A 72,089-nucleotide genomic window follows, 5' to 3' on the forward strand; every position below is an offset into this window, starting at 1 on the left:
CCATGCCTCTTTGATCCTAGAAGGATTGTAGCTGCTGTGGGACTGGCTGGAATATGTGGATCAGGTTTAGCTGGCTTACCCTAATGGAAATTGTTGCTTCCCAGCTCTCACCAGGGAACTACATCTTTTTTGCAAGAGCACGTCTGCACTGGAAAAAGTCTTTCTTGGTTAGCCAGAAGTAACAAGTTTCCAGCCTCTGCCTGCCCACACATAGATGTTGGCCATCTCTCTTTCCACACAATACTCTGGAGGTTCATCAACTGTAAATAAAGGTAAACTCTCTGTCTGTAATCAAATAGGATATTTTAAGTAGCTGAGAAATTTGAAGCTGCAGGCCAATAAAACAAACAAACAAAAATCTAAAATAATCAAAATCACAAAAAGCAAAATAATTTGAGAAGGCTTATTGGACCATATGGAATGGTCCAATATGGAATAATATGGTATGGTCCAATAATGGTCCAACACACCAGAGGATGCTATCCCATAATACCACATGTACAGTAGATGGAGGATTACTTTAGGCCATCTCTACTAGCTTAATATTTTATCTTCATTTTGTATGACTGAGATGAGATAAAGAATGTAGGATATACTGTATGACACAAAAGAGATGTCTGCTTTCTTACGTGACATACTTGGAATTCTTCACTGGAAACTTATATCCAATAAATTTATATTTAAAACAATATTTTTCCACTTTGTGTTGTTCCCAGAGGGAATACTTTTACAGCCTTGTGCCTTTAGCAGTAGATAGTGCTCTGTATTTTCACCTTATTGGTTGATGTCTTTCAAGTGAGAGATTCCTGAACAGGTAAAATGGCTTCTGAGGAAAAGACTCTTACAAAATCGAAGTTTTGTTGGTATTTTTTCTAAAAATAATTTATTTTGTAGGATCATTGTTTGTGAAATATTATCTGTTCATCATTTAAAAAAATATAAATAGAAGTAACATTGTTTTAGGGGGAAATATCAAGGAACAGAGGATAGGTTTGTCTTCAGTGTTACCATTGAGTAATCATATAACTTTTGACCTTCACTTTACCCAATTCTCAAGAAAGTTTCAGATCTAGTGTTTTAGCATGTGTTTACTGATAGACCTTTTTTTTTCCATTCATAGTACAATCTATCTGTAACTGCTAAGAAGAACTGAAACATATACAGTTATTATTCATTTATTTCCATTCATTTATTTTCTGTGACCTATGCAATTTTCTCTGTTTCAGTGACTTGAGACAGTACTTTTTGTTTAATCATAAGCAAATCTATAGGCTCTAACTTGAATAGTGTCAGACAAAGTCCCATGATGGCACTTTGTTTTTTTTTTATTTGAAGATCCAGGTGTTCTCTTGAAGACCTTTTAAAAGGTTTTTTCTAAAAAACTGTCTAACTTTTGTAGCTATCTTAAAACCTGGAGAGGATTTTTTTTTATCTTGTTTATGCATTTGGTTTTGTGCTTTTCCTTTAAGAAAAAAACATAGGAGTTTTGGATGACAATATGTTTTACAGTTGGATAACATTGTTATTCTCTGCAAGATCTGTTTACAAATCCAAATACTGTGTTGTAAAATGCCGTGTTGTATTGAACCAATATTTGTCTTGGGAGAAAGTCAGAACTTTAATAGTTATTTCTTACTTCAGTCTTACATAACTTCCATAGCTTAATGATGTTAAAATCTTCATAACTTCACCTTAAACGAAAGCCATGAAGATTAGAGATATCATTTAGTTCCAACAAGCAACATAAGCAATTAAGGTTTTCCAAAAATATAATTAGGTATATCAGGTGGCATAGCTTGAGATACAAACCTGCATAAAGTAAAACAAAAACACATTTAAAGGCAACAAACTGGAAGTAGTCCAGTCAGTGGAAAGTTTTCCTTTTAAATGATATTTTTTTATTTTCTTATTCATAACTTTTCCTTTATTTCATTTATGCAAAAGTGAAAATTGACTGAGAATGATTCTAATTATGGCTGTGCCTCAATCACCAGGGAAACAAAAATTTAAAATAAATGCATGACCTCAAGGAGTACAAAGTGAGAACCAAGGGTAGTTTTACTAGTAGCTTTCTTGCAAAGCTGTCATTGATTGATTGTCTTTGTGTATATCTCTTGGCAAAAATCAATGCTTTCCTTTAAGTAAAACAGTGTTTGGAGAAAGAAAATATATATTTTGAGTATTTTAAGAGTCCACCTAGCTGATGAGCACCACCACAAATGACAATTTATTGCTAAGTTCCTGATCTCTAAGACATAGTTTTGTGGTTGAGAAACTAAATGTAATGTTAAATTACTGTTGCTATTATATGGGTATAAAGTAATATATCTGCATGTACTTATGTGAAGATATTTTTCATTTTTTTGAAAAAAATTGGTCTGTAATTTACAAGACTTTACAGTCTTGTGAAACACTGGAATATTTCCTGCTCTGAAGAAGAATAATGACCTCCCTACCTAGCACTTATCAACTTGTTTATTCAGTTAGCAGGTCTATAGCTTTTTTGTTTGCTTGTTTTGTTTTTTGCATGGTATATATTTCAATAGAATGTGAAATGTTAAAAAAAATCAAAGGAATATTGATACATATGCCAAAATATGGTACAATCATTCATATGTCAGGTTTTCAGATAGAAAGCAGTAGTTAGAATCCACACATTGATAGAGTAGCCTGTCCAATCACTGCGCCTCATTAAAACTGAAACCGATGGACATTAGGCAAATAAATAATTTTTAACCTGGTCTTTGGTTATTAAATACCCATTAACTGGTTGTTGTATGAATGGAAAAAATATTTAACCTATGACGAATACATATTTGAGAGCCAACTGAAACTAGAAATAAAGTAGAATATTACAAATATGTTTGGGTATTAAGGGCGTAAGATTTGAATGAATTGTCAGTTATGGCAAAGTACTGTAAAGAAACAGAAAAAAGAGTAAAGCTATAAGTAGCCCTGCAATACCATAATGTGCACTTCGTTGACATCAGATCTTATTTTATTGGGGTTATTTTCCATCCCATTGTTTTGTTTCTGGCAATACGATATATTAAATTACTCTATTATTCCCCCCACAACTTTAAATGTAACTGAAGAGGGGCAGTTTTAGTTTGAGCTAAAACTAAAACTTTGTGTTCCCTTCTAGAGAAGGACTCTTTGAATAATGCACTTTCCTTATGTGTGGATGCAAAAATTAGTATTAATCTTGTTAGACTAATTAATGTTTTAAGAATTCAATCAAAATATAACAGGGACTCATTACTAGTCAAAATACAAGCAACCAGTTCTACCATGGATCATTATTAATAGAATAAAGTCCACCAACACAATTCTTTGCTGTTTTTATTTGATGTTAAATTTTCGTTCTTCCTACACATTTTTCCTTCAACCACCCCAACGCCTGCTGGAAAAATAGCACAGTGAGCTGTAGGCAATGCAGGAGACTCCTGGAGCGCATCGAAGATAACTTCTTAAGTCAGGTAATAGATATCCCGAAAAGAGGGGATGCAATACTGGACCTGTTGGTCACCAACAGAAGTGAGATAATTGGTGACATTAAGGTTGGAGGCACCCGGGCTGCAGTCATCATACACTGGTGGAGTTTGCAGTTCTGAGGGATACGGGTCATGCAAAAAAGTAAAGTTGGGGCCCTGAATTTTAGGAAAGCAAACTTCCAGCTGTTCAAGGAGTTAGTCAATAGGATCCCCTAGAAAGCTACCCCTAGGGACAAGGGCTGGCAGATCTTTAATGATGCTTTCCATAGAGACCAAGAGCTCTCTATCCCCAGCAGTAAGAAATCAGGCAAGGAAGGCAAGAAACCAGCATGGCTGAGCTGAGGTAAGGAGGGTAAGAAGGAAATGCACAGGCAATGCAAGCAGGGACACGTATCCTGGGAAGAGCGTAGGAATGCTGCCTGGTTGTGTAGGGATGGGGTCAGAAAGGCCAAGGCACAGCTAGAGATGAACTTGCCAAGGAACGCAAAGAATAACAAGAAGGGCTTCTACAGGTTTGTCAGCCAAAAAAAACAAGGTCAAAGAAAGCATATGAGCAAGACTGGTAAACTGGTAACAATGGATGAGGCACTCAACAACTTTTTTGCCTTAGTCTTCACTGGCAACTTCTCTCCCCACACTCCCGAGTGAATAGACTGCAAGGCAGGGATTGCGGGATCAAAGTCCTTCCCACTGTAAAAGATGAGGTTTGTGACCACCTGAGGAACCTGAACATACAGAATTCTATGAGACCTGACGAGATGCATCCCAGAGTCCTCAGGGATCTGCCTGATGTACTTGCCAAGCTATCGTTCTCCATGATATTTGAAAAATCACGGCAGTCAGTCCCTGGTGGTTGGAAAGAGGGAAACATTGCACCTATTTTTAAAAAGGGTAGAAAGGAGGACCCTGGGAACTACCGACTGGTCAGCCTCAGTCAGCTTCACCTCTGACCATACTTCTTCTGGTGCCTGGGGCCATCATGGAACAGGTCTTCCTAGAAACTACGCTAAGGCACATGGAGGACCGGGAGGTAATTTGAGACAGCCAGCATGGTTTCACCATGGGCAAGTCCTGCCTGACTAACCTCGTGGCCTTCTATGATGAAGTGACTACATCAGTGGACAAGGGAAGAGCCATGGATGTGGTATATCTGGACTTCTGCAGTCCCCCTTCTTTCTAAATTGGGCAGAGATGGATTTGATGGGTGGACTGTTTGGTGGATGAGGAATTGGCTGGGAGGTCGCATCCAAAGGGTCAATGGCTCAATGTCCAGATGGAGACCAGTGACAAGCAGCGTCCCTCAGATTTCTGTACTGGGACCAATATTATTTAGTATCTCCATCGATGACATAGTCAGTGGAATCAAGTGCACCCTCAGCAAGTTTGCGGGTGACACCAAGCTGAGTGGTGCAGTTGACACGTCTGAGGGAAGGGATGCCATCCAGAGGGACCTGGACAGGCTTGAGAAGTGGGAAGGACAAGATTAAAAAAGCTTAATATTTCATGTACATGCACATTGGTGTGCAGGCAGAAATAAGTGAGGCAGCCCTTGGTAGTCACATGAACATGCTTCACATATATGCAAAATGGCTTCACATGTTCAAGGCTGAGTCAGGACGCATTTCAACCACTATCAGTTAATTTTTTATTTGAGATGGAAAACATTAAACAAACCTTTTACTCTTAAGAGTTCAATTAAAAAAAACTGTTACAGGCACTTGGGAAAATGTAGTGGGTTTTATCAATTCCATGGAAAAAGTGAAACATTGCATTTCGTTGGAATACATAAAACAGAGAATTACATTTAGACTATATTTATATACACAACATTATAAGAGCATGGAGACACTTTATCAGTAGTCCTATTTCTATGGTTATTAACAAAATATGTTCAAAATTTTCCAGTTTCTTTCTTTGGACAATTAAAAATATATTCCATGGTTCTTTTTCTGCCCTTTTCCATTATTTTTGGTCATTATGTCATATTTTAAATTCAGCAGTACAGATGAATTTTCTTCAGAAAAAAATATTTTAATAACTATTAAATATTATTTTATATATAAATAAATTTCTCATTGAAATGGATGTCCTCTTATCTGGTCTTCTCTAAGGCCTTTGACATGGTCCTGCCCAACATCCTTCTTTCTAAATTGGGCAGAGATGGATTTGATGGGTGGACTGTTTGGTGGATGAGGAATTGGTTGGATGGTCACATCCAGAGGGTAGCGGTCAATGGCACAGTGTCCAGCTGGAGATTGGTGATCAGTGGTGTCCCTCAGGAGTCTGTACTGAGACCAGTACTCTTTAATAGCTCCATCGATGACATAGTCAGTGGGATCGAGTGCACTCTCAGTAAGTTTGCAGACATCACACCTGAGGGAAGAGATGCCATCCAGCGGGACCTGGACAGACTTGAGGAGTGGGGCCATGTGAACCTCATGAGGTTCAACACGACCAAGTGCAGAGTTCTGCAACTGGGTCGGAGCAACTACCAATATCAATACAGCCTGAGGGATGAAGGGATTGAGAGCAGCCCTGAGGAGGAGGACTTGGGGGTACTGGTGGATAAAAAGCTGGACATGAGCTGGCAATATGCATTCACAGACCAGAAATCCAACAATATCCTGGCCTGCATGAAAAGAAGCATAGCCAGGAGGTCGAGCGAGGTGATTCTTCCCGTCTGCCCAACCTGAAGTTGGGTGAGACCCAACCTGGAGTACTGTGTCCAGCTCTGGAGCCCTTAGCACAAAAAATACATGGACCTGTTGGAGTTAGACCAGAGGATGGCCACGAAGATGATCAGAGGGATGGAACACCTCTCCTATGAAGACAGGCTGAGAGAGTTGGGGTTGTTCAGCCTGGAGAAGAGAAGGCTCCGCAGAGACCTTTCTGTACTTAAACGGGGCTTATAAGAAAGATGGGGAAAAACTTTTCATTAGGGCCTGTTGCAATAGGATAAGGGGTAATGGTTTTAAACTAAAAGAGGGTAGGTTCAGAGTAGATATAAGGAAGATATTTTCTACAATGAAGGTTGTGTAACACTGGCCCAGGTTGCTCAGAGAGGTGGTAGATGCCCCACCCCTGGAAACATTCAAGGTCAGGTTGGATGAGGCTCTGGGCAACCTGATCTAGTTGAAGATGTCCCTGCTCATTGCAGGGTGGGTTGGACTAGCTAACCTTTAAAGGTCCCTTCTAACCCAAATTATTCAATGATTCTGTGATTCTGTGATATTTTTACACTGAGCCATCAGATTTCCATCTTGGCTGGAGGATTAAGGGCTTTTATTCCTCAGTTTTGCATTTTCTCAGGCCTATTTTTATTTTTCAAGTCTGTACTTGTTAATATATAACATTATTTTATCTCTGATTGGTTCACTGTAATTGTAATGACAACAATTGCCCCCTTATTTTTATGACACTGAGTCTATTTTAGGAGTAAATACCTAAACATTTTTTTTTTTTAATTTTACTTAAATATTTACTCAACAGCTTAGTTGGTTTTAGTTCACTTTATATTTTTCTTGGGTTTAGATTCTTAAAGTTTTTCAGAAGTGTTCACCAGTACCAATCAACAGTATGACTCAAGTTTCCCATAACAAAAGGATATCTAAATTATCTTGCCAGATTCATGTACTTAAGCATTTAAGTTCAGTGCTTTGTTGTATAATCACAACATTTGTAATCGATTTTTCAGTTCCTAAAATTCAGTAAGCATATGCCTTTCTATATAATGTTTAATTTTTAGAAATATTACAACAGACACAATTTGGAATATTTCAGTAGAATCTCAGCACATTTCCAGGTGTACATCAACAATAATTTCTAGATGAAGAATAAAATTTTTAAAGTAGTGGCAGTTGCTTTTTGGTAATACTGTCTGTACCAAAACCAATTTAACAGAAAACTACTTAAAATAATTTTTAAAAAATAATATTTTTTTTCAAATATTGCAGACTAAGCAAATCAGTCATTGCTGTTGTAACTATTTTTTTAAAAAATATTGTTTAATAGAGGGAAATTTATTACTAGTACTGGTTTAGTAATTACGATTATGATGACAACATATTCAAAACTTTGATGCTAGCAGAGCTGTTCTTTTATCTTTCAATCACTAGATGGTTCCACAAAACAATTATGTTGTATTATGACACATATAATTTTGTGGATTTAGCCAAACGTCATAATTTAGTATGCCTTTGATAACAGTCAGAAAGTCTTTTGACTTGCATGTCAGTGACAAATTTGTAATATAATTAGTTTAATATTCAATAAAAAAATCCCTGAGAAGAGAGTATATTAAGTAGTATTTACATGCATAATGTGCACATGCAATTATATTGAAAAATTAATGCTTTTCAAGTTTATATTTTTGTGTTTAAAGTGTTCAGAAGCATTTTAAAGAGAGTAGCTAACAATTATCACTGACTTTATGACTATGTATGAACTATAGCCAAACAAACTATAGGACTTAAAAAAATATTGCATTCAAGATAGCCACTTTATGTAGAAGTGGGCTTAATATAATGTATCAGGAAGATGCATAAATAGCTGTGAGGTTTATGCAGTCAGCCAGCTGTTAACTCTTTCTATTAATTAATAAGAAGAAAAATACTGGAAATTAGAAGTGTCTGGAATAAAGCTTAGTCTGACTTGAAATCAAAAAAAGGAAGTTGCATGTTTTCATTTTTAGTAGTAAGAAAGAGGCAGATACTCTAGAGTACAAGACTGAGCATCACTTTTCCAGCATGGAATGCTGCTGAACCACTAAAAATATATTGACAGTGTATGAGGTGTACAACAGAGAAACCTCATCAACAGGATTGGTTTCAGTGTGGGTTTACTACCTTATTAATAAATATTGATACTCAGAAGAACGGATTAAAAATGTGTCACGGAATCACAGAATGATAGGGGTTGGAAGGGACCTCTGGAGATCATCTAGGACAACCCCTCTGCCCAGAGCAGGGTCACCTACAGCAGGTTGGACAGGAACGCGTCCAGGTGGGTTTTGAATGTCTCCAGAGAAGGAGACTCCACCACCTCTCTGGGCAGCCTGTTCCAGTGCTCTGCCACCCTCAAAGTAAAGAAGTTCCTCCTCATGTTTAGGTGGAACTTCCTATGTTCCAGTTTGTGCCTGTTACCTCTTGTTCTGGTCTTGTCCTGGGTCTATTCAGCTGTATAGACAATTGAGAAAATATTCCACTTCTTCCCCATTTAATGCTATCTGGTTAATCTCTTCTTGCTTTATGCACTGGAATTCTCCTGGTTTCTAGGGTTGAATTGAGATCTGTCCAATTGCCCACATAGAGACCCCTAAAACCATTTGAAATGCTGTAGTGAAGCACCTACGCAGGGACAGAGATTGTGACCCAGGACAGGCACCAAACACAGGCCCTTTTGGAGACGCAGCTGAACATTAGGTTCATATCACAAACGGCCTTGAGTCTTCATGAGCGCAGCGAGACTGAGCGCATTCTGTCCAGAACAGCCGTGTGTTTTACCTGCAAGGGGGAGAAAAACAATTGGAAACTGCGTGGTAGTTAACAAAAGAAGTCTGCCAGAATTTGATCTCAAACATTCAGTTGGATTTTCATTTTGCCCATCAACTGAAAGTTAGTGTCAGTCTCACAGGTAAAAATATCTACAGTTTGGGTGTTTGCATGTAAGCTAGACATCCATTTGAATAAATCTCTAACAGCTACTTGAGTACGATTAACTGAATTGTTCTCTTAGTATCCATTGGTCAGGATTCATTTGCCCATAATTAGGTGTCTAGTACTGTTTTCCAGATCCTGCACTCTAAACTGGCCTAAAGTTTCTATTCCAGAAGGAAATCTCCCATAGGTCTTCTTTTTTAGCTGATAGTCCCTTAAAAGTTCTCACAAAATTTAGGGCATCTTAAATGGCCTTTTAGGGACTTGAATTGCTACACAAGTATCTAATTTGTGCTACATAGTTATTGAAATAATAACAAATATTTTGATATCTGGTACAAAAAATATATTGTAAAAATATTTTTTATTTGCACAAGCATAAACCTCTTCACAGGGTTGACCATTCTTCTAGAGTCTGTAGGAACATGGAGGGATGCCTCAAGAGGATTTTCTTTTTTCCTATTTCAAGACTTGTTTGAGATAGATAGGTGGAAAGATTCAGTTTCTGGAGATGCTTTGATCTGTCTAATGGAGGCTGTGGGGCAGTAAAAGAAAATCCAATATTTAAAATTATTTGAGATTAATCCTCTTGTAAAGATACTCAGAGTTTCTCCCACAGAACACTTATTTCTGAGAAATTATAAATTCATGAAACATGGGTAATTAAAAAATCATTGCATTTCTATAAAAGTTTGAAAATATTTTATTGGACTGTATTTATTACTTTAACATGTATGATGTAATATTTAAAATATTTCAGACTGAGCAAAAGAAAGCACTTTGGGGTTGTGGGAATATGACAAGAAAGGGCATGTAGAATTGTCATAAGCTATTATAGGCAATCACAGCCTTTTCACAAATGGATCAGATTTCATCTCAAAACTATTTAGCTGCCCCTCATCCTCATTCCACAATGTTACTGCTCTGACAGCTGGAAAATATCAGTTTCTTTCTCAACTATGGTCATGATCAGTTTATAGCAGTTTATACTTCTACTGACAGTGTCATTTAGTTTAATTCTTCTTCCCCTCTTACTTTCTCATGTCAATTTGACATTGGAAATGTTTTGATGTTGCATCCTACCATTCTTATTTTCATATTGATGTCTTACAGTTACATAACAGTAATCAACATACCTAGGGTTTTCTGCTTCCTTTTTGACTACTACTGAAGTTTTCCTGTTTTATAGCAAAATTTCTTCTTATTAACCTTTATATACTTGACCTTGTACCTTTTTTTATTTAGTAACTATTCCATTATGATGACTCTTAGTCTCGCAATTTTTTTATGTGACATTTAGATCTTCTCAAGTAACAATACCTGCTACTTCGGCCTCATATCCACTGGTATCATCCATGGTTAATTAAGAAATGCATCTTTGAGGGTTTTCTCATCTTCCCCCCCCCCCCCCCCCCCCGAACAATTTGCAGTTGTCTTCCCATGTAATATCTCTGAGATAACGGTATATCATATAGGATGATAATTCTGATCTAGGCAAATTCTAATCATTTTGCTTATGCAGAAATCAGTGTATCCTATTGTTATTGAAAACTAATGTTTCTGACTTGCATCATAAATTTGAGGGCAATTGTTTTCAGTTTGTTTGGAAGGGACAGTTAAAAAATCCTGGTTGTAGAACAATCTTATTTAATAAGAAAAACATCTTATTCTTTTTCTTTTTTTCTAGTTAGAGTACATTTCTGCCCAACACCTGTGATGTTTATATGCCAGGAATTTCAAAGGTTTTTCAGAGATATATCATGAATCTGAGGACCTAAACTACTCCTTTGTAATAGGAAAACAGGTTCATGAAAGGCGAATATTATAAGTAAGCTGGAAATATTTTAATAATTTAACTATAGCTAATTAATAAGAACTTGCAAAGTGTCTGGAATCCAGCAAAATAATTGGTTAGAGGGAGTTTTAAGTACACACTTCTTAAATTTCTACCCCTTTTTCATTCCATTTAATGGCCACCAGTCAAATGTATGAGTATAATATTAATGAAAAGTAAATTTTGTAATTTGTCAGCACAATCAGAAAAGAAACATCTGTCTACATTTCTATATGATTTAGGTTTTAATTGTCATGGTTCTTAATCACGATCTTATAAGTCTTCCCAAGAGAACAGATGTGAGATTATTTAAAATCATTGTAATGAAGAAATGAAGAAATCTCATTAAAGCTTGTTTGTATGAAAAGATATCTGGGCATTGAGATCTGAAACAAGTGTTGCGCTTTAAATCAACTTTTGAATGCCTATTCTCCAAAACCTTGTCCACGTACTTTATTTTTCAAGCATATTTTTTTAAAATTTTGAGTTGAGACCTTCAAACACCTACACAGAAAAATAACAGTTGAGGAGCCAAAGGGACCCCCCCCCACTGACACCAGAGAAATAATTTCTCTAGTAATCAGATGTCATTTTGCTATTTATGGAATTTTTCCCAAGTAAATGCTTCACTGTTTTGCTAAATTTTACAACTCATGGCATGGTCTAAGGAAAATAGAAAAAAAATATTCCAGAGAGAATCTGGAAAAATATTTGTGGTCACATCTAAAATACTCTTTCTTTGGGAAAGTCCTTGAAATTTTTGGTGCTGAAAAATCAGCGGTGTTGTTCTGGATAGGCACATCAGAAGCACTCCAAAAAGTACATTCCTCATGAAGTTGTCAGATGCAACATAGGCACTGCAAAATATCTGGAAAGCATATCTGTAGTACTATGGGAGGTAAGCGGTATTTATCAATTCATTTTTCAGTGCCAACTTTTATATATCTCAGAAATTATGTCACTATCATTTATTGTTCTTTCACAGATGATAATGGAATAATAAATTCAGGTACTGATGCTAAATACTTATACAGTGGAATCTGCCAAAATCCTGAATTAGCCGAGCCAACATCTGTTAAACTTAAGGCGTAGGATGGATTTCTCAAAACGTAAATAAATTTAGCTCTGAATATGCTTGGAATAAGTATGTTTTACATATGCTTCCATATTCAGACAAAAGTTTCCCCTTAAAATTGAGCCATAGTCACACAATGCTCCTTGCAGTCTTCTTTAAGCTTTTTAATGATAAGCTTCACTCACTGCTATTTTTCTCCTGTTTGAGCTGTGTTCATTGTTCCTTTTTAAAAGCAACTGAAAGCAAGTGACAGTAATGCACTCTATATCAAACTATAAAGTTGCATACCTCTGAACACAAGCCAATTTTAAAGAACACTGTTACAAAATCCCTGCAATGCATGTATTGTGTCCTTTACTGAAATATAACAATCTTTATAGATTAAATAAATGTTTGACAAGCAGGCTTACTTCTCTATGGTTACGTCACAACGAACTAGTAATTTCATTTGTATTACATCTTCATCTCTGGATGGTGTTTCCTTTATACCAGTAATAAAGTGTAGTATTTAATTAGTTAAGTTAGTTAACAGAATTTTTATTCAATACCTTTAGTTGTTTATTATATACAGTATTTTACACAGCCAAATACATTTTCAAAATCTTATAACATTGACTGGATCCTGGTTTACTTAAGCATCAGCTACAGAACTTGCAGGTAAAATGACTGTGTGAAGGAGATGGTACGTGTAGTGGCAACCATGTGTGGTGCCATCTTAACTGCTGAGAACAAAAGTAGCTCTCATTTCTGTATAGATGAGGCATCTGTAGATAAGACACCTTACTCCTCCCCGGTACCAATAGTCACAATCTGAACAGCACCCTGCTTTTCCTCAAGCATTCAGGACACAGATTTTGGGTTTTGTCAATGCCTGATGGACAAACAGAAATGGAAACTTCTTCCAACTCCTAACTTCTAATAGAGTGTTGCACTGAGAGAAGCTGTAAAATGTCTTCTGACTACTATCATATTTGTCTTGAATATCCCTGATATAATAAGAGTAATTAAAAGGATGCCACTAAGAACATGACAAGAGAGGTTAGAGTGAATAACATAGATGGAGATTTCTCTTTATAGGCATATAAATGAAAAAGAAACATTACAAATGTGATTATGAACGCATTCAGAATTCATAGAAGATAGTAATCCCAAGATGGAAATATATCTAATATACAGTAAGGTAGCAAAGCCCATGGTAAGCACAAAAGCCTGCCGATTAGTAGCTAAACAGTTATAAATTCAGCCTAGCACACTCCCATCAAATCTGTTGTTATCCTGAACCCCTCAAGACCCAGACTGGTCACCAAAAAGGGCTGTCGTGGTTCCACCCTGGCCAGCAGCTCAGCCCCAAGCAGCCTCTTGCTTATTCCCCTGCAGTAGGATGGGGAACCGGAAGGGTAAAAGTGAGACAACTCATGGGTTGAGATAAAGACAGTTTAATAGGTAAAGGAAAAGCTGTGTGCATAAGCAAAGCAAAACAAGAAATTCATTCACTACTTCCCATCAACAGGCAGGTGTTCAGCCACGTCCAGGAAAGCAGGGCTCCATCATGTGTAACTGTTACTTGGGAAGACAAAAGCCACCACTCTGCACAAACACCCCCTTCCTCCTTCTTCCCACAGCTTTTATTGCTAAGCATGATGTCACATGGTATGGGATACCCTTTTGGTCATTTGAGGTCAGCTCTCCTGGGTGTGTCCCCTCCAAATTTCTTGTACACTCACAGCCTCCTCACTGACAGGGCAGCATGAGAAACAGGAAAGGCCTTGACGTTGTTCAAGCACTGCTCAGCAATAACTGAACCTTACTTGTGTTATCAACACTGTTTTGGTCACAAATCACTATGAAGAAAATTAACATTATCCCAGCCACAACTAGTATGGGAAAAAAATTTTTATAAAATCATAATTCTTGTACACTATGACAGAAAATGTATTCCTTTCAATCATCCATAAAAGAACAATATATTTAAAATTATGTTCTTAACGTAGTACAGTTAAAGGAGAAGTCATTTTTTCTCTATAACTACTGAATGCACTGAAAACTGATGGATCATACTGATTTGATTCAGAAGACAGAGGAGAGCTACGTGGTTTACAAAACACTTTTTGTCTCTCCAGAGGTGACTGCACTTTGGAATTAAATGATGTGACTCTCATACAGATGCAATATACTTCGCAAAGTTTGTGAAATCATCCTATTTACTCTGATGAATAAGAAGTTCTTATATGCAAGATTATTTTTATTATTCAGACATATACATATCTAACACGGTTATTCCAGATTTATTGTGCTTCTAGCCATCACTATGTGTCATAACACCCTTCAACTATCACCACAAGGTAAGCTTTGATTAGTTCACACTTTAGAAGAGATAATAAAGGAACCCAGTAAAAGAATTCATCCTTCTGAGTGGCTAGATACTCCACTACAGCCTGATCTCTACTTTTGATTTTCTGGGCTTGTTAAAACCTATTTTTCTTTAAAATTCTACCTTTTGCATGCCTATACTTGAAAATTATGACTTTCCATGGGAATAACATTATAGTTCAACTGAAAAAATTAAAATAAAAACAATGGGAGAAAAAACCCCATGACAACCCAAAAAACAAAAAAACCCAACCAACTCCAACACCCCTTATGCAGATAAAACATTTAAATTGTTGCATTTTACATTTCAATGTCACTTGCTTCTTTTCTGCAGTTGTTTCCTTTGTTCCATGAAGTATTTTAGGTAGTATATGAGGCAAGGTAGCCTTATAATCTATACAAATTTATAATTATTTTTAATTATAATTATAAAGTATCACATTTATAATTATTTATTTTATTATAATTATTAAAATTAATTAGTTTTATATTAATTATTTACTAGTAATTATTCAAATATCAGTAACAGTAAAATAGTACAGTTTAGTAAAAAACAAAACTGTCAAGCAAAATCAGTAACTGAGAGAAATGTATTACAAGTGTAAGTTTACTTGACATATTCTGGTTCTATGACTTTGAAGGCTTTTGTAAAACTATTTTTATGAGACTACTTTTTTTAGAGTCGGATGGAAATACTAAAATCCAGCGGAAAGTGGAACATGAATTAATTTTCCTTACTCATCTATAATCCTGAATTTAGAAATCACAGAATTCAAGAGTGACAACAGGACAACTCGCTGCTTCTTTCCTCTCAGTAGAAAGGAACAAAATTATAATACGTATCCTATGTCCTATAATGAAGTAATCAGATCTGCAAATATTCAGCAGGGGCACTTTAGTGTCTTAAAGGCATAAGTTAGATTGCAGAAAAATTCAAAGAAAATCAGCAGAAAGCATAAAGGGATCAACATAAACCAGATCAGTTTGTCTTGATCATTTTACCAAAGAAGGAAAAACAATATTGTAGGATTGCAACTCTCATTGATGTAAGGTTCACAATAATGTGAATATAACTAGGAGTAGTGGAACACAATTAACTATCGAAAACTAAGGGTTTCCTAGTTCTCTTTCAAGTATATAGGGGTTTATTTTGTCAAAAGTTGAAAAGAATATTTTGTTATTTACAGTACAACTGTGACTTATATCATCGCAGGATTTTGGAAAGACATAAAAGTTCTACGTACCAGTAGATTTGCATTGTCTGTTGCCCTGTTTGGCCAGGATATGCTAAAGAACGGTGAGAAGTAACAATGTGTGTAGCAGGACAGAGGTTATAAGTTTTGGATAAAATTTGGTGGTCTGAACAATTTTCCAAATCCTGTGTACCATATGTGTAAATTTACATTAGGAAGTGAAGTTTCAAAATGAAGTACCCAAATTTTCAGAAACAGTAGTAAATCAGCTGTAGAGGTCACGTCAGTTCAAAGTTTTCACATTAGAAAGACTAGCTGTCTTCCCAGAACCGTGTTAGAATTAATCAAAATGGTCTGACTGAAACTTTTCTGAAAAGAACATTTGCATATACACACAAAGCATGCAAAATGTCAGCCCAAACAAATATTTTTTAAATACTTTACATGCACATTTGTGATTATAATATGCTATTGTTAAAGAAGCCTGTTTGTATATTTTGTGAAGGCCTCCCGATAGCTTTCTCTCTCTTTTTTCTCTCTTTCTGTCTCTTTCTTTCTCCCTCTCTTTCTCTCTCTCTTTCTCTCTTTCTCTCTCTTTCTCTCTTTCTTTCTCTCTTTCTCTTCCATTTTCTCTTTCTCTTTCATTTTCTCTTTCTTTTTCATTTTCTCTTTCTCTCTTTCTCTCTTTCTTTCTTTCTTTCTCTCTTTCTCTTTCTTTCTCTCTTTCTTTCTTTCTCTCTTTCTTTCTCTCTTTCTTTCTTTCTCTCTTTCTTTCTTTCTTTCTTTCTTTCTTTCTTTCTTTCTTTCTTTCTTTCTTTCTTTCTTTCTTTCTTTCTTTCTTTCTTTCTTTCTTTCTTTCTTTCTTTCTTTCTTTCTTTCTTTCTTTCTTTCTTTCTTTCTTTCTCTCTCCTTCCTTCCTTCCTTCCTTCCTTCCTTCCTTCCTTCCTTCCTTCCTTCCTTCCTTCCTTCCTTCCTTCCTTCCTTCCTTCCTTCCTTTTTTTCTTTCTCTCTCTCTTTCTTTCTCTCTTTTTTCTTTTTTTTTTCTTTTTTTTTTATTTATTACAAGAGTCACAGCAATTTTAATGGCTACACTTTCTTTCTATTTAGATAAGACACATGAGATCTTAATTGTGTTGTCAGGGAAAATGAAAAACAAAAAGATTTCCCCTTAAAGATGATGCCTCCTAGCACAACATGTGTAACCAAGACTGGCTTGTTCAATGCTTGCTGCACAGTAAAACAGAATGACATCTGTTTGCCACATCAATGTTATCTAAGATTTCTTAAAGTACGGCCAGGTGGAATTTGAGAAATGCCATATAGGATACCGGATAGATGTGTATATGCTGCTAAACATGCTGCTTAGTTATAAATTACCTATTTTTGTTACAGTTTGCAGGGCTAATTATTTTATTTTCAGTTGCAGGTAAGTAGGTAAACTTATTTTTAGGCTTCTTACATTGGTTAGCCTGTCCACAGAGCAACTGCAAAAGATAGGTCACTGTTCTTTTGTCCAGTGAGCTACCTAAAACCTTGTTAGCTATCTCTGTTTCTTGTCTGGAAGTAGATTTATTTTCAAGTGCTAAGAGTACTGTGTTGCTATATCAAATTGGCTGGACTGAGCACAATTTTATTTCTATATCTTAATGAGAGCCGATTGGCATATAGTAAGAAAAATAAATGCACCAATATATTTTTATTTTCTGAAATAAGACTACACATTTGGATACAAAGTGTTTTTTATTTTGCCTGGCCTTTATAAGGACATTATTTCTCCTCTTCTGCTCCTTCTTTACCCTTGCTGAGAAACTAATTCTATAGCAAATCTGCCAACTGTTCTACTGCCTTTGACGACATTTGTTGGTATTCACATTATGCAGTTTGTTTGCTTGTTGGCTAACGGGTTGTATGATTTTTTTGAGGTCCAGTCATAAAACACTCCTATAAAACTTGTTCCACAAAACCCCTAAATAACTTTTTATTTGACCAGACAGCCTGTATACTTGGCTGCTAGTAATACTCTTCCCAGTGCAACTACACATTATATGGTTAGAATTTGAGTCTCAGATTTAGATTATAAATTTAATAATTGCTGAAAAATCTATGAGAAGTATTATTTTTCTTATGGGATAATGCAATAGAATGGATAATTTATTTTGCTGATGAGAAAAGATATTATTAAGGACTGGCTTGTAAAACTTTAACTCTGAGCATGCTGCTAGCAGGCCATTATAGTGCAGCAATCAAGCTCTCTTAAGATTGGTAGCAAGACAAGTTCCAAGCCCAAGCTGTAGGATCTGAGATTTTCCCTGAAGTTTCTGTCCCACTAAATTGCTGTTACTGCACCAAGACTGCAGAGCATTGCTTCTGTGCCCTGAGTGCATTTGGTTTCCAGTACACAGTGAATAATTCCTCAATATTCTTATCCAAAATATAAGAGCCAAATCAAGATGAGGATGATAATGTTTTAGGTAACCACAAGGAGCCTCATTTGAAGATGACAGTGTAGAAAAATGCACTACTGGAAAATAATACAAGAGTCAGAGGGGAAAACAACATGGATATGTGGGATGAACAGTATGGACAGTGTTAAGTAAAGAGATTAGAGATTGGCGCTTTAAAAGAAAAGCAGGAGGAAGTAAAATAGGGGGAAATTATTGCTATCCTGAAAGTTAAATGAGAATGTAACCTTGTGAAGAGAGTAAGAAAGAAAACATTGAGGAATGGAAAGAAGACGCAGAAACAACTTGGAAACAAAACCCAATTTTAGACAGCTTAAGGGGCATTAGAAATGGAATACCTTGGTCACAGAAATGTAGGAATCAGCGAACAAGGAGTAGATTCAGCTACTAAAACAGATGCTGTAAGGACATTTGCTTGAACACAGACATCCAGGTAGGAAGTGGGAGGTAGATGCTGATGGTGTTCGGCCTGAAATGAGCACTAACACAGTGATGCAGTGTTCAGTCCATCCATACTATACCATCCATCCATACCAACCATGAAGTATGGTTAGAAAAAAAAAGATTGGTTTATTGTCCTAATTTAGGCTATGGTGATCAATCACATGGCTGCCAACACTGAATAGCACTGATCACATGATTTGGATAACTTATTATTTCTTTTCCTACTGCTTACCCTATTTTTCCATGCCTTTGTCCTTCTCTTTTTCCATTCCAATATCATTCAAAATAAACAAAAACCTCTAATAACATTTTCCCGTGTTGCATGAAAAGGGGCCAAGCGGTTTTGGCAGAAGATAAACCCCCTTGAGTTCTAACACTCCTCACCAAGGTGGGAGGCTAGGTGCGGCTGGGTTTAAATTCTGAGCAATGCCCAATTCAGCACTATCAGTCCAATCGCGTTTAATATGAATTAAACTATCACTATTTGGATACACTAATAGTAGACTGCACCTTCAGTCTAGTCGTGCTTCTGAACTAGCACGGCCTCTCTCGAATTTTTGGTCGCGTTCAGTGAGAAAGTGAAACGACTAGCTACTTAAACAGTGCAGTTTATTTAAACAACAGATATACAGGTTCTTAGGATTGCCGGTGATAAATACACTGTCTGCAAAGCACGTGCAAATAAAGATATTGTTAAGTATACAAACGCGTGACAAATTATAAATGATACAGCCTGGCTATAAATGTAGGGTAGAGATTCTCTAGAGAAATTTCTAAGTCCCCGAGAAAGCGCTCAGTGTAATCGAAGCGTTACCCAAAGGCGTCCCTATGGAGGGGAAGAAAGGCTCAGCCCGTTGACTGATCCCGGAAATCAGCGATGGAATTCTTCACGATGGTGTCTTCCCTGGCATCCCCTCTCTCTTGGGCTATTTTTATACTATTTTTTATCTTCAAAGTGGAGTTTGAGTGACTTTAGTCATACGTACTTTTATTATGATTAATGTACCCAAGGAGGAGTGTTCGCAACTTGGGGGCGGATAGCCTCCGGGGTGGAGGTGTGTTTTGGTACATTGTGGTGAGCAAAGTTCGCACAAAGGGCAGCATTTCATCAACATTTGACGAAATGTTGGCTTGGGTAGTGTGTAGGCCGGTTATCTGTTCCGTAGTACCATCCCGTCCCCATATCTGCTATGCGTCAGAAGGGAAGGCCATGGAACAAGCGTGTTCCGTTCCATCCCTCGTGTAGTTTCTCAAACAACCCTGTACAGGGAATCACAGATGTGGCATTCTTCGTGTGCTAGCTGCGTCTGTATTCTACCTCAGAAGCCTCTTGATTTTATGACTTTCCTTAATGTGTGAACAATGCTGTATTTTTGTATTCTTGGCCAATTTAGTAATTATTCCACACCCTGCAGTTCCAATTTTCTTACATCTGTACCTAAATTGAAATTTTTTATACCATCACATTGTCAAATTTGTCTTTGTATGATATTATTGATAGGCTACCAAATTTGGTCATTTCTAAGATAAATACCCCTTAACTTCCTGTGAAATCCAGCCCACCCATCATGATGCTATCTTGGAATTACAGAATGCTTGAGGTGGGAAGGGACCTCTGGTGATCATCTGATCCAACCTCCTTGTTCAAACAGGGTCACCTAGAGCTTGTTCAAGGCCATGTCTATATGGCTTTTGATCCCATGGATCAAAAGAATGGAGACTCCACAACTAATCTGGGCAACCCATTCAAGTGCTCAGACACCTTCACAGTAAAAAAGTGTTCCTTGATGTTCAGAGGGACCCTCCTGTGTTTAAGTTTGTGCCCGTTGCTTCTAGTCTGGTCAGTGGGCACCACTGAAGAGCCTGGCTTCATCTTTACACCCTCCCTTCAGATATTTATATACACAGATGAGATTCCCCATGAACCTTCTCTTCTCCAGTCTAAACGGTCCCAGCTCTCTCAGCCTTTCTTCACAGGAGAGATGGTCCAGACCCTAATTCATCTTAGTGTCCTCTCCTTGGAGTCTCTCCTGTGGCTCCATAACTCTCTTATACTGGGGAGCCCAGAACTATAATTTTTGCCACTTGTTACATTATCATCTGTCGCATGTCGCAATTTCTCAGGTCATGTCCAATAGTTTTCCATGTTAGCCTGTATAGTCCTCTGCCTGCAGCCTAACACATCCAGAGCCATTTCATCACTGCAGAGTATCCAAAGGATCTATATGAGCCTGACAGATAGGAGAGAGTTTTGACTGTGCTCTTCTAGATGAGCAGGTCTCAAATGATCAATAGTCTTCCTCAGTCAGCTGAATTACTGTACAGACTGCATGAACAATTTAACCTGGTGATTTGATTCACGTGTCTAATCAGAGGCATATAGTGTCCTGTGAGATTCTCTAGTATATGCACAGACAGCATCTGCATTACCTAACAGCTATGACAGAGAAGTAAGGTACAGCAGAATATTTAAGCTATTCTTGAACGGCACCTGTAAGCCAAGAAAAGACACCTTGAAAGGTACAGGATACTTGTGTTCAGGTAGCTAAATCAGAACCTAGTTTTTTAAGAGTGTATAGGCAGCATAATTTATACTTTATTCATATTATTCACATTTATAGTTGACCTTACACTCTCGCTCTCACTAAGTTTCCTACAATTGCCTTACTTACACCTAAATCTATATCTTAATCTTGACCCAAATTCTGCCTGAAGAATAGGATTCAGATTCCTAAAAAGAGGAATGTATTGCCATTTTGGACGCAAGATATCCTGTCTATCCTCTACCTACTGCTCCACAATGATTCTGATTTCCTTTAGATCCTGTATTACATTTGTACAAATGTGTGGAAGATTATAGGTAATAATGTAATAGAATCTTGAGAGTTCGCTTGATCGCTTGAAGCATACCAATTTCATAGTCATACTATAATGCTTCATGTCAGTGTCATATTTTTTTCTCTTCTACTAAAAATAACTCACACTAAAGCTAATACTGTACAAATTGTTCACAAGCCTTAAAATTTATCTTTACAAGATATATATATATGTATTTTGCTGAATGACCAATTGTTCTCAAATGCTCTCTTTTTTCTTCTTTTTTTTTTCTTTTTTATTATACTATTCCCTACTATTTACTTTCCTTTATTTAATCATAATGACCTTTTTTCAACCATAGGTTACACAGACAGGATTGGAATTAATAGCCATTTAAGAAAATACTCCATTGTACACTGAATTACCTGAACCAATATATTTTCTCACTTAACATACATAGCTGTGAGTGCTTCATTTTGTACATGCACAAAGAAAGGAATCTCTGCTACAACTTATATGCAGCAGACATAATTCTTGAGGGCTTAGGCAGATAAACCACATAAACCTGAACATCAGTAACTACTGTTTTTTGAGAAAATTCCCTTGAGCATATCACCTAACCTTCTGCAGTTGCTATAGGAGGCAAGACTCCAGCAGGTCTCCTGTGCCATGTGTTATAACCCATGTGTTATAACCCATATAGCCTCATGGCTCATGTCTCAAATGATACAAGACATTTATAATTAATCACTCAAATTCCATCCATAAATCTGGGCAGTAACCAGTTTTGTAACTTTGTGCATGTTTTTACTAACAGCAAAAGCATTAGAGCTGTCTTAGACTTACTTGAATTTGCATTAGATTTAAATTTGATGAGTGCTTAAGTCTCTGAATCGGCTGTACACCTGACAGTTCTGAAACAGAAGTCTCTGAAACTTAACTAATATGTCTTAACTTTCAAGGGCTTTATTAGATTGCACTTACTGACTATTCAATTTAGAGATTTTAACCAGCTAATGCACAGCTTGGTACAGATGGTACCAGCTTTTTACGGGACCTTGCTGCTTGAGAGTACCTTGGTGTCCACCTGCTCTGGGGTGGTTTTACCTAATGGAGAACGCCTGGGTTCCCCAAGGAAAATCCTCCCACACCTTCCATGTCTGCCCCATCTGTGTCTGCAACTTTCACCCACCTCGGTAACTGCTGTGTGACGTGTGAAACAGAAAAATCATTCAGTCCGTGAAAGAGCACATGTGTTTTCTTGACGTGTTTCTTCCTCTAACACAAAGAGAGGGTGGTGACAACCACAATTATGTCCTAAAGCCAGCCTGTGTGTTTGTAATACTCACTTGAGGATACCACAGAGTAGGGTGTGGCACACAGTAAGAAGTCAAAAAATAAGCACAGGAAATCATATACCCTTCTGTCTCTATAATAACAATGTCTCTGATATGAAGAAGGAAAATAAAAGCATATTCAGAAGAATGTAAATATCTCAATTGTCTTAACAGGATCAGTTTTATAGTTATCTAAAAATTGATTTTGATGTAATTATTCAGACTAATTAGATTTGTATCAGTCTTTACACAAAGTAAGGTAATTCCTAGGTAAATAAATCTTTTTTTTTTTCTTTTTTTCTTTGTTTTTTAATTAAGGATCTGGACAACAGTAAGCTGGTATGACAATCTCAAGAGGATAATAAACAGCAAGCTAGGCATAAATTATTGTAGGAAAATGTTAGGAAATGCATTTTCTGTCACTGTATACAAATAATCAAGAAAGCTCAGATACGTGATCAGGAAAGCCAATAGAATATGACATATTGAATTATTTCTTCAGAGGTGGCAATATTTTCAGTCAGAAAGTTTTGACATTAAAAAACCCAGAACTTATTTTTTTTATATATTTTTAGCATTTGACTCTCTTTAAACCCATGTTAAGAGTTAAAAAGGCTGCCAACATAAAAAATGGAACTTAACTGTTTCAGTGATTTAAGAAACAAAGTTAAGAAAAGATTTTACAATATCTACTCCAGCTAAATGATGACCGAAGAAACACAGTTCATAAAGCTATTTCAACTTATTCATAGGTTGTAAACAAGAAACAAGTAGAGTTGTTAAAGTTGGCATATGGAAGTATAATTGAGTGTAATCAGACAAGATGAGAAAGTAAAACTAAAACTGAATGAGGAAGCATTTGATAACACTCAGTTCTATTAGACCATGCAACAGCTTCCCAAGTGAAATTAAAGAAAAATAATTGTTTGAGTGGTCTAAAACAAAAGTGGACAAAGCAGTGCAGGTAAACCTGCATTAAAGTAGTGACAGTGTAACCTAGTATACTGGAACGTAAACAATTTTGTGAGCAAAAAAATTTGAGAGAAACTAAGGAGTTAAAGGTGTCCTTCACACTGACATCCAAGGAAGTGCTGATATGAAAGCAAATCATGAGGCAATTGTGAAGCAAATGCTTAATTACAAAAACCTGTTACCTCATAAAGGCAAAACTTATTTAACATAACACAAACTTAAACTGTAATAATATATGTAATAATATCAGATTTCAATGTTTCTAAAGTGCGATTAGAATTTTAAATTCCGAATGAAACAGGAGAAGTAATTAATGAAAATGTTAAACTTTCTGCCTACAAAACAAAGTTCTGGCTTTGAGAAAAAAAAATAAAAAGGAGATTAAATATATAATTTAATAATAAAAAATACCCTATCTATGCAAAACCATAAATTTAGGATTATTTATTTTTGTAATCCCCTGATAGTAATTGTAACAGACCTTTGTTAAGTACCAAACAGAATCTAAAGAATAGTCTATCAGTTCATATTCAATGAATTTTCCCTTTTGTTATCCAGTTTAACATAAACTTTCCCAAATACGGGAACAAGTAATGTTAATATTTCTTCTCAATGTGAGGATTTCTTTTTGCATATCTATGTTTATTCTCATGTCAGTTACTAAAGTTGCTCTTTTCCATATGATAAATAAATCTATGATAATCTTCAATACCAACAATTTTTCAATGTCTGAAGTTCCTCATGCATATTCATACTAGCAACAAATATTTCCATTTAATTAAAATATTCCCATTTAAATTCATTGATGAGATAGCAATGAGAAAGTACTGGGAGAACCAAATGACTATTATTTTTTTAGTGTTTTCTAAAATAAATTAATTCTAAAATAAATAATTCTAATAATAATAATAAAAATAACTCTAAAATAAAAATAATTTGAACATGAGCTTTTGTGTGAAAGATATGATTACATTCTATTTAACTTTTGCTTGGAAAGGAGTAAGAATTGTACTCTTCTGTAACTAAAAAAAAGTAAAAGTATAAACAAAACCAAAAAACAATGGACAGTGGAATTGTAAAAGAGAGAACTGAAATTATAGATACTTGACTGGGAAAGACATGAGCTTCTTGCATTCTCCATATCAATGGACTGAAGAATTTCATGGCCAGGAGACATTAAACAAAAAAGAAAGCTTTAGGGTTTATAAATTCGACCTTGCATCCAGAAACAGCTTTCAGAAAGGATGGTTCTGCATAGATAATTTCTGAAGTATTTTTCTCATTCTAGATAAAAGGTTGAAGTCTACAGAGATATTCAGAAGTCTGAAGTGTAATTTAAATCCAAGTTAGCAATCCTTTAAAAACAAATCCTGTTTAATTATTCATGACCTGGGAGTTAATGGGAATATACATTTCTGCTTCTAATACTATAATTCTTTTATGATGTTTCTATTGTTTTGACTGCTCATTTTGGCTCTCAGATCAAAAATATGTATATACAAATTCTCAGGAGAAGGAATTTGTTGAATATAGACCTTCCATTCCCAAATTAAATGTTGTGGCAGCTTAATTATAGGATAGAAGTTAAACAGCAGCACGTTTTTCTTTTTATAGATGTGTTTTAAAGGGAAAGAATTAAAAATCCATCCACATTTTTACTTATTTATGGAAGCTTTAGGTATTCAACTAGTTGAGTAGGTTTCACCTTCCCAAACATTCCTACTTCAGGACTGGAGTGGAATACAAAATTCAAGAGATATCTGGGTTCCCCCTTTACTTTTGTGTTTCCTATTGGCCAACTGTAGTAATTTTAGGCATTTCTTTGTGATGTACCAGCTAATAAAGCTTGTACTTCTGGAATGTTGTAAAAGTTGTTCCTTAACTCAGTGTTTGCAATTACTGCTATGGGTCAAATGCCATAAATGCAATGCATTTGATATGGATGTAGCCCATGAGTAATAAATCCCAGGGCTGTGAGCCCTCAGCACCTCCAGGAAGAGTGGACTTCTGTCCCAGTGTTCTCATGTCACCCTCTAGTTGAGAGGAAAAGCAGAGAGAGCTCAATCTGAGTTTGGATCCTTCTTTTGAAGAGTTCATGAGTGCCTTGGTGTTTCTTGGTCTTGCCAAGTGCACAGCCGATTGTGTATTCAAGACTCAATTGTGTTTTGAGTGGGAGTGGGTAGAGGGTCAAATTCCTAGAAAACAACTGGCCTTCTCACACTGACATTTAAGGTTCTCTGATTGGGAAGGAAGATGGGATGAAGTGCTCTTGAGACTCCAGGAGCAGTGTTTATTAAACTGTAACTGATAGTAAAGAAGAATAGATATCAAGCTTACCTGTAAACTCTGTGATCACTGAAGGTATCTCAAATGGAAGTCCCAATCCCTTGTAGTCTTGCTGTGGGCCATACAGCCAGTGTTCTCTATGACCTGCTTAGTGCATCCCATCTGCTGCTCTGCAACATGCAGGCTCCTTCTGAGGTCTCTTGTGAGTATCCTGCGAGGACCACATGCTTTTGGTTTGGATATGCTTACCTGTCTGAAGTGGCACTTATGTTCAGGCAACTAAATCACGTCCTTTACATCTCCTTGATATCTTGAAAAAGATTAAAAATTTAGAACACCAAAAAATACCAACTCATACTTTGATTATCCAAATCAACTAAAACATTTAAATTTAAAATAAAGTACATTTAAAACAAAGTAGGTGTATATGCAAACTCTAAACATGAAGTAGAAGACATTGAATTTGGTGGAAGTAGTCAGGCTGGCTTAAAAAGCCATTCCAGCTTTAAAGCCCCATGAAACTCCTGCTTTCAAGAACACTCATGGCAGTAATGCACTCATGTTATGGATACAAACTCCTTTTTTTATGTTCTAAAAGCTCAACCCTTACTACTAAAGGTTCTTTCTTACTATTTTTTTCTTTCTACCTGATAATTGAAATAGGATAAAAAAAAGAGTGAAAAGGGATAAAAGAATATAGATTCCTTTCCCCTGTATTCTAATAGACCTTCTAATAGTCTTTCAAATTCTAATTGGCTTTATGCCTCTAAAACAGAGTTAGGTAGGAGAAATCATATAAAAGAAATTACAAGCCGCATGAGATGGTGTCAAGCCTCCTAAGTATGCTTTCCTGGGATAAAACAACCCTCCAGGCAACTGGTAAAGAAAGTAAGCTTTCCATCACATTTTGTAAAACTCATCAAGTAATTAGGAATATTCCAAATTTACAATAATTGCTACTGAAAGGAAACATAGAAGCAAAAACTCCAGAACCTAAAATTTCTTGGTAGTGGATGGAAGGTGAAAAGACACCATGCATGTTCTCAGTTTAGTTAGATGGGAGACCCTCTTTCAATGAAATATTTTTTAATGAAATATGTAACAAACATGAAAATCATTGAACAGATTCATAACTGGAGTACTGATGAGGCTGAATTAGGAAATACAAATTCCTGTATGAACTTCACTTGAACATTTTTGTCTAAATAGTTCTCAAATGATCTGTCAGTTTGATGCTCGGAGAAGAGAGAATGGAATGAGAATTTCTTTACACTCTAAGGCCTGTTTTTTTCTAATGAACATTGGTCTGCATCATCGTATTTATTGCAGTTATCAGTGTCCTGGTGTGGAAAATGGCATCAGGTAACAAGCACAGCAGTAAATTAAGAAAACTTAGAGACTACTTCTTGTCAAAGGGATATTGAAGCAATACTTATACTAGCTTTACTCAAATACTCAGGACTGGCAGTAGGGCAAACAACCATGCAAAGCAAAGATTTGCCACCAGTAGAAGATGCTGCTGAAATAGGATCACCAGAAAAAAACAGGTTATAGTTAGAATACTTGAGTGTCTCCACTCAAAATCCAAGAAAGTTAGCAGGCTTGAGAGAATTGGTACCAGTCTCTAAGCTGGAAATAGCTATTGAATGTTGTAGAAGAGAACAAACAAACTGCAAAAGGCCTAATAAGAAGTCTTGCACCTGGGATGTAACTCTTGGAACAGTACAGGCTGGGATATGACAGCGAAACTGCTCTTCAGAAAGGGACCTGGGGTCCTGGTGAATGTGAATCAGCAGTGTGCCGATGTGGTGAAGGCAAAATACACACTAGGTTGTATTAACCAGCAAAAGTGTAGCTGGCATATTGAGGGAAGTGATTACCCATCACTGGTGAGGCCACATATCAAATATTGTCTACAGCTATGCTCTCCCAGTACAAGAGAGATGTTGTCTGGAGTAAGTTCAACGGAGGGCCACCAAGATGCTTATGGTGTGGAAGCTCTTGCTGTATATGGTGAGAGCGCCAGAGAAATGGACTTGCGATTCTCTCTGGGAAGGCTAAGGGGACATTGCTTTCTAAAACTGTTTAACAGTGGGCTTCAAATAAGACAGATTCAGATGCTGAGCTCCAGGTGGCCCTGGATGCCAAAAGGATGATGGGTAATAGCCACAGGTCACATGAAGGGAAATTATGACTGTGTGTGAGGAAAAAATGGATTATGTGAGAGTGGTTAACAATTGGAATAGGCTGCCCAGAGAGGCTGTGGAATCTCTTTCCTTGGTGATATTCAGTGCTTAACCAGACAGGACCTTGAGCAAGCTTTTCTAATATTTTAAGGTTTGTGCGGAAGGTTGGTCTAGATCCCTTCCAGAGTTCCCTTGTTGGATGATGTATGATTCTGATTGGGAAGGGCTGAAACAGAGCTATGGGCTTTTGTTTATTATTTTTTTTTTTTAACTCGGAAGAAAAATAGTGAATACTTTAAATAATTCTAATGTTTAAGTAAGATCTGATTTGAAGACAGGAAATGATACATAAAAACAACGTGATGCCTTGCTGTCAGATGGACTGCACCAAACACACAGCAGCTTTCCAAAAATTGGAGAGGCCACTTCAAAGCTTCCATGCTCTGTTGTGGTCCAAATGGTTTCAATATAGCTAACACTGATTTATACTTAAGTTAGAAAAAAACAAATTTTCATAAGCATATATGATTTTGATTTATGGAAATAAAAAAGCATTTCGTGTATGTGAGGAAGTTCACCGGCTGAGCTGGCTGATCTATCAGGCTCAGTTGTCATTATTCATGTAACAGACAATCTTAGTTTGCCATTGAAAGTGAACTGAGTTCGTGAATGCAAGCTAACTGTAGCTCTACTTTCAATATTAATGTGAAGGCTCTCCATCAGATCCATTATTCTTGGGAGAGCTTCATCAGCAGAACTTCAAGGAAAACTGGGTGCATGGCAGAACTTCTGAAGAATGGTTTAAACTTAGGAAATTATGAAATGAGGACACAATACATTGATTTTTTGTTAAAGAATGAGACTATGTTCCACACTGGTTTCTTTCTGCTGCCTTTAAAATAGGTGTGCGTGTGTGTGTCTGTACATACACAGAAAGATATACAGAATTTTTTGGTGAGGTTTTTTGGAGCTTTTTTTAAGACTATCTACTCTTTTCAGAAATTTCCTATGATCTGGAAATTGACTACAATATTACTGAGTTGTGGAAAACATTTTGTATAATAAACTAGGAAATAAATACGAATTTTTTTCTGAGTGTAATTTCCATAAATAGTTCGTGATTTCCTTAAACTCTTCATTTGTGTAGCACAGACATTTACAGCTCTCATTTTTCTCTGTATCTTTTCCTTTCAAAACTCTGAAAAGCAACACACTGTTGCCTGTGGGAAATCAGGAGATACTTTTCATTATCACTGGAGAATTCGCTTGTGAGCTTGTCCTTAGATAAAATATTTTCAACTATTTATCCTTTGTGTTCCAAATATCAGTGGACATTCTGCATTAGAAAGGAACAACAAACATCACCATAGATAGTGGTATATGGGACTGCGCTATATAGTGGGTTTTGATTTTTCCTTTTCACCGAGTCATTTTATATTCTCCTGAACTGCCCTGCTTTGCTCTTCCCTTTGACTTATTCCCTTCTTATTGCAAGTGATATTTCTCAAAGTCATATACCAAGACAAATCATTGTAACAAAAGCATTTCTTTGGCCTACTACCCGATTATTTCCAATCTTGAATGACTGAAACATGACAGAACAGTTCAACATCAGATAAAACGAACATACTGTGCTCAAATTACACTAGATACAAAATGCGTAGGAAAATAAATCGCTCGTCTTTAGGCCTATTTTCTGGGGAAAAAAACTCCAGCAACAAACCAAACCACAACCACAAAAAATAACAGAACAAAAAAAAAAAAAAAGCCCCAACCCACACTGTAGGAGGTCCTGATTCTTTCAGATAGAGAATTATAAAAAAAACCAACCATTTTTCTTCCTCACTCTTATATTTCAGTACAAGTAGAAATATTACTAAGAATTCCTTTCACTCATATAATGTCTTTACCTCTGGATTATTGATAGCACCTTACATTTTCTTAAAAGTTGAGCTAGTAACAGGGAGTTTTTAAAATGTTTTAATAGTTATTTGAAATTTTAATATTTTATTCTAAAATGTATTTTTTAATTTTAAACAATTATCTTTTGTAATTACTTTTATAATACATGCAATGCAAATATCTCATTACAAATTTTTTCAAATCCTTAAAATATTTGTCCTCAGTCATCCAGAATCATTTGCAAATGATCCCAGACAAGAACCTTAGAAATCTATTTATGCCAATGAATTCCACAAAACTTGAAAATTTTGTTCTATAAGCAATCACTAAAGAAAATCTTCGTAATTATCAAAGATGCCTTAATTCTTTAAAGCTAGTTAGAAAATAAAATCAAAAAATTGCCGTTTTCAGTGACACAGGAAAACTGAAGACTTAGGCTTGTTGCAGGTGTGCATAAAGATGGCTTCATATTTTAATTTCCTGATTGTACACATTGTGCACTGTGACAGTACACAGGTAAATACAGTTATATGTGTATACCATATTCAACTGATACTTTTCTTACTTTATTTCCCATATAACTGTTCTTTTAGGATTTCCTAACGTTTCATTTCTTCAATATAAATCTAGGAACAGGGTTTTTTTTCATGTTTCAAAAATTCTGTCTAGGCTCATTTGGCTCACTTTCTGTCTTGATTACATCATAAACAACTTATACCACTGACACATTTTTAATCCTCGGGGGTAGGAGTGAAGCATAATTTTCTTGTTCTTTAGTAAGTTCTGCCTAGTGAGATCCAACATAAATTTCTTTTAATTACCACTTTATATGTAGCTTGGATATCACAGCTGAAAACACTTTCTAAAAATAAATTGAGATCATATATCAGCTAGACAACTTGTTTCACAAAAATCTCATTTTAGATTTCTCATTTGTTTGTTCTGATTCTTCAACACTAAAAAAAGAATGGCCAATGCACTTTCAGTAGATAAAAATAAATTAACATGGGGATTCATGGGGATTCTTTGACATGCTATTTGACCTCTAAGAAACATTTTTTTGTTTTGTTTTGTATTTATACTAGGTGGCGTAATGTTGAAGGCTAACTCTTCCTAAGAAAAGGTAGAAAAGATGGGTGGCTGATGTCTGTGCTCCTAACAGAACATAGCACATATGTTAAAATGCAGAAGAATAAGTGAAATCAGTGGGTTTTTTAGCTACCTGAAGTTCAACACAACAACTTAGAGATTTTAGCATCCTGCTCTTAAACAAAGCATTACAGTATTTTGGTCTGAAGAAATTCTGAAGCTATCCTTGTGCTATTTTAGAAAGCCCTGATCTAGAAATCCCTACAAAATGACTATGCATAATGATAAATGTTATTAACTTGGTCTTAGAATTTTGTGACTTTTCATGAAATTCCAAATTCAGCTGGCAATGAGTTAGATGTAGGATATGGAGAAAATGGCTACCATTTTCATTTTAAGTTTTTTTCAAAAGAAGACAGTCTCTGTGTCTATATCTGTCTTGCTAGAGGTAGGCACAACAGTGAGTAACCTCTGGACCCCCACCAACACAGCGAAGGTCCACAGGTAGGTATTTAAATGTAGGTATCTTAATCTGTGAGCTGGATCACACATGGATGTCTACAATGTGTCTGCTTTCAACATGAATGAAAGCTGCCAAAGTTCCTATAATGAGTTACCCAGTTATTTAGCTAGATTATCAGTTATTGCAGAGCTGAATCTTACTCAGTTTCACATTCAGTGGTGCTCATGGGGTGATTTAAATGACAAAATATAAGGGTGGGATTCAGTTACTTCTAGCTGCCAGTACAAGGTGGCAAACTTGTCTTGTCAAATCTCCAGATTCCTTGTAGGTGCCAATAACACTTTACAGCATTTAGAATAGCAGCTCCTCTAAATGTCTACATAGGATGAGATGAATTGTTCCCTGTTCATCTCTGATTATATTGACTAGAGCAGAGAGCTGGTCTACACACTTTAAACATATTTTCATTTCTTTAAAGTGAATTGCATTAACACAAGTGACCATATAAAATAAAAAAAATGAGAAAAATGTTGTAAAACTATGTTATTGAAGTTTCTTCAGGGAATTAAATAGATTATTTTGTTCTAATTAGCTGGAAAAAATTTTCAAAGAGAGGAGAAATTAGTCATTTGTCATGTAGTTATCCTGGTAGAGAGTAGACTGAGTTAATGAATGGTGTGAATGTTCATGATGTCTCAATTTAGCAAATACAGGTTGCTTAATAATTCTAAGTTTCAGTGCATGACACTAAAACTGAAAACTTTGTAAAACGGCTCTTCCAGCTGTTTCTTTAGCTGATATTGAAGTAGAGAAGAGAAGTTGTGTTTCAGCAAGCTGCTCCTGAAAATAAGAATATAGTAATAGCATCTTCTTATTAAGTCAGAATGACCCAAATAAACAGTTCCAGACAATATTCTGGATGCTACTTAAAACAGCAGTAGCTACTCATGTCAGTCCCAACAGAAATCATTGTTCTGTGTGTACAAATATTTTCAGGGTGTGTATCTCTGAAGGAGACTCATTTAAATAATTTTAAAATTAATGTTCTTTTAAAACACTTGTTCCCAAGTTTTAGTGATAGTTTCCTTTTATTATCCCCCTCACACAGGGAATTACCAAGATTATTTTAGCTGGTTATTAAATTAAGTGGCCAAATAAGAATTTATTTTTCATTAATAAGAAAGTTGTTGTGTGCTAATTTAGTTACAATATTCTTTTAGTCAAATATTTGGGAAGTTATCTTGCTAAGTAGGCTCTTTCTTGCTAATTTTCCAGTCTGAACATCTTTTTTCACATCAGCAACTTCAGAAATGGCCTTGAGGGACCTTAATTTCCTATATCTTTTTTGAAAAATAACAGTTCCTTCCTACTCCCATATCCCCATGATTACTCTCAGATAAGAGCATGTAACTCTCTGAACAAAATAATAACATGCTGTTTCAGGTTGTTTCCTCATGTCATTTTCTTTAAGCGTTCATAAGGTATTCTATGCTTTAATCTCTTTAAAGCCTTAGAACAGAGTTCTCAACTCTTTTTGCATGAATCCGGCTTCAGATTAGAACATCCTTACTAAGAACGCTTTGACGTTGTAGTTCAAATCTCATAATTAGAAAAGGACATGATAAGTACAATAAACAGGGTAATTGTGGCAACAGAAGCTGGAAACTACAAAATACCTTACTTAAACATAATTAATTCCATGTTTGCAAGTCATTTATTACATATTCACAAGTGGCTTAACTCAGCTATTACCAGTCTAAATAGTTCCACTAATTAACTTAGAGTAAGAGCAGAATCAGTCTTCAGTAAGAACAGAATTAGCAGAATAAGGGTGGAAGGGAGTTGGGGTTTTTGTTTCTGGGTTTTTTTTGTTGTTATTGCTGTGGGTTTTTTGTTTTTTTTAAAAGAAATAAAACTCTACAATTAAAGTAACAGCTGTTATGGAGTAAGGTTTAAAACAAAGAAAAGTATATCATCGTACATTTTCTTCACTGTATAACTTGAGCCAAATTCCTAAATGTTCTCTGTTTACTTTGGTATCTCCACAACATCTGGTATGTTTAAAACTAACCGATGTAGCTCACTAATGCAAAATCAATATATGTTATCATGTTATCATTTGACTTTTTTGTAGTAATTTCTTATTTTCTGTATGAAGTTGGAAGTGTGCTTCTCTAGGCTTAATGAGATTATCTACTGAAGATTATTAGTTGTCTAGCATAGTTGTGTCCCCTTCTTTGACTTTGTGACACCTGTTTTAGGATGGATGAAGCTCCTGGAAAATCTCCTTTCTCCCTTTCTCAAATGAAGCTAGATGATTAGTAGATACTATGTGCCAAAATTAAAAAAGGTCAAATGCAGGTAGCATAAAACACATGCATTGTCTAGGAATAATAGCTCTGGTCTCTAAACGAATTATTGTAGCTTATGAGATTTTTAAAATGAGATGAAGAAAATAAGTTTCTGGTATGGCTGAGTTTTGGCAGATGTGAAAAAGTATTCATCACCCTTCCATTTTGTTAATTTATTGCAAAATCTGTTGCTAGCACATATTACACTGCCTCCTGCTGACAAAACCCAGCAACTTGCTCCATTTGTTAGTTTCCTTCAAAGCATTAAGAGTAGTTATCAGAAATTGAAAAGTACAACAACCATTATTAGCCATTTACAAGATATATGTATTTTTATGCCAGACCTGGTTATTGGTATATTCTTTAACGAATTCCTCCTTCAGAAAGGTCTTGAGATGTACAATACTTCTTGTAATGAAAACAGTTGTTTGGGAATGAACCAGACTGAACTAGAATGAAGGTTTTAGGAGGTAATTGACAGGCAAGGAAGATGACATAACTGTCTCTTTATTTAAGTGGTTGAAATTGTTAATTATCTTCCTTATCAAAGAAGTGGATATTATTCTCATGTTGAAGTTTGCAGGCAAATCCGTTCAAAAGCTTTTCCTGGGGAAATTTAATAACTGTGTGACTTCCTAGTTCATTGATACCACAAGAGAAATAAAAAATTAGGAAAAAAAAAAGTAAATCCAATAGAACGTTACACAAAGATAATGTTAAAAGGTGAGCCTTTGGTTAATGAGGGAAGGTAACAGGCAGTTTAATAAAATCATGACTTCCTTAATATCTCAGTGGTCCATGGAAGACTTTTTTTTTCCTTATGCTGCCTGTAAGAGTATTTTTGGGACACTGACAGTTTAGATATCCAGCCATAATGCATTTATAGCATAATATTACTTAAGACTTTAGAAATCACATCTTCTAAATTCATAAGCCAGAGAGAGGTGAGGGGGGATATAAAAACATAATTTTAAACCTCTTACTTACATTTGGGTCTGCACTATTATCATATGTAAACAATGATAGCTAATATACCAGTAGACTTATCAGGTAAAGTTAAGATTCACAGCCTACTGTAGTCTTATATAGAGATATGGAAGAAACAGGTTAAAATTGACTATACAACACAGCTCCATGTTTCTACAGCTTCCAGGGTCTACAGCAGCATAGTAGCTCCTCACTTTATCGCACTTTGCTGTATAGCTACTTCTCACTTCCTCACTTCAATTTCTTTTGCTATTCCCGGGCAGAGTTTGTATCTCTTGAAGCCTCTGTTACCATCAGATCTAATTTAAAAGTTGTTTGTTTTCACAGACCTTTCTTCTTTCTTGATGCTCATACCTAAACAAAGATCTTTTTCAAGTTTGCAAATTAAATTACAATTAGAACATTTTTCAGGTTTGGCTTTGTTTTTATTCTTCTCCTTGCTTGCTTTTCCCCTTTTACAGACTCCAGTGAAGGGAGTAGAGGTTGCATACACGAATGAAGGAGTCATTGACCTCCCACTACTTTGACATCTTCCATTTGAGGACCTGGAGCTTCTTTTTTCAGTATTCCCTAGCAAGACGGTTGTAACATTCATTATTGTTTGTGTAGAAGTAAATAATAGATCCTAATAAATAAAATATACTGTTGCAGGTAAAATGCAGAAGAGGAACAATGTTCAAAGAGTGAATGAGGTGTTTACAGGGAGAAGGGGCATGTGTGTCGGGTGGAACTCCATTGCCAGTGATATTTACAGTAGTTTTATAGCAGCACTAGACTGCATATGAAAGAAGACAGTCTGAGCATGAACCCTGGGTTCTGAATATGCAAGTATAAAAGCAAAATTATAGTTAAGACTTCTCAAAGCATTTTTACACTCATTAAATTCAAAATGGGTCATTTTTAATAATGAGATTTTGCAGCTATTTAGTCACTGATCATTTTGCCAGTTTTAATTAATTACAATTTTAAAAGATGAAGTTCTGAATACGGATGAAAGAATTGGAAATGAGGCTTGCCTTAGCTTGGTTTACAGCAATAGTTTATATGTCAATGGTTCTAGAGAATTAACCCTCCCTCAGAAAGTAGAGAGTACCATAGGCTGAAGACACACCCCAGGGTAATGCTGTGTGTTTCCTCTAGAGCTGATCAGTACTTTAATTTTTCGTTGAGGATGCTCTCAACCTTACAGGATTAGCCCTTTACTTTGAACTTCCTACTACGTATTGAGAATAATCTATTGAGAAACAGAAACAGAGATAGAACACCATACATGATACTATGCCACATATGTGTTGTTACTGTAGTCACCGTCTTGCCCATGACTGCTGTGATTAATTACTGTTTTCAATACTGTCCATAGCCCAGTCTGCCAAACAGTGTATGTGTGTTTCTCAAAGCCTAGCCCAACAGTCTACAGCTATTCATCATAAAAAAGAAATTTTGTACCAACCCACCAGCTTGGTAATCCAAAGATGACGACTCTGCCTTTACAGGGTAATTTCTACAGCTACCAGATACACACTTCCCTTCCACAAAAAAGTATCAACCTCTGTATTTTCAAAGATTATGTGGGTGAAGGACGAAATCTTCTTCTCTAGCTAAGGTCTATATTTCATCAGCCATGGGCAATGAAAGTGATCCTCTGTGTTCCAGGAAAGACAAGATTAGGATATTCATACAGATTTAACTGTTTCCGATTTCCTTCAAGAAAAGAGTTTCTATCCCTTCAGACTGCAAAGATAGCTATCTTGTTAAAATACATTCTGAACTTTCTGAGTCTGGAGATTCAGAGGCATCACCCTATATGTGAATGCCCGTCTCTTACGAGAATGTAGTTTTGAAGTTCAACTATAATGGTAAATTACATTCCCATGTCTCAAAACAAGAAACAAATCACTGTACACTGCATGAGCAGAATCAAAATTAATGGATGAAAGGATACAAAATCCCACTTTGTGCCTGAAGAAATGAAATCTCATCTTGAATGTGTTTTATTTACTATTGCTGTCCTTAGATATTAGTTTTAGTAGTGCATATACTATCTCAGAATACAAGATAATTCCTGGACATAAAGTGAGATACGGCCCTCTTCAAAGGAGTTCAGAAACTAATCTGTATAGATTAAAAGAATTTAAAATATAAAATATGATAATGTAACAAGGCAGAACTATGGCAATTCTTTTATCAGATGAGTGGGTTTTAAATAATATTTTAAAAATATTTTCTTTTTTTTTTGTACTCTGTTGTTCACTTCTATTAAAAATCAAATATTTCCTTGCTTCTTTCAGGGGTTTCTTTTCCCCTGTGGGATGAGGGAGAGAATCAGGGAAAAAAGTAAAGGACAGTGAAGGAAGAGAAAATAACAACAATAATTATGACAAAAGAAAACACAAAATAAGCGATGTACAATACAATTGCTCACCACCTCCTGACCAATGCCCAGCCCTTTCCGGAGCAGCAATTATGGATTCCTGCCCACCAGGCAACCCCCATTTATATACTGAGCATGATGTCTATGGTATGGAATATTCCTTTGGCCAGATTGTCGTACCTATGCTTCCTCTCAGCTTCTATGGGAAGCTGAAAAATTCCTTGACTTAATAGAAACATTACTTAGCAACAACTAAAACAATATGTGTTATCAACTTTATTCTCATATTAAATCCAAAACACAGCAGCTACTAGGAAGAAAATTAACTCTATCCCAGCTGAAACCAGGATATACTTTCAACGCTGTTTCTATTGCTGAGCTCTGCTGTCTGATGAACAGAGAACGGCAGGGTCCCCTTTTCTATATCTTGGCTGGACACAGTATGTCCCAGGGTTCTTTTTATGTGTGCGGGCAGGAAAAAAAAAGATGGTGCCTGTCTTCTAAGGAATGTCAGATATTCTTTCCTGTGCAGAAAATTGGTTGCCCTTGGCAGCATATAAACAAATCCTGACTCACCTTTCTACCCTTTTCCTAATGAGTTGCTCCCAGAGAAATATTTCTCTTGTAGAAAGCATCAGCATAACTCTGCATAGAGATTAGTAGAATTAGAAAAGCAGTGAGATGTCTTTGTCTTCAAATTATTCATAAAAAATATGAATATTGACATGAGAAGAATCTTATTTAAAAATGTCAGGGTTTTTTTAGGATCCGGAATAATGGCCAGATAAAGTGAGGTAGGCAGTATAAAAGAATTTTGTCAGATCTCTTTTTTTAAAAAAAAATATTATTTTATATTTTGAACTTGGGCAGACTTCATGAGCCTATGCATTGCATCATTTTCTTTCCTGGCTATAAAGCAGTTGGAATATCTGGCAGATTTGGAATATACATGGTATTTTCTTGCTCAGGAGGATATGGCAATATCAGTTTGCAGGCTGCAGAAGAAACATCGTTTTAATGTCTAATAATATGAGAGAAAATTAATTGAAATGGTGGCTACAAAAATATACTTTAAAACTGAAAATAATAACCTTAGAGCTTACTGACCTGAAAGACAGTTATTGTATATTCTCAACATTCATAACAATCAAGAAAATATCTAGGAACAATCCATAAGACATTTATGGTAGTTTTGACAGTTCCCTTCGTCTCCTAATCATGGTATGCATCTTTGCCTTCAGCCTTCCTGTAATATTCATTTGGCAAAATGCCAACAGCCTAATTTCTGCAACCATTCACAATATTGTCAAAATGCATTAATTTTTAATGTGCTTCCTACCCAGGCCTCACAAGTAATTAAAGTTATCATCTGAAAGAAAGAATGGTCCGGGGATCTTAAGCTCAAAATTTTCCCTGAGACAGACATGAGGTAGCTCCACCCCACAAAAAGTGGCATTTCGCTTTAAATGACATGCAAAACCTCTTAGCAGGACTTTTTATTTCAGGCTCAGCCATTCAGGTGCAGAATTCTTAGAACGGAGATGGTTTCTGTTTCAGAAAATAGTTCAGTTGTGTCAATCTGAATCACAAAGAATGACAGACGGATTCAGAATTAGAACTACTGTAAGTAGATTTACACATGTGATTTCAAAACCTATAATAGCACTGGTCCTATCAGATCTCCCCAAAGAGCTGACGGTGATTAAAAAAGTTAGCGATAACAGATAATGACAACAATTACGTTTTATTATCTTGCATTATTGTATTGGGGAAGGCTACTTACGCATCCTAAATTTCAGTCTAATCAGCATAATAGCAGTCTTTCATTCAGAATTCATATAAAACCAGCTGAACCCTATTAGGAAATAATTAGCCAAAACAACAGGTCACATACTGGGCTGGTGGAAGAGTAGAATTCATTCTAAAATTTCTAATAACTGATGTGAACATGAGGCACTGACTGTGCTTCTTTTTGTGTGAAAGACAAGGGTCACAAACAGGAGCACAGGTTAGGAAGCAGAGCTAGAGGATACGTAACCTACTCGAAAAAGGTGAGAAGAGATTTGTGGATGAAGTGGTGAATAAATTTATACTTGGAATAATAAAATTATAGTGCTGAATTTTCACTCTTTTAAAAAGGAGTTAGTTTACATACGCTTCATTAGTAACTATGATTTCACAAATTCTTAACTTTCTTAGTTTTATCTTTCTTCTTTTTTGTTTCTTTGCTTTTCCTTATAAAGTAAATTCATGGAGGCAGAGTTTTTGGCCAGCTGCACCAATAAATCTCTAATAGCATTGATACCACAAATAGTGAAAATAGATGGAGAATAAAAATGGTATATAATTATAGTATTAAGACTAGATTATAAATCATAATATGCTTAAAAGTCATCTACAGTTAAAAGTTCAGGACTGAGGAAAAAGATTGTATTTTTGTTTAAACTTTTTTTTTTTTTACTGGATGTTGGAAATCTAAATTTTAAATTTGTATCCATTGTATAGGCAGAATTTAATATGGAATAGTCAGTCCAAATTCTGGACAAAATGACAAAAGATGACAAAAGATCATCCTATTTCCTCCTTAGAAAATTGCAAAAGAATTCTACTCCCCCAAACACAAACACACATCTTATTGGGGAACAATTGCTGTGTTCCTAGGATATTTGCTTTGTATACTAAAAAAAATAAAGATTTTTTTACAATACTTTTCTATAATTCCTCAACAAGAGACTTCTATCTCTCAACAAAAAATAGGCCATAAATACATCAGGATTTCCTCTTAATTTTTGTTCATTTTCTGTAAGGGACATTTACTCTAAATTCTCTTACGTCTTCTATTTTGTGAAACACTTTGTTGTAATTATTCGACCTCTTTTTCTGTTCCACGGTGGCAGGCAAACACAAGCTCAACAGATCATCTTGTTTGTTCTTTTTAAAACCCATATAGATAACCAAAAAGAAAGAATGTTACATGAACCTCTTTGGTTGCTGTACATACATACTAATGCGACAGCTGCCTTAGATAACTTTCTTCCAGAGAGGCTGTCTGCAGACTTGCTGTCTTCCCTGGGAAGATGACATGCTTAATTCTGGGTTGATTAACAGCTAGAAGATCCATCAGGCTTTTAGGGCTAATGGCTTTAGAAGAAGAATATAAAGTCCTGGCTTTGTGCTATTAGCAAATGTCATTCAAATTACTACTATTATCTGCACATACACTTGTGGCTACAGCCTGAACAGATAACTGGCTTCTTCCAGTCACTTTGTCTTTCAGGCCAGTTACCTGAGCTACCATGCAGACAGGACATAGCTCCCACAGCAAAACATTTGAATTCATGACAAAGGTTTCAGTCCAGCTAGGGTCAGTAAATCTACTACCAAAAAAGTGGTGCCATTTCAATTGAAATTTTAATATAGCAAATTATTTTTTAGCATGTTACAAAGTACCTTTATCTAAAACATTATTTTGAGACATATAAAAGAATCACTAAAGGAAGTACTTTCTTTATTATTAACAACTGTTATTATAAATTAATAGCAATGTTAATAGGCATCTTTAAAATGTGTAGGAAGATTATTATGTTTCAAATGCAGGGATACCTTGGGATATGTTAAACCACATCATTGATTTCTCCAAAACACAAGTGGGAAACAGTTGTCTGGAAAATAATAATGGTAATAATATTTTTCTTCTTTTTTTTTCCTGCAAGTAATTATTGAGAAAATTAGATTTCTATTTGAAACACAAGACAGGAAGATATATGTAAGGTACTTAGAAATGCAAATGTGGTTTGTCTTTAGTGAAATGTAGTTTTCACTAGAGAAACCAATTTGTTCATGAAGATTACCTCTGTAAAAGGCCAACTGTTCTCAGATACTTGTTTATGCTCAAACAGAAAACATATTTTATGTATAAAGAAAAGTATTCATGGTTGTTACTTTTTAAATCTTAACAGTCTAATTGAAAAATCATTGTTAGTTTAGATCTAATTATTGCAGAAAAAAGATGAATAATAATACTATTTCCCTGCAGAGAAGGTCTCAATAATCATACATACATATTGTAACTTACATATTTATAGTTACTATTCCTTTTCTTGAGGTCATGCTCACCCTTCCATTGTTCATCCTGGTCTTAAAGCCAGTAGTTTCAGATGCTGGAGAGGGAAACATCATGTTTCGGGAGTTCTTCATCAGAAGATATGTTGATGTACATGAATTCTTCTTGGCCTACAGTGGGTGGAAGCAAGGACAGGCAGACTGGGAGGGGTACAGAGAAATTGTCCGAGTAGCCAGGAGACAGATTAGGCAAGCTAAAGCCCAGATAGAATTAAATGTGGCCAGGGACATCAAGGACAACAAGAAAAATTTCTATAAGTATGTCAGAAGATGTGGGCCCTCTCTGGAAGCTAACAGGAGACCTTGTCACCCAGGATATGGAGAAGGCTGGGGTACTGAATGAATTTTTCACCTTGGTCTTCACTGGCCAGGGCTCTAACCACACGCCCCAAGTCGCAGAAGGTAAAAACAGGGGCTACGTGAATGAAAACCCACACACTATAGGAGAAGATCAGGTTTGAGACCACCTAAGGAACCTGAAGGTACACAAGAGCATGGGACCTAATGAAATCCATCTGCAGGTCCTGAAGAAACTGGCAGGTGAAGTTGCTAAGCCTCTTTCCATTATATTTGAAAAGCCGTGTCAGTCTGGTAAAGTTCCCCCTGACTGGAAAAGGGGAAACATAACCCCCTTTTTCAAAAAGGGAAAAAAGGAAGCCCCAGGGAACTACAGGCTGGTCAGTCTCACCTCTGTGCCTGGCAAGATCATGGAGATGATCCTCCTGGAAACTCTGCTAAGGCACATGGAAAAGGATAAGTCAAATTTCGTGGCCCTCCACAATGGGATTTTAGCATTGGTAGATAAGGGGAGAGCAACAGACGTCATTTATCTGAACTTTTGGAAAGCATTTGATACTGTCCCGCACGACATCCTGGTCTCTAAATTGGAGAGACATGGACTTGATGGATGGACCCATTGTTGGATAAGGAATTGGCTGGATGACCACACTCAAAGAGTTGCAGTCAACGGCTCGATGTCCAAGTCGAAACCAGTGACGAGTGGCATTCCTCAGGGGTCAGTACTGTGACATCTTTGTTCGTGACATGGACAGTGGGATTGAGTGCACTCTCAGCTAGTTTGCCAACAGCAAGCTGTGTGGCGTGGTCAACACGCTGCAGGGAAGGGTTACCATACAGATGGACCTGGACAGGCTTGAGAGGTGGGCCCACGCCAACTTCACAAAGTTCAACCAGGCCAAGTGCAAGGTCCTCTACCTGGGTTGTGGCAATCCCAAGCACAAATACAGAGTGGATGGAGAATGGATTGAGAGAAACCATGAGGAGAAGAACTTGGGATTGTTGGCGGATGAGAAGTTCAACATGACCTGGCAATGTGTGCTCGCAGCCCAGAAATTCATCTGTATCCTGGGCTGCATCAAAAGAAGCATGGCCAGCAGGTCAAGGGAAGTGATTCTACCCCTCTACTCTGCTCTTGTGAGACCCCACCTGGAGTTCTGTGTCCAGCTCTGGAGTCCTCAGCACAGGAAGGCATGGACCTGTTGGAGCGAGTCCAGAGGAGGGCCACAAAGATGATCAGAGGACTGGAGCACCTCTCCTATGAGGACAGGCTGAGAGAGTTGGGGTTGTTCAGTCTGGAGAAGAGAAGGCTCCAGGGAGACCTTATAGCAGCCTTCCACTACTTAAAGGGGGGCTGCAAGAAAGATAGGGAGGGACTCTTTAAGAGAGAGTGTGGCAATAGGACGAAGGGTAACAGTTTTAAAGTGAAAGACCGTGGATTTAGACTAGACATCAGGAAGAAATTTTTCACTATTAGGGTGGTGAGACACTGGAACAGGTTGCCCAGGGCAGTTGTGGGTGCCCCATCCCTGGAAGTGTTCAAGGCCAGGCTGGATGAGGCTTTGAGCAGCCTGGTCTAGTGGGAGGTGTTCCTGCCCATGTCAGGGGGGTTGGAACTAGGTAGTCTTTAAGGTCCCTTTCAACCCAAACCATTCTATGATTCTATGATTCTGCACTTTAGGATCAACTTCATGTCACTTTTATGTGCTTGCTAACGGACTTTTACATCTTTGCCTTTTCTTCATTGACCAGCTCGATGTTACATCTGTCTTTTGCATAGTTAGATACTATTTCTTCATTATCTGTTACTCCTAAAAATAGGTTTTTTCACCTTCATCTACATTTCTTTAACCAACCCTTTATGAATTACTTTTGTCTGTGGACTTTCCAGTGCCGGACCTGTGCCCCATGTTTTATCACTCTTGCATGTAGTCCTCTACCCTGCACTGTGTCTCAGCTTCTGAACGCCTTTCCTATCATATGTACCAGTGCAGTGTTTCTTTATACTACATCATTGTGTTAAGAGCTGTAAATACCAGTCGTAGAATAAATGCTTATTTCTGCAGTAAAACTATGGTTTTATCACATGACGATAAACAAAAATAAAACAAATAGATTTGTTTTATTAGGTCCTAGATACCTAGTCAAGTACAAAAATTAGTGTCACACCTACACAAACAAAACTGCAGGCAGATCAAGAAAATGTCAGACAGTGCAAACCTGACAAGACTCAGTCCTGAGGCCTTGTAAATTCAGTACAACTCCTGTGGCCTGTCACTAGCAGTGACAATACTATATTACAGGGCTACATGGTTATATAACACACAGACTACGTATCACTTGCTTTTCATTTGAGTCCTTAGAGGAAAAAAAGAACTTTTTCTGGACTTCTATATGGTGAATTTTACACTGCGAGAAACCAAGATGTCTTAAAATAACTTCTCTGTCGTGATTCTTAATTGGAGATCTCAAGAAAACAGGTACTTTTTTCCCAGAGGGAGGAGGAATTTACAAAACAAATAACTCATCACAGATGAAAAGTGGAAATTGTTAGGAATAATTGTACCACTTTTGATTATTCCAAAATTGAAAGCTGATAAAATAAAGCAAAAGAGTAATTTCCATTTAAAACCCTCAGGTACCTTGACAGATGACATTGACATTAGTTACTCCATTGCTGAAAAACGTATTTTGATGGATTAGTTATTACTTCTCAGATATAGTAGCTTTACACACCTATACTACTGTCAGGTAAAAAAAAAGATTTTACAGTGATGGTAGGAGAGTTCTGAATTTTATTTTTCATCAGGGTTTTAAAAAGTTCAAAGACAAAGATTATTTGTCCAGCTGCAGTATGGGCAGGAATTGCTAGCTTGTCAGATATGATTAATAATAAGATGGTCATGCATCACTAATTTGATTAATTTTCACAGGGAAATGACAATGAGACCTGACAATAGCAAAGCAGGATATATAATTGACTTAGACTTCAGAACATCTCATGGCACATAGCAACGTACAAAATATGTTGGAATAAAAGATTAGGGTATGAGATATTTCAGATTAAGTTTTTACCTGTGTAACTAACTCACATCAAAATGTAATAGAAATTGTATACAGATAGAGTAGGGATGAAGGCATAAGCTCTATGCAACTATGGTAATGGAAACTTCAGTCATGCTACACAGTGTAGAGGGTGAAGGACCAGGAGGATATTGGAGTGTGGGTATTGATGGCTACAGGCTGTTCAGAAGGGACAGGTGAAAAAGGAGGGGCTGAGTTGTTGGCTCTGCATCAAGAAGTGGATAGAGTGTGAAGATCTGTCTCTGAAGAATAGCCATGAGCAGGTTGAAATCTTATGGGTGAGAATTAGAGACCAAGGTAACAAAGGGAACATTTTGGTTGATGTCTACTACAGGCCACCTCAAGGGGATCAAGGGGAGCCTATCGACAAAGCCTTCTTTCTCCAGTTACAGTAGACAACGTGCTCGCAAGCACAGCTGAGGCGAGACCTGCTGGTCAAACTAAAGGGCAAGAAGGAAATGCACAGGCAGTGCAAGCAGGGACAAGTGTCCTGGGAAGAGCGTAGGAACGCTGCCTGGTTGTGTAGGGATGGGGTCAGGAAGGCCAAGGCAGAGCTGGAGATGAACTTGCCAAGGGACACAAAGAATAACAAGAAGGGCTTCTACATGTATGTCAGCCAGAAAAGGAAGGTCAAAGAAAGTGTACCTCCCCTATTGATGAGTAAGACTGGAAGTAAGACATGGATGTGGTATATCTGGACTTCTGCAAGGCCTTTGATGCAGTCCCCCTTCTTTCTAAATTGGGCAGAGATGGATTTGATGGGTGGACTGTTTGGTGGATGAGGAATTGGCTGGGAGGTCGCATCCAAAGGGTCAATGGCTCAATGTCCAGATGGAGACCAGTGACAAGCAGCGTCCCTCAGATTTCTGTACTGGGACCAATATTATTTAGTATCTCCATCGATGACATAGTCAGTGGAATCAAGTGCACCCTCAGCAAGTTTGCGGGTGACACCAAGCTGAGTGGTGCAGTTGACACGTCTGAGGGAAGGGATGCCATCCAGAGGGACCTGGACAGGCTTGAGAAGTGGGAAGGACAAGATTAAAAAAGCTTAATATTTCATGTACATGCACATTGGTGTGCAGGCAGAAATAAGTGAGGCAGCCCTTGGTAGTCACATGAACAATATCATCCACATATCATCCACATGATTGATAGACAGACTCAAAATTATCCTTAATCTCAGAGAAGTCCTGGAAATAGAAAAGTAAATGAGAAACTTATTCTCACTTTTGCTTTTTTGAAAGCTGCTTGTCACAGGCATGAAAGAGTTTCTCTTGGCTATTCGCAGCATCTAAAGACTTGATTCTTTTCCATAGCTTATTTCCAATCTGCAATGTATAAGATTTCTGGAACACTCGCAGCATATGTGAGCTAACATAAAGAACTTCAAAGCATCAGGCAAATAATATAACTTAAATGAGAAGAAAAGAAATAAGTCGGAGTGAGAGTATTGTGAGTACCTTCATTACATGGACTGACCAGTTTCCAAAAGTAAGCAAGAAAGGTTTAAAGTTGTTGGGATCTTTCCTTGCCTAAAACAGATACATAGTGGTAGCATTGCCACAGCGGAACTTGTACTTATGGATTGCCTTCAAACTGCTCACTGCTCAAAATGATCCTTTCTGCAGTCTTAGACATAGGCATCCTCATTTGAACATATTAAAAAAAAAGAAAAAAAAAGAAAAAAGAAAAAAAGAAAAAGATAGCAACAGCAAAAATCCCACTGAGTTAAAAAAGTTAAAAAAACTTTTAATTCTATAACTTTGATACATTTTAATGGGACCTAAATGTCTTCGTCAATCTGTCCTTACCTTCTGAGGCCTAATTAAATTTTCATAGAAAAAATCTTAAAAAAAAAAAAGTGATGCAGGCTAAATGTCAGACAGAAACACAAATATTTTATTCAACTTCTCCACAAAAGTGATTGAAAAATGAAACTTTGTACATACCCACTGTTTCTTATTTGAAACAAATTACTTGTTTCTTCCTTTTTCCTTTAATGACTATGCCCGCTTAGATTCCAGTGCCTAATATTATGATTTGAAAAACCTGATAGAACAGGCTATGTGGAATGATAAGTAGATACATATGACAATTCAGTAACAGAAAATAATCGGTCAGATGACTTTTTGACCAGCTGTACTCCAGAACTTACCCATCAGTAACAGAGCAACTGAGAGCCTACTCAGGATTCAAGTTCTCAGATTTTTTTTAAAAAAGCCAAAAACATTGCATACGTCCTTGAGATTCTGTAGTGCAAAAGTTAAAGAAAAAATAAATGTATCTAAGTCAATAAATTTCATTTTAACTAATTTTTTTTCGATATGTGCCTATCTCCTGATAAGGCAGCCTGTTGTCAGCCTTTCTAGAGGACAGTGCCAGAGCATGACCTGGCACAGTACAAGGCATCCAGAGTCATCCTGCAGGCTGCCCCTTGGGTAACCAGATAGCCAGAGGGGGGATTGGTGAATACAGTCTTTCAGGCTTCCATTAATAGTTATTAAAAAACATGGCATCTCACTATATTCTGCTAATTAGATTTTTTTTTTTTTGGTCATATGTAAATATTTTGCAGGACCAAACTATGCTATCCAGTGATAAACACTTTAGAATCTTTCTTCAAGATACAATAGCAAGCAGTGGTCAGCTCTAAGCAAGACAGATGAGGCTTACCTTGATCTTTTAAACTTGTGTTTGATGAAAAAAGCTGTTATCGATTCACGCAGACAATTCATTTCAGCCTCACCACACAGAATAATTTCAAGTTAATCTTTGTTTTATTGTAAAAGTAATGTAGGTCCTGAAAAATCAAATACTGACTGCTTACTGTGTTTAAAGCCATCACAAGCAATTCAAAGCTATGAGCATGTATTTAAATATGTTATATTATTGCTGATATTTTGCTAATATTTTGCTCTATCTGAAGTTAGTGCAGAGTTTTTTTCTTTGTTTAGAACTTTTTATATCATTTTAATCCAAAATGGGACAGGTAACAAAAGTACCAAAATTTGAAGATCTTCATCTTTTATTTTCTTTTTCTTGTTTTCCTTCTTTGTGTAAATTCTCTACTAGTGATACTAGTGATGAAGTAACAAGTCTAAAGGTAGCATCCAGAATAATGTATCATACAGATTTTCTGAATACCAAACAAATATCTATGGCTTATTACCCATTAAAGAGTCAGCTGCCCTTTTGCCCTTGTAGATATAAGCACAAAATAACCCCATTATTGCACTATTTGCATACACCTTAATTCATTATAAAGTGTCTTGAACAGAACTACTAATACAGTACTTTTATACCTAAGAATTTTGATAGTGGAAGTGCCTTGTGTAACTCTGAAGTCTTGTACACCTCTTGGATCATCCAACCGAGTCCCTTAGAATCACAGACAATCAAAATTTATCCATAAATTTCTCAAATATAATAGTTAGACTTTTTAATCCATTTTTCCTGTTACAATATTCCTCTAATTTCCATCCTAAAAATAATCACAGGTGTCTTATACTAGCTTTCTCCTGTGTGAATTTTGTTCTTATGCAGCTTTTCACTCATACTTTTATGAAAAGGACTATTAAAGAAAATGTTAAAATTTATTGAAGATTCAAATTATATAAGCACTGAAATATAACCTGACTCCACCGTCATTAATTCTTTTTTTCTCTCTCATAGAATCATAGAATGGTTTGGGTTGGAAGGGACCTTAAAGATCACCTAGTTCCAATCCCCCTCATATGGTCAGTGACACCTCCCACTAGACCAGGTTGATCAAAGCTCCATCCAGCCTGGCCTTGAACACTTCCAGGGATGGGGCATCCACAACTGCCCTGGGCAACCTGTTCCAGTGGCTCATGACCCTCATAGTGAAAAATTTCTCCCTGATATCTAATCTAAATCTACTCTCTTCCAGTTTGAAGTCATTACCCCTCATCTTATCACTACATGCCCTTGTAAAAAGTCCCTCTCCAGCTTTCTTGTAGGCACCCTTCTAGACAGTGTAAGGCTGATATAAGGTCTCCTTGGAACCTTTTCTTCTCCAGGCTCTCATAATAATCCCAACTCTCTCAGACTGTCCTCATAGGAGAGGTGCTCCAGCCCTCTGCTCGTCTTCGTGGCCCTCCTCTGGACTTGCTCCAACAGGTGCATGTCCTTCCTGTGCTGAGGACTCCAGAGCTGGACACAGAACTCCAGGTGGGGTCTCACAAGAGCAGAGTAGAGGGGTAGAATCACTTCCCTCGACCTGCTGGCCATGCTTCTCTTGATGCAGCCCAGGATGCAGGTGGCCACCTGGGCTGTGAGCACACATTGCCAGGTCATGTTGAACTTCTCATCCATTGGCACCCCAAAGCCCGTCCCCTCATGGTTTCTCTCAATCCATTCTCTCCCCACTCTGTATTTGTGCTTGGGATTGCCACAGGTAAGGTACAAGGTAGAGGACCTTGCATTTGGCCTGGTTAAACTTCATGAAGTTGGCGTGGGCTCACCTCTCAAGCCTGTCCAGGTCCATCTGTATGGCTTCCCTTCCCTTCAGTATGTTAACCGCTTCACAAAGATTTGTGTCATTGGCAAACCAGCTGAGGGTGCACTCAATCCCACCATCCATGGTGCTGAGAAAGGTGTTAAACTAACCAGTTTAAAAAAAATCAGCTAATGATATCAGACTGACCTTCTATAGCCACAGACAGCTAGACAGAATTGGTTTATTTTATGCTTTTATTAAGCAATTGTAAACAAGTTAGGAAGATGCATTTGTCAATTAATAGAAAATTTTAAAAAGTTAATGGAAATACCTGTGTGACTAGAAATCTCTATTTAAGTTATCCCTGAATTAGTGTTGAACAAGATTTAACTTCCTGGAGGCATTAAGCACCACAAAAACAAAGCACTGTTATCAAATAGCTGCTTAAAGGCAATACCAAACAGTCTAGGATCAGAAACTTGCACTTACGGAATTTAATCTATTAGTTGAACAATGTCATTGTATAGGCATTTCCAATTATTCCCAGGCAACTCAGAGAATGCTACTAAAATATTGAATGGCATAAAATAAATACACTCTACAGACCTGTCCAGACAAGATCAGGCAGGATCAGAACTATTACAAAAACAGCAGTAAAGTGTGTATCTCAGTGCAAAACCAGGCATGATTTCCTTAAAGCTTCAATGGTGTCAACAAAATAGAAATATTTTTCAGAAATTGTTTAAGTAAAATATATTATACTAGTCCAAAAAAATGTCATGCTGTTAATTTTACATATTTTTGATGGGGAAAAAATTAACATTATTATAGTCTGTCAATAGGCATTGAGAAAGTCCAGACCTGCATCCCTATGAAACAATACTGGATCACAGATTTTATGCTTTCCAGATATTTATTTCCAGAATGAAGTGGAAATAATTTTTTTCAGTTACTTTCTCAGTTCACTGATGAAGTAATAAATGAATAAGTTAAAGGAAGAAATAACTACATTAAGTTTGGATTTGACAAAGTACCTACCAGATAGTTGGGCTGTACATTTTAATTTTAATACCTTGTATCAGAAAAAAATGTCCCTTTAAGGTTTACTAAATGCTTTTTGTTGAAGTAAGTCAGTAGATCATGCTTTTGTTTTTCACTGTTTAACTGGATTCTCTTGAATAATACCTGGTAAATAATTATTTAGGTTTCTTTTTTTTTTTTTTTTTAATTCTTGCAAGAAAGAAATAGGTTATATGCCAGTATTTGCTTAGTGTCCAGGAAAAATGACTGCTCTTTCTTCAGTTGAAATAGACGAGGATATTAAATTATTGTAGCTATGCAGGGTTTTTAAGAGGCCTGGTGAATTACAAAATATTCTACTTTTACTTCACCAGATACTAGAATGAGATTATAGAAACTCCTTAAACTTCTTTCATAATGCTAGTTCTCACCTAGCTTTCTGAGGTTTTTTTCATGCTTTGATTTTGCTATTGATTTATACTCATTTTTTGAAACATGCTACAAGTGTTACATGATTGACTATGTCAGAATAGCTGTTTAAATTCCAGCCAGCTAATTTCTTCAATACTAAGTAAAAATGATGCTTTATTAAAAATAATAAAACCTCAGCCTTACATTGTGAGGAATAAACTCCAGTTTGTAAAAGAATATTGAACACAGGGAAAGACAAAAAAAAAGAGAATGATCAAAAGAATAAAGAGGAACATTTAAAAGAGAAAGACAAAGATATTCCAACACAAAGACTTCATAGCATGCCATGTCCGAAAGAGTATCTAGGTAGAGAACATTCCCCTACGTACTTCAGAATGGGAAAATCAAAGAAAAGTTTAATGTACTAAAATATTCATAAATCATGTAAAAAAAAAAATAAAAACAAAACAAGAAGAGCCTTCCAAAAACAGAGAAGACAAAATATACAACATACTCATTCTGTATTTCATAGCCTTATATTCAACTGCAGTGAATTAGTGTAATAATGAGTTTATTTCACTTTCTGAAGAACTTTACAGTATATATACCTGGGAATTACTTTGTAAAACAGAAATAATAATTTCCCTTCTTACTAACAATAGATAATTATACTATGTAAAATTGATATTTGCTTCATGTTGAAGAAAAATACAATGCAAAAAAGAAATAAAGGCAGAAGGGCAAATATAATTGAAATCTAGTTTTAAAATACATATACATAAAAAAAATGTTTTGATGTAATTTAAAGAGAGAAATAAAACCCTTCTACGTTATTCAGAAGAAATATATTCTACCATTGAAACTAGAAACAGTATAGAGAATTAAATTTTCTCCATTAAGTTTTTCCTCAACAATGGCATCCAACCATGAATCTTCTTAAAAACTTCTGAAATTTGGGTAACTCACTTAGCCAATGTACCTAAATTAGAAGACTAGTTGACCCTGCCCAATCTGTAGCCAGTTCAAAGAGAAATGCCCTTCCAGATGATTAATATGGTTACTTGAAACGCATAGAAATGAAAGCAAGCTCCATCCTTCAGGATTCCTTTCTTCTCTATGTAACTGTCATGACTAATGAATATATCCAAAGAAAAAAAATAATTGATGTTCATATCTAAATGTATGTTAAAGATATAATACACTGATAATGGTTTATCATAATCATAGAATAGAGTCATAGAATCATTTAGGTTGGAAAAGACCCTTGGGATCATCAAGTCCAACCATCAGCTCCGCTCTACAAAGTTCTCCCTTACACCATATCCCTTAACACCACATCTAAATGACTCTTAAACACATTCAGGGATGGTGACTCCACCACCTCCCCGGGCAGCCTATTCCAGTGTCTAACCACTCTTTCTGTGAAGAATTTTTTCCTAATGTCCAGCCTAAACCTACCCTACTGCAGCTTGAACCCATTCCCTCTTGTTCTATCACTAATTACCTGTGAGAAGAGACCAGCACCAACCTCTCTACAATGTCCTTTCAAGTAGTTGTAGAGAGTGATGAGGTTTCCCCTCAGCCTCCTCTTCCTCAAACTAAACAGTCCCAGCTCCTTCAATCGCTCCTCATCAGATTTATTCTCCAGGCCCTTCACCAGCTTCATTGCCCTCCTCTGCACTCACTCCAGCACCTCGATAACTCTCTCATATTGAGGTGCCCAGAACTGGACACAGTACTCAAGGTGTGGCCTCACCAGTGCTGAGTACAGGGGGACAATCACCTCCCTCCTTCTGCTGGTCACACTATTTCTAATACAAGCCAGGATGGCATTGGCCCTCTTGGCCACCTGGGCACAATGCTGGCTCATGTTCAGCCGCTTGTCAATTAGAACCCCCAGGTCCTTTTCTGCCAGGCAGCTCTCCAGCCACACTTCCCCAAGCCTGTAGCGATGCATGGGGTTGTTGTGGCCCAAGTGCAGGACCTGGCACTTGCCCTTGTTGAAGCACATTCCATTAGCACTGGCCCATTAGCCCAGTCTATCCAAGTCTCTCTGTAGAGCCTCCCGATCCTCATGTAGATCAACACTCCCACTTAGCTTCGTGTCATCTGCAAACTTGCTGATGATACACTCTATGTCCTTATCAAGGTCATCAATAAAGATGTTAAACAGAAAGGGTCCCAACACTGAGCCCTGAGGGACATCACTTGTGACCGGCCGCCAGCTGGATTTAACCCCATTGACCACCACTCTTTGGGACCGCCCATCCAGCCAGTGCTTGATTCAGCAGATCGTATGCTCAGATCGTCTCCTTCCCCGCCTACTTGTTTTTTGGCACACGGGGACAGCCTCCTCCTGTGCCTTTAAGACTTCTCTCTTGAAGTATGTCCAGCCTTCCTGGGCTCCTATATGCTTCAGGGCAGCCTCCCAAGGGATTTTGTCCAGCAGTCTTCTGAACAGGTCAAAGTTTGCCCTCTGGAACTCTAAGGTGTCAGTTTTACTAACCCCTCTCCTTGTTTCTCCAAGAATCAGAAATTCGATCATCTCATGATCGCTGTGCCCTAGACGGCCACTAACCTCTACTTCCCCTACAAGTTCTTCCCTGTTCACAAGAAGCAGGTCCAGAAGGGCACCTTCTCTCGTCGGCTCACTTACCAGCTGTGTGAGGAAGTTATCTTCCACACATTCCAGGAACCTCCTGGATTGTTCCCTCTCTGCTGTGTTGTATTCCCAGCAGATATCCGGGAGGTTAAAGTCCCCCACAAGAACAATGGCAAGTGACCGCGAGATTTCCCCCAGCTGCTTATAGAAAGCTTTATCTGCCTCACTGCTTTGGTTGGGAGGTCTATAGCACAGCGATATCAGCTTTATTGGCCCTTAACCTAATCCAAACACTCTCCACCCCATCATCAGTATACTTGATTTCTGAGCTCTCATAGCATTCTCTAACATACAGGGCCACTCCACTGCCTCTCCTTTCCTGTTTGTCCCTCCTGAAGAGCTTGTAGCCATCGATTGTGGCACTCCAGTCATGTGAGGCATCCCACCACGTTTCTCTGATAGTCACTATGTCGTAGTTTTCCTGGCACATCATGGCTTCAAGCTCCCCCTGTTTGTTGCGCATACTGCGTGCATTGGTATAGATGCACTTCAGATGCGCTAACGATTCCAACACCTTTTTGTGAGTGTGGGCCCCATTTCCTACCAGACCCCTCTCAGGTGCTTCCATGATTTCTAAATGTCTGTCCCTTCTCTCAAATGAAATGTCAGAGTGAGAGTCCTCACTAGTCAGCCATCCTTCAAGCCCTGGCATGCCTCCCTTGGGTTTATTCCTGACAGGCCCAGTTGTCTCCCCTTCCCTCCTCATATCTAGTTTAAAGCCCTGTCAATGAGCCTTGCTAACTCCTGCCCCAAAACTCCTGCCACCAGCAGGCCAGGTGACTCATATAGCAGCCTGTGATCAAAAAACCCAAAGCCCTGCCGATAACACCAGTCCTGGCGCCACAAGTTGACCTTTTGCCTCTTCCTGTTAATTTCCTCATTCATGATTGCCACTGAAGGGATAGAGGAGCATACAACTTGCGTTTCTGATCCCTTAAGCCACCGCCCCAAGGCTCTAAAATCTCTTTTAGTCGATTCTGGGCTCCTTCTACCCACTTCATCACTACCCACCTGAAATACTAAGAGGGGGTAATAGTCAGAGGAGTTTACTCGGGCCGGAAGTTTGTCCAACACATCCCTGACCCGTGCCGCAGGGAGGCAGCAGACTTCCCTGTGAAGTGGGTCAGGACGGCATATTGGCCCCTCCGCCCCCCTCAGTAGAGAGTCACCCACAACTATGGCCCGTCTGCTTTTCCTTTTGGAACCAGTGGTGATGCTGGGTCCATGGCGACTTGGTCTTTCTGACATACCTGGCCTGAGTGTATCATCCTTCTCTCCAACAGCCAGTTCCTCCTGCAGGACTCCATACCTGTTCTGCAAGGGTAACTGGGAAGGTGCAAGGGGCCGGGAGGGGGTTCTCCTGCTTCCCCAAGCAGGGACCGGTTTCCATTCCCCCTTTTCTCTGCAATCCCCTCCATGCCTGGTGACGAGAGGGGAGGGGGTCCTCTGATTTGTGTGGGGCCTCAACCTGTTCCCTTTCTCTCAGGGAGTGGGTCCACCAGTCACTCTCCCTCTCACATTCCCTGATACTCCTCAACCTCTCCACTTCTTCCTTCAGCTCAGCCACCAGAACGAGCAGATCATTTACCTGTTCACATCTGACACAGGTGTTGTCTCCGCTGCCCTCCATCACAAGTGCCAGGCTCCAGCACTCTCTGCAGCCAGAGGCCTGGATGCCCATACGTTCGTGTGGGGCCTCTGTCTGGGTGCCCACAGATTTTTAACAGCAGCCTTCGACTGGGTAGCAACCATGGCTGGATCTCTAAATGCAAGTGACACCTTGTGACTCGACAGTCAGTTGGGGTGAGCACTGGTTGCTCTGTGGCCAGGGACTAGTCCCTGCCCTCCCGGAGGCTTCTTATAACCTGGTGGCTTGATCAACCAGGGGAGGTGCTGTCTCCGCCCCAGGTTCCCTCAGCAGACCACCCACCAGCTGATAGCCCTCAGCACAGGCCGAGGGCTTTTACCAGCTTCCAAAAGTCCCCAAAAGAGCTTTTTGTCGGCCCTTTTCGCTGCAGATCCCTTCCCCAGTGTAGTCTTACCTGCCCTGAAGCTGGTCTCTGTGGCAATGCAATCATTGGAATCTGCAATCATTGGAAGGATCAGGCAATTTCTGTTAAAAAGTCATCTCATTTTTCTGAAAAAGGTGTTGAAACAAACAAAAACCCAATATACCCCAGATCAATGGATGACTGAAATAGTTGTTACTTATTTGGCAATCCAAATAATTTTCAAATTGTCTTGTGAATACACCTATGCATACTAGAAAGGCAGGACTTTGTTCTAATTGAATGAGCCCACAGTAGATTCAAACGCTTCACAGGTAAGCTAATCAGATACTCTGCAAAACCAAGGTTAAGTCAAAGTAAGGGAATAGACAAACTTCGCATTGATTTCTACACAGGGAAAACTTGCTTCCTTGTTTGTTGTTTTTCTTCTCAAGTAAAGAGAAGATAATTGTTATTGACCTTTGATAATAATCTTACAAAAGTCATCTGATAACTCAAGAAAACTCTAAAAGAACACTAGGCAGCTATTTGTGAGTAAAGTGAGAAAAGCTGTCATTCATAACTGCAGTACTGCATGCAAATGATGGAACTGAGTGTAGTAGCACTTTGGTTAAATTTGGATTGCTTTTTGGAAACTGTTTAATATGCAACTAAGCTAATGTATGCAACAGAAGCCAAGCTACATCCCTAGGAATTTTCTTTCAAAGAATTATCAAAAGCATCATGACATGGGCTGTAATATTTATGACAATACAGATTATAGTATGATGTAGCTTGTTAAAATAGAACATCTTATATTCCAAGCAGAGAGAATGGAACATGCAGCTATTTAAAGAGACTTCAGACCCTGAAAATAATTCTGCTCTTCAGTAAAGTGATTTTTTCAGCTGTGTTTAGAAACACAGAGCAAATGCAATTAGAAATATAAATGTAAGTTTCCTATTGTTAAGAACATTGCTGCAGTACCTAATTATATTACATCCTACAAAGACTGTTCAAACCATCCAAGCTTTCCCATTCTGAATTTCTGCAAAAGCATTGATCTAAGTAGACCTCTACTCAATTTTACTATTCAAGAAAATAGTCATCTATCATAATTTTAGATTTCTATAGTTTTACCATAGTTACTACCCTTTGAAGCAATACATGATACCTATGTAGTATGATATCTATCCAGTGCGCTTTTTTTATGGTTCTATAATATGGCACAAATGATGGTAAAATTCTCTGAAATAACTTTATGCATATATATAAATGGGTTTGTATGCAAGTAAAGCTCACAAAGAAAGAGCTCTAAGGTAAATTTATACTTCTGCTACCGTTAATCAGACCTTCCAGAAGGAAGCATCCAATTACTGTTCAGCCAGTTCTCTTTGGGACCTATTTCTTTTGATCTTTTATAGGAGCCTCTTTCCATTCCAGTGCCCATTTCCGTATTCTCCCTGGATTATTTTCCACATCAAAGCAGGTCTTTCTTGCCTCTACAGACTTCTTAATTTTGATCTTTCTACAGTCATCATGAGAGAGAGAAAAAGCAGAAAAAGTAATGCTAATTATACACTATGTCAACCTCTATTGTATACAGTATGTTTACCAAGGCTTCACAGAAAACAGTATCAACTAAACTAAAATTTTGGTTTATCAAAAGTTTTGCTGCCAGAAGAATTGCTATGAGAAGAAATAATATGTTACTCATCATGAATCTATCAATTCCCCTCCACATTTAACCAGCCACTGGTAATTGTTCATTCAAGAGGTCAGTGCCACAAGGAAAACTAAAAGGTATTTTCACCTCTAATGCTTTAATAAATAAACCCAGTTCCTGCCCACCAGCTGACAATATGGAATTGCTTTGATTTGTTTAGCTGATTAATTTTGGTGGACTGTAATTTTAGAGAAGTGGAACAAATAATATGTCCTACACTTTTAGGGAGAGATTTGCAAAGGAACAAAAATAGCTATTATACTCTTATTGCATTATTTGTTTATCTTAGATTTATAATAAGCCAATTTAATTTATGAAGAATGGAGAACGAAAGATTCAGAGCTCCAGTTCCAGCCTTACAGAAAAAGTTATACTCTCAACTTCCTAAGTTTTTTTGTGACTGTTCAGTCTTTTTTCCAAGTAATCAACCCCACATACTCAGATTGAGTAATTGTTAGCTCTTGTGACAAAACACAGCAAGTTGCAGCAAATTTAGATAAACCCAGTGAAACATACAATTTTATCAACCGTGAAGCACGTGTGACATTTCTGATTTCCTGGACAGAATGACTTTAGTAGATCTATATGGTTGAAGCAATCAGCCAGTCTTTTATTTCTTATACTGGTTGCCATTTCAAAGCTAAGCCCTAGATATCCTTTGATTATTTTTTTTTTCATATAGTAAATTCACTCAAAGCAAATGTAAATAAAGGAATAATGTAATGAGAAACAAGATTAAGATGTAGAGTAATTAATAAACTGACAGAAAGTTAGTTCGGGAGAAATAAGAGAGGAAATGACGGATATGTTACTGTGGGACTCCTGTTTTTCTAAAGTTCATGCCTCCATTTTAACACCTGGCATTCGAAAGAGATTGTTATGATGTTGACACGACAACAATATTACTATTCCATCACAATAAAAATGTTTTATGTTCTGCTTATCTGTAATTCTTGCAAGTCATGTCTCTATTTTGAGCAAGTACATCTTGACTGAAATTCACAGAGTTCAGCAAATGTCTATTTATTTTTATATGTTTTTTATATGTTTTATATGTTTTTTATATGTTTGTTTGTTTGTTTGTTTGAGTTAGAAATCTTTGGACAAAAGTTAAAATCTTGGTTATATGGCAGTCATAAGAGCTTTGCCTAACTTCAAAACTTGGGAAAGACTATCATCTTTGGACACTTTCTATTTAAGCAAGCTGAGAATGATCTGGAGTCACTATCTCTACATACTTTATTATAAATAATTATCTTTGGTCTGATGAGATAGTCTCAGATATTAAATCAGAAATAGCATCACAAAGTCATTGGAATTACAGTAAAGCAAGAAATTACATAAACCTGAGAATCTATTTATTACAGTTACCAGCATACAGCCACTGTAGCAAAAAGCTAATGGAAAGATCAAAAATGCTTGGATTCCTAGAGTAATTATTTTTCTCTTTACTTGTAAAAGAGCAGTGCTTAGGTAATTTAAAAAAGTGATCTCAACTTCAGAAGTCCAAAAAAGGAGTAATCCTAAGCAAGAATTGGCATTAACAAAATTCTGCATAGACATGGTATTTGCTGTCTTTATACTTTACTCAAAAATTGAAATAACCTTCCATAGAAATAGTAAATAAACACACACACTCCACCCCATCCCAAGAGCTGGCATTGAGAATTAAATAGTGTTCTCACCATAAGAATATAAACTTCAAAAATTATGGGGAGTTATGTGGAAATGCTATCTGATTAACTGTTGCTTGAACACTCCTTTTCTAGAATCATAGAATCTTCATGGTTGGAAAGGACCTTTGAGATCATTGAGTCCAACCATACACACACAAAAAAACCCCCTACAATCTCTGCCACTAGAGCATGCCCTGAAGTGCCAAATCTACACGTTTCTTAAATACCTCTAGGGATGGTGCCTCAACCACCTCCCTGGGCAGGCTGTTCCAGTGCCTGACCACTCTTTCAGTAAAGTAATTCTTCCTACTATTTAATCAAAACCTCCCCTGCCGCAACTTCAGACCACTTCCTCTGGTCCTGTCATTATTCACTTGGGAGAAGAGGCCAACACCCACCTCTCTCCAACATCCTTTCAGGGAGTCGTAGAGGGCAATGAGGTCTCCCCTCAGCCTCCTCTTCTCCAAGCTAAACATGCCCAGCTCCCTCAGCCTCTCCTCGTATGACCTGGTCTCCAGACCCCTCACCAGCCTGGTAGCTCTCCTCTGGACACGCTCCAACGCTTCAATGTCCCTCTTGTACAGAGGGGCCCAGAACTGAACACAGTACTCGAGGTGAGGCCTCACCAGTGCCAAGTACAGAGGCACGATCACTTCCCTGCTCCTGCTCCCACACTATTCCTGATACAAGCCAGAATGCTGTTGGCCTTCTTGGCCACCTGGGCACACTGCTGGCTCATGCTAAGCTGGCCATCCACCAGCACCCCCAGGTCCTTTTCTGCCGGGCAGCTTTCCAGCCACTCTTCCCCAAGCCTGTAACGTTGCTTGAGGTTGTTGTGACCAAAATGCAGGACCTGGCATTTGGCCTTATGAAACCTCATACAGTTGGCCTTGGCCCACCGATCCAGCCTGTCCAGGTCCCTCTGTAGAGCCTTCCTACCCTCAAGCAGATCAACACTCCCACCTAGTTTGGTGTCGCCTGCAAACTTACTGAGGGTGCACTCAATTCCCTCATCCAGATCATTGATCAAGATATTAAACAAAAATGGCCCCAAAACTGAGCCCTGAGGGACACCACTGGTGCCTGGCTGCCCAGAGGATTTCACCCCATTAATCACAACTCTCTGGGCACGGCCATCCAGCCAGTTTTTAACCCAGCGAAGAGTACACTTGTCTATGCCATGATTCGCCGGCTTCTCCAGGAGAATGCTGTGCGGGGACGGTGTCAAAGGCCTTAACAAAGTCCAGATAGACAACGTCCACAGCCTTCCCTGCGTCCAGAAGGTGGGTCACACGGTCATAGAAAGAGATCAGGTTGATTAAGCAGGACCTTCCTTTCCTAAACCCATGCTGGCTGGCCCTGATCCCTTGGCTGCCCTGCACTTGCCATGAGAGCTCACTCAAGATGATCCTCTCCATGATCTTTCCTGGTACCGAGGTCTGGCTTTTGGGAAAACAGAATCAGATAGACATACTGTCTTAAAATATTTTAGATTGATTTAGAGGCAATGGTGTATTAAAACATGTCTCTATGAAAGGTGACCACTTATCCATCACTGGTTGAATCTGTTTGAATGTGGTAACAAAAACAATTTCACCTGGTAAGACACAATCGATTATTGGCTAAACACTTTTAGCAAGGTAAAATATTTAGAAGGGAGTTGTTATAAGCAGCCTTTCACAATGAGTACCATAGCTGTTATAAAACTGGTACAGGATTACTATCCTCTCAAGTAGTTTGTGCTGGGAAAGCAGACATAAGATTCAAAGGGGGGGTGAGTTGGGGGGTGGGGGATCGGTGTTGTTGTTTTTTAATTTTTAAAGCTATTTGGAGAGCACTGAAATAAAAGGCAATCAGACACTATTACAGAAATTAAGAATATGGTATACAATTCTAAAATCTCTGACATGATAAAAAAAGTGTGAGATAGTAAGTACGTAAAATACTAAATATCTATATTGTAGATCTTAGCCTGAAGTAAGAGAACAATGAGATTAAACAAAACTTGTCAAGGTATTTATTTTTTTTCTAAGGAACGAGTATATACTATATAAATGCTTTGGTGTCTTTTTTAGTTGTTTCATAATCACTTTTGCCCACTGATGAAATAAGGCATTGAAATAGAATCATAGTATCACAGAGTCATAGAAAGGTTTGGGTTTGACAGGACCTTAAAGATCATCTAGTTCCAACTAGAACTGGATGGGCAGGGACACCTTCCACTGGACGAGGTTGCTCAAAGTACCATCCATACGGGCACCAATAATTAAAAAAAATAAATTGTTTTCAAAGTACAATAATGTGATCCATGATGTGATAATATGATCCATATTTCTGATAATATCATCCATATTTCTTATTCTCCCTATAACTCTGTTGTTAGCAGTAGTAATGACACTTGTGATGATAATGATGCTGCTCAGCCCGGGGAAATCTTTCTTTACAGTTTAGCATCCAATGACCTAGCAATAGCTTTTTTACAACTAGTTGTTGCAGATGTATCTTTTTTATCCAGCTAATAAATTCTCCCTAAATTTTGTTTCTTATTTTCATTCAGATTAATTTCATTCAGATTGCAATTCATCAGAGGTTACTATCTGGGAATAATTAAAGGAATTCAGAAAGAGAGTACAGGTTTCACCATAAAATCAAGATGATTTTCATACATTTGCAATAGGTAATAAAGTAATTTTGACATCAAATATCTTTACGGATATCAACAAGGACTTATTTTAATGTCTTAGAAGACGTCTTTATTTGATGAATTTAAATTTCAGTTGCTGTGAAGTAGAGTATTAGAAACACTGAACACAACCTGTGTGGATCTTCCTCTGGTGGCTGCAGAGCATACAGGAATCTGGAAAATAGGCCAGAGCTGCTTCTTTCTCTTAGTCACTTCTGATTCCTTTCAGCTTGCACTACGTTTCCATAAACAATGGTTTACAGTGAAGCTGTGCAGGTCAAAAAAACATAAAAATGTATTTCTGTGGGGTGCTATTGTCTTTTATTGCACCACCTGATAGAGTCTGGAAATGATAAATGAGTTTTTAAGCATTTTGTTTTTTCAAGTTAATTGTATGATTATTTATATCACGTGCCTCTGCAATATTAAAATAAAATTATAATTTTTTTCAAAAAAACAAAACAAAACCCCCACAATCTACTTCTATTGTAAAGAATTGCAATCCTTTTTTTTTTTTTTTTCAATTAAAGAAAAGGGTTTTGAGGTAGAAAGATTTAGGTTATGAATTCCACTGGATCGACGACTCATCCATTAAAAAAAAATAATAAAAAAAATTCATGTCACTCTTTCAGACTTTTTTTAAGCTCTTTATGTTGACACTTTTCATTTTATTGCTACCAGAATAGAGTATGAAGAGAGTTAGCATATAACAAAATTTTTGTTCTAGAATAAACTTTAATTTTCTACTAAAATTTTTGATAGATACCCAGAAAGTAAAGCTAATTTAAGTATTATGTCTTGCTTGACACCGTATAGAGTGGCATGCAACATCTTATTGGTTTGCATTATGTGTCTGTTCTCTGAATGAAAAAAACCTATGCACTCTTTCAAGATATTGAACCAGCCCTTTTACACTAAAAAATCCATTTAAAACATTTTCAATTTAAAGCACTGTGTTCAAGTCTAGTTTTTTAAGTTCTCTTACTTTTTAAGTCATATGTTTTTATTGGCAGGCTGCATTACTTTTATTTTTTTTTAATCCTTACTTGGCATACACAGTTCATGATTGTTCAGTGACTGTTGCTTCTGGGTAAGTATATACAATATTTCTTGGTATTAAATATATGCAATTTTCTCTAGAGGAAAAATAAAGACATATCTAAAGAAAATAGGAATATGTTCTGCACAAATTGTTTATGCAGCTAATACTGTATGGATTCATGTTAGTTGCCCTTTTTTTTTTAATTCCTTCAGCAAGTAAATGTTATTATTCTTCTAGAGATGTTGTTTACTGATGCAGAAAATCTTGTCATTAATAGTCTGATTCACTGATACAGGATTCAGTAGTAAAACAAACAATCAGCCTGCTGTTAGCAACTTATCTTACCTATTTAATTGTAAATGATACTTCAGGTGAATAAATGCATTTTTTCAGCTAATCCAGCTCTCATTTTTTAATTACTTGATGCAGAAGATGTCGGTTTTGTTTTCAAATCATTTTATCTTAAAGCTCTAACGATTTATTAAATGGGATCCCATAGCTATCTCCATAAGCATAGAACTTCTGAAGCTTTCAGGACAATTCCCTAGCTATTGAAGAGCTGTATTGTAGCATTTGCTAAAACTTTGACTCATTCCTGCAAATAGTAACTGTAATGCATATTTTATAAGTAATCCCATTAGAGTAAAGCATTAAGAACAAGATTAGTGCTATTACTAGTTAAGCTTTTTTTTAGTTATTATTATTTTAGGAACACCATTGGAGTTGACATAAAAAAGAAACTGCTTTAGAAAGCTGAGGGTTAAACAGCTGACATGCCAAATGATCTTTTGAGGCAGAAAGCATGGTATAATCCTTTTTTGGAGTATTTGTACTGTGGTGATATTGGAGTTCCAAATACAGAAACTAAATAAAAACAGAACTGTAATTGCCCCCTTTTTGAGACGTGAAGCCTTTTAACCTTAAAATCCATATTAGACAAAAAAAAATAGAAAAAATAGTTACTTTTAAAGGTATTTAAATACAATTGCTGAAATTTCAGTAATATTTCTTACATTATATTTTTAATCTACCTACTGCTACACCATCCTGTCCTACATGCATTTGCTGTAAGGTGTCAGTTAAATCAGCATGTTATGTAAAGGCAACAAAGACAGATATATTGCTCTTATTTTGATAATCACAGAATCCCAGAGTGGTAGAGTTTGGAAGGGACCTCTGGAGGTCATCTGCTCTGACTGACTTGCTCAAGCAGGGCCACCTAGAACCAGTTGCCCAGGAACACCTCCACAAGGCTGTTGAATACCTTCAAGAATGGAGACTCAGCAATCTCTGTGGGCAACCTGTTGCAGTGTTCTGTCACTGTTTCATGTTGCTGTGTAAACTTATTATCATTCATAAGTAAAAAACTGTCTAACAACATGTAAAATTTTCTGCAATAAAATAAGAAGTGTATACTAAGCTTAAGGTCATATTGAATAAAAATCTCCAGACATTCACCAAAGCAGTCCAACTTCCTGTCACAAACAAAAGAAAATAACAAATGTTAATACTAAATGCTAAATTTAGGACATAAAGAAGTGTTTAAAGTTAGGTATTAAATATGCATAGTAAAATGTTAAAATAATATTTACAAATATTAAAATAATTGTGAGCAGAGAAAAAGCACTATGTGATATGTGATATAATTTTAATACAACCTTTTCATGAAACTATCATACTCATTAGTGTGTCATCCACAGAAGACTACGGTTTCCTCATGGCATCAGAGGAATATAGGATTTGTCAAGCTCCATTTGGATCAAGACTAGTTAGTGGCTCATTTGGTAAACTTTCTGAAATATAGCCAGAATATAGCCTGTCTATAGCCAGTAGGAAATAACTAAATAAAATAAGACATCCAGTGTAGAACCTTTTACCAATCAGAAACCCAGTTCTGGGAACTATACACTTTTTTGGGGGGTGTAATTCTAGGGAAGGTCTTGGTGATCACCATCCACACTGAAGGCTGTTGCAGCACATGCAGATCACTCCAAGTGACTGGCAAAATAAATACAGTTAGAGACCTTCTTCAGATTTGTATCTTTTATATAGCTCTATTCAAGTTTGAGCTCAATGCACCTTATCAACCCTCTCCACCAACATGTGACTATCTCAGGTAGTCTTGATCAAGGTATGAACTCACTCACATTTTGCTCTCATCTGCCCCTGTTGCTGGTGGAGTGATTAACTTAACTTGTAAGAGAGAACTAGTGAAATATTTATTAGTATAAAACAGCTATTTAACAAAGTTAGTAGTGAATGCGACAGTGTTTTACGAGATTCGATGGAAAGGTACACTTGATTATTTACTACATAGAGGACAGGGTCAGACAAGCTGTCAGGGAGACCCTCCTGTTGAGTCATGATGTTCAGAAAGGACCCCCTTGCTTTCTAAACTCCTTCTCAGAGAGGACGGTAGGGGCAGCTGGATCCAATCCTAGTCCCAGAATCGGTCAACTTTTTATGTCTAAAGGAGCATATACGCACAATCAATCCTTTATATCACTTAGCTAAGATTTCATAGTTTAGCATTCTATTAGTCACTTACCGAGAATCTGTTGTGGCAAGGAATGCCTCAACCTCAAGGAGTAGAACCTTAAGTGAGCGTCCCCCCTCAAAGGGAGATCCTGGCGTGCAGCCCGTTGACTGCAGGAGAGCTCAAAGGGCTCTTGGGCTGTTCACTATTTATACAGTAAGATAATTGACCTATAGTCATATTCACATGGGAACAAAATATCTAGGTCCCCACTCCAGACAGTGTTTTGACTGTGTTGCCAGCCATTCCCCAAAGTTCAAGTGCAACTAATAACAGCTCCTACCAATGGTTATGGCTTGAGCAGGAGGCGGGGTGGGGGGGACATGGGGCAAGGGGGAAAAGGGGGAAAAAGGGAGAGCACACCACCATAGCCCCACAGTAATCCGAGGATTAGTAATTAGTAATTCATAAGGGAGTAATTTCTCTTACAATCTCTAATAAGGATAAGCACATGAATCTGAATAGGCATATGAATCTGAATTGGCTTTGCAATAATTTTACCTCATTTAACAAAAAAAGAAGGGATGACATCCCACATGAAAAATCCCCAAACATTAAAAATAGTGTCATTCACCCGGTGTCCTCTTCCTCTTCAGATTCTATTGCCACTACCAATGTAACCCTTATTCACTGAAAGAAGAAAAAAAATTAGTTTTTCTTTTCCTTTTTGTTTGTTTGGGGTTTTTTGTTTCGTTGGTTGTTTTTTTGTTTGTTTGTTTGTTTTAATTGTGGAGGAGAGGGATAGTTTACAGGTGACAAGAAAGATTTTTCCAGCAGAATATTTTGCTCTTTACAGTCGTCCTTTTTTTACCTCTGTCTTATTTCCATAACTTTCCTCTTGTCAACTTTCTCCTTTCTTTCAGGTAAGAGGAAGAAGTTTCTTGTCTGTTTCAGCAAATGTGACACCCTAAGATGCTATAAGACTAATGATCTCTTGTGAAGAGGGACAGAGGAGACAACTTGAATTCACGCTGAGAAGCTCTCAGTTTCTGGTTTTGTCTTTATTATTGGGAATTATTTGGAAAACATCAAATCACTGGAAACTCTTAAGCAAAAAATTAGGTTGTGACTCCTTTCCCACTGTGCTTTTAAATCTGGTGAATCACATTTAATTAGAAAACTATCTTCAGAAAAAATCTCCAAGATCCATTTTCTTGAGGGGACACAATACATAGTCTACACACAACGTTCCTGCTGGTGGCAGGAAATTTTGGGCAAGATGTATAATTTCTCTGCTTACTGAATAAAAACCATAAATATCTAATATTCTGAATTGATCTACAGAGACAAGGACTTAAATTTGATGTGTTGCAATGCTTAAGAAGAAAATATTTGAATAGATATACTATATTTTAATTGATAGCAATGACAAAACCACAAAGGGTTGCTTCTTTATCTGAATAAATTCAATTCAGGGAGCTTTCATATGTCAGAGAATTTTCAAAATGTCCTTTCAAATACATATGCAAAATCTATTCTTCCAATAAAAGATGCACTTTTGGGGGTTTGATTTTTTTTCATTTCTTGTCTTTCAAAAGCAATTGGAAGTCCCAATGTTTTGTTATTTTTTTTCCCCTGGTGTTTCTGAAATTACTATTTAAAACAAACTTAATAACTGATACAGAATGCTTTTACACTTCCAAAATGTGTAATGCTATCCTATTAAAGTCCATGAGAATTTAAAATGGTGACACAACATTATGAAGCATAATAATTTTAAATTACATTTATTTTTATGTAAATATGCCAGCATGTTTTTACTTTCCATATGCTTTTCTTACCCCAATAACATCATCACATTTTTTAGACTTTCCACATACAACTGTTCAGAACTTCTGTCCGTAGTTCATTAGAATTAAAATAACTATTTCATTGTTTGAATTCAGTTTTCCATCCTGTAGCTAAAAGATGCTTAATATAGAGTCTTAGTTTATCACTATAAACCATATGTGTACATGTAGGTGCAGTGTGGATACCTCCAGCAGCAGGGCTCAAACAGTCTGGCCAGTAGCTGCCCCTGGATCCCAATCTCCTCTCCTCCTCAGGGCTCCTGTCCTGTGCACAGTAATGAGCGGGAGCAGGGTAAAATATGGGGCCCTCATCTGTCATCGTTCCTCTGCTGCTTTCTCTGTGTGAAGATTAATTTTTCTGTTATATACTCTAACAGAATGTACAGTATGTAAATTATATTTTGATTTTTTTTTTAAAAAGTAAGGCTGAAGAATCTAACCCTCTGGTTTATTAGGAATATTCAGGGCACATAAGAACATATTTTAAAATCTACCTTTACTTATTAAAACTGTTTTTCATTTGTATCTCTGACAAAAACATAGGAAAATAGCAGAACAGCCTAAAATAAATGAAAAGAATAAATTTAAAATATTTTTTTTTGCAGGTATTATTAATATCCCTTAAATGTTATCATTTAATGTTTTTAATGTTATTCTTTTAATATTATTTTTAAATTTTAGATGTGTACATTTCCGAAAGAAGCCACACAACCACGACCAACACACATCCCCTCCAAGTTAGAAATGTATTTCATGTTGCTATTTAAAAAAGAACTTATCAAGATTTTCTTAAGAAATAATAATCATGTCAGGCTCAGAGTCTCTCAACCACCACTTTTTCCAGGAAATGCTTTAGAAAAGTACTGTGAACACTCCTGTTTGTATTGCTTCCATTGATTTTGGTAGGCTTTGGATTGAACCCATAGTGTTCTTATTATTACAGTAAGTTTTCTATTTGATGAATAAACCCTGTGAACAGTTTACAAAAGCAACCAATGTGTGTGTCACTCTGTTGCGTGAAACGGGGCCAAGCGGTTTTGTCAGAAGATAAACCCCCTTGCGTTCTAACACTCCTCACCGAGGTGGGAGGCTAGGTGCGGCTAGGTTTAAATTCTGAGTGATGCCCAATTCAGCACTATCAGTCCAATCGCGTTTAATATGTATCAAACCATTACGATTTGGATACGCTAATAGTAGACTGCACCTTCAGTCTAGTCGTGCTCCTGAACTAGCACGGCCTCTCTCAAATTTTTGGTCGTGTTCAGTGAGAAAGCAAAACGACTAGCTACTTAAACAGTGCAGTTTATTTAAACAACAGATATACAGGTTCTTTAGGATTGCCGGTGATAAATACACTGTCTGCAAAGCACGTGCAAATAAAGATATTGTTAAGTATACAAACGCGTGAAAAATTATAAATGATACAGCCTGGCTATAAATGTAGGGTAGAGATTCTCTAGAGAAATTTCTAAGTCCCAGAGAAAGCACTCGGTGTAATCGAAGCATTACCCAAAGGTGTCCTTATGGAGGGGAAGAAAGGCTCAGCCCGTCGACTGATCCCGGAAATCAGTGGTGGAATTCTTCGCGATGATGTCTTCCCTGGCATCCCCTCTCTCTTGGGCTATTTTTATACTATTTTTTATCTTCAAAGTGGAGTTTGAGTGACTTTAGTCATACGTACTTTTATTATGATTAATGTACCCAAGGAGGAGTGTTCGCACCTCGGGGGCGGATAGCCTCTGGGGTGGAGGTGTGTTTTGGTACATTGTGGTGAGCAAAGTTCGCACAAAGGACAGCATTTCATCAACATTTGACGAAATGTTGGCTCGGGTAGCATGTAGGCCGCTTATCAGTTCCGTAGTACCATCCCGTCCCCATATCTGCTATGCGTCAGAACGGAAGGCCACAGAACAAGCGTGTTCCGTTCCATCCCTCGTGTAGTTTCTCAAACAACTTTGTACAGGGAATCACAGATGTTGCATTCTTCGTGTGCTAGCTGCGTCTGTATTCTACCTCAGAAGCCTCTTGATTTTATGACTTTCCTTAATGTGTGAACAATGCTGTATTTTTGTATTCTTGGCCAATTTAGTAATTATTCCACACACTCACTAGCCATGGAATTATCCAAATGACTGCAAAAGACTAACAGGCACTGTCTGTGCCAAAATAGACTATGTAGAAATCCCCTTTAACCTGTTATGGATTAGTGTTATGTATATTCTGACAGTGACAGAAAATAAAACATTTTTTTATCTCCTTTGCTATTTATGCTCTCTGTTTTGCCTTCTTCCCTTATTCTCTCCCTTTGTCATTATGTCTTCAATGAAATGAAAAAACATCCAATAAAATTTAATTTTCTAGACTTTTTTTACCTATTTGTTCTATTGTATTTTTACACCTTTTTTACACTTTTACACCCATCCTTTATACTAAGCCTTTTTTGTCCTTGTTCTTGATTTCATTTTTACTCTTGCTTTATAAATCTTTTGTGATCTTTTTATTGTCTTCCATCTAAAACAATCATTTTTACTCAGCTGTAAGTTTCCAGTGCAGTTATTGGAAAGCTAAAGCAGTTACTATTTTTAACAATCAAAAAACCCCCAGTCCACTTACATAAGTCGAGGGCTTTTCTCAAGACTTGTAAGTTCATACATCCTTGATCCATAAGGACTAAAGCTTTTCTGTAAATCCCTAGAGCATTTTGTTGTCTCTACAGAGTACTTTCTGTAAGTATGCAGCTTGTGTTTACAGAAAGGCAAATAGGGCAAATACAAGTTTTCATGGAATCATAGACTCATAGAATGGTTTCAGTTGGAAGGGACCTTTAAACAACATCTAGTCGAACTCCCCTGCTGTGGACAGGGACATCTTTCATTAGATCAGGTTGCTCAAAGACCTATCAAAACCTGACCTTGAACACTTTCAATGATTGGACATCCACAACTTCCACAACTGGGAAACCTATTCCAGTGACTCAACAATCTCATCGTAAACAATATCTTCCTTATGTCCAATCCAAATCTACCCTCTTTCAATTTAAAAACATTGACTCTTGTCCTGTCACAACAGGCCTTGGTAAAAAGGCTGTATCTAGCCTTATGTATCCACGTGATGCACCCATTTCTTATAATGCCCTTTATTTATTGGCAGGCTGCAACAAGTTCTACCTGGAGCCCTGGAGCCCAACTCTCTCGGCCTGTCCTCATAGGAGAGGTGCTCTAATAGATCTATGTCCACTTTGTGCTGGGGGACCCCAGAGCTGTATGCAGTACTCCAGGTGATGTCTCACCAGAGCAGAGTAGAGAGGCAGAATCACCTCCCTTGACCCGCTGGCCATGCTTTTGATGCAGCCCAGGATACAGTTGGCTTCCTGGACTGCAAGTACACATGGCCACATTTTCCATTCACCACTAGTGCCAAATACTTGTCAGCAGGGCTGCTCTCAATCCCTTCATCCCCTAGCCTGTATTGACACTGGGGATTGCCCTGACCCAGGTGCAGGACCCTGCACTTGGCCTTGTTGATCTTCATGAGGTTCACGTGGCCCCACACCTCAAGTCTGCCAAAGTCCCTCTGGATGACATCCCTTCCCTCTAATGAATCAACTGCACCACTCAGCGTGGTGTCATCGGCAAGCTCGTTGAGGGTGCACTCAATACAACTGTCTGTCATTGATGAAGATATTAAATATTATCGGTCCCTCCCACACATACAGACCAAGGGAGTCAGGGGCCTAGAAACTCCCTCAAATACCTCACAGGGATGTCATAGCCTTCATATTCTCCTCAGCATGTGGCAACAGCTTTATGGAGGGACATATTAGTTGAGAGTGCTGCAACTGAAAATCGGTGAAACCAGCCATTACTTCTCATAAACATAGCATATCTTAGCTACAGACAAGAGATATAATATGAAACAACACCAAACATAAAATGCAGGAGCAAATAAGACCCTTGGGAGTCAAGTATTAAGTTTACTCAGGTTTTTGTATGAATGAGAATTTTAATTAAAAAAAAAAATCACTTTATACCACACTTTCTTTTGCAGTTATAGTCTAAAGATTGACAGTTTTGACGGAAAAGTTTTGTTTAACATACCCATTCCCTTTGCATTTGCAAGACTAGTTTTTCCACTGTTGTGGTAACCTCCTCACCCCCCATACAAATGCAGTGGGGAGGGGAAAACATGGCCTTAGGATCATGCCCCTTCTGGAGTTAAGCCACGAAGCTACCACTGTTTCTTTTAATTGCTTAACCTGAACCTGCTTCAGACCGCAGGGAATCTGTGTGTCAGAAGATTCCTGGGTTAACTTCACCATAGAAAGACATACTCTAACCTTTTTTTTTTTTTCCCCAGCAATAAATATGAATGTTTTAGATACTAATAGAAATCACAGAACAAGATTAAAAATTATTCTACCCATTCTAAAAATATCTAATGAACACCTTTGTCAATTTTTTTCTAGCAGGTTATCAAAGGAGAATGGTGAGCGTAAATCCCACGTGTTCCAAAGTCGCCTTTAAATCAGATTGCTTCTGTTAACAGAAATCCTTTTTTTCACTCTATAAATGTCAGTCTTTTAGGATACTAATTATCATTTAGCTTTACAATGTCATTTATGCCTCCTGTTGCACAGTGCTGGGCAATGTATTTAACATCCCATCATTACATATTCAAGATTGCAAATGTAGCATGGGAAATTGTTTGTGCAATACTTCTTAACGATGCTATTAAGAACTGTTCCCCTGCAGTGAAACGCTTAAGTAACGGTGAAATAAAAGTCAGCACTTCCAGAAATCATGCCATAAATGTAGCAGAATGGTGATTCTCTGATTCATACTCTTCAAGGTGAACATGTTTTTTATGCATTCTTAAAAAAAAAAAAATCTCTTTTTGTTTTTGTTATTGTTAGTTAGCTGTTATCTCCCATCTCTTCCTTCATTAAGCTCTTCAGTAATTTCACGCAAGCCACAATATGGTAAATAATAGTCATTGTACTCTTCCTTACTTTTTAAAAGAACAGCTTATATATCTGTCATTCTTACATCTCTAAATTGAAATGCCGCAGTTTTCTTGACTTCAGAGTGGTCAAGATTGTAGCCTCCATCTATTCTTTCTGAGTGTATAATATTGAGAAATACCTTGAACAAAGTACTACCTCCTCCTTACTTCTATTCCTATGATTCAGAAAAAAAAGTATAAGGTAAAAATAGGGCTAAAATGCTGTAGTTATTGATGTTATGGAGGTACAGGACTTCCTTTTTTGTAAGCACTATGCTTAAAGTTGGAAAGATTGAAAGACT

Source organism: Rissa tridactyla, chromosome 1, assembly GCF_028500815.1.
Source record: "Rissa tridactyla isolate bRisTri1 chromosome 1, bRisTri1.patW.cur.20221130, whole genome shotgun sequence".
Taxonomy (NCBI): Eukaryota; Metazoa; Chordata; class Aves; order Charadriiformes; family Laridae; genus Rissa; species Rissa tridactyla.